Genomic DNA, 72,089 nt, shown 5'->3' with positions numbered 1-72,089 from the left:
CATGTACTATTGTATTCAAAACATTTTTCTTTTCTCATTTATACATTCAAGAATCTATTTATGTAATTACAAATTTTATATTTCAAGTTGAGTTACTAATATTTTATGAATTCCATTTATGATGGGCATATATGCCCTAACTATCTATTCACATCAATTAGGTGACTTATTTTTCATGTTTCAAGTAATCCATGAATATTTCATGGATTTCAAATTTATGGCCTAAATTTCTTTTTAACAATTTTGACTAGGATGCATAGTCCATATTTGTCATACTATTCTAAGCATTTAAGCTTAGAATTGGTTCTAGGTCTTCACCTTAATTCACTAATCATTTTGATTACTATTCACCATACTAGTCAACCAAAATGTTGACCTTTTTATACTTAATGGATATATTAATTCTAATTACACCAAGATCCCACATTTTGAGTTTTACATTTACTAGTATTAATTGCCAATTGCAATTTAAAGTCCCCTAGATGCATTTCTAATTTCAAATTTTGAATTTCAAGTTTTGGTGTCACTATTCACCTCATTGGTCAACAAAAATGTTGACTTTTGCATAGACAATAGGTACATTGGTTTTAACACTCCCGATGTACCACATTTTGCATTTAAAACTTGTTAGAATCAATTACCAAATCCATTTCCAAGCTTATTTTAAGTTTTCATGTCACTATTCACTTCATTAGTCAACTAAAATGTTGACTTTTGCATAGAAAATATGTACATTGACTTTGGCACTTCAAACATACTACATTTTTCATTTAAAACTTGTTGGTTTTGGTCACTTTCTCAAAGCTTAGGTCATTTTGGCAAAATTGCCAATTTTCGATTTTGGTGCTCCGAAGTTGCACTGTTTCATTGGTCGATTTACTGTTGGAATTTGACAAAACTTCCTTCATAGAAAATGTTCCTTATTTTGTCTAGTTGAATTTATTTTTGAATCACTCCATTTGGAGTTTTGTAGCTCAAGTTATGGCCAAAATAAGTTTATCGCTCACTCTGCTGAAATTTTGGGTTTTGGCAGATTTTGGTCCAAATTTGGTCGAATTTGACCAAGTTAAGTTCATAATTTGGTCTAACTTTCTTCATATGAATTGTTCTACCATGCCTTAGGTTTCCATCGGTTCAAGAATCGCCTAAATCCGAGTTTTCTAGAGAGAGTTATAGCCATCCAAAGATTACTGTTCTAATGTAATTCTGCAGAGTTGCAGGTTTGATAACTCAACTTTGTTCAATAATTTGAATGGGTTAATGGCATAATTTGGGGTAGGTTTCTTCATGAAAGTTGTTTGTCTATATCCTATCTTGTGCTGTAAAAATTTCAGGTCAATTTGACCACTCTCTGATGAGTTATGGCCAAATGAACATATTCATTTGGTCATTTCAGGTATCCGGATTGGGGCCAAGTTTTGGTCCTCTTGCTTTGGTCTTTTGGGCATGGTTTCTTCAGCAAAAATGTGTCATTATAAGCCTAGTTTCATGTACAATTGTCCAAACATCAATTGGACCTACACAGCCAAAGTTATGGCAGTGCAAGTGGACTGAATTTTCATCCTCTCGCCCTAGGGCAGCCTACAACTTCACTTTGCAATCCTATTTTTCAGTCCATAATATGGTCAACTTACCTAAAATGGTCACTAATTGACCATTAAAATGTGCTCTAACAATTTCATAAGCCAAATCAATTTTTCACTTCTCAAAACCCTAATGTCCAATTCAATTTGCCCATAAACCTCAATTAGCACACTAGTTCAACATCCATGCATATTCATACCTTAAACATCATTTCTATCCACTCTAAATTCATTAAAACAATCAAACTCATCCTTCCTTAGGGCTGCCAAAAATTCAAGGGATGCATACACTTAACTTTTATTCATTTAATTTACAATTTCTCACTTATTTCAAGCTTCTAACATGGAATCAAAGAAGTATATATATAAGTAGGCACTAACCTCACTTTAACCTCTTGTAGGGCAGATTTCTCCAAGTTAAATCTTCATTTTCTTGTACTCTCTTGGCTGCCAAACACTTCCTCTAGGTCCAAGGATTCATTTTAGTGTTGGGGTCTTGAGGAAATATGGTGAGGAAGTATGAGAAATGAAGCTTTTGTTTGAAAATCAATGGAGGGAGAAGAGGGAGAGATTCACGTTTTGGCTGAAGAAGAAGAAGGAAACAGTAGAATTTTGAGTCCATTTGTCTCTTTTAATTGTTTAAAAAAAGACTTATTGAATGGTGATTGGTGGAGGGTATGTAAATGACATCATGTGATGCCATTATCCCTAATTTCCTTCATTTTTCTTTTCTTTTCTTTTCTACCACATTTCAATTTAATTTTTAGCAATATTTCTTCATATTTTATGTCATATTAATTATTTACTTAACTGGACAAGTCGGCCACAAATCACATCTGAAGGCGAAATGACCAAAATGCCCTCCGTTTGGCTTAACGGGTCAAAAATTGGCTGTACTGATTGAAAAATTTTTCTAAATATTTTCTTGGCATTCTAATGCCATAGGAACCTCAATGACCCTTCTCTGGAGTTCCAAAAATTATTTTATGAATTTTTTTTCTGGTCTAGGGCTCCTCGTTGCGAGAACCGCAACTTCCCTCTGATTACCCATTGCTTGGGCACCGGCTCATTTAACTTGGTTGTATTTTATTTCTAAAATTTTTACTAAATTTTTCTTATTAATATTTGAATTAATTATGGTTCCTGACTTTAGTTTAAATATTTTTCCGACGTCTAGGTCCGATCGACACGATCTGGTCGCGATGAATGTACGGAGTTGCTACCGGGAGGGTGTTACACTAGCACTATGAAATTGAAGAAACTTGGAGTTCGAGTTTATCTATGCCAATTCTGACACTTGAAATGAGTCCAGGGCATTTGCAAATAGTAGGGAGGATCGCAATTCCAATCCGATTCTGAATCGGCTCTGCCAGCCTATCTGTCGGGCCCGTATCTGTAAATCTAGGCGAGGAGGCATGGGGGAGGTGCGTAAATGACTGGGGAAGGGAGGGTGGTGGCTGGCCAGCGAGGGGAGGAGGGAGGAGAGAGAAAATGGAGAGGGAAGGAAGGGTGTCAGGGCGCACAAGGGAGACAGGGGAAAAAGGAAGAAGGCTGGTTTGATTCAATCGATCCGATCTAGTTCGGTCTATTCGGCCGATTCAATTCAAAACACCCAAAATTAAATTTTTACTCTGCCTTAGGACAAAAAACGAGGCCCAAAAATTCTGAAAATTTTCAAAAAACTCAAAAAAATTTGTGGAGTCCAAATATATTTTTAATTTTGCCACGTGGTCTTTAAATTAATTTTTAAAATTAATGAAATTTATTATCTTAAGAAAATCAAACTCGATTTTTAAAATTCAGAAAAATTCCAAATAATTTCGATAATATTTAATATAATAAAATAATAATATTTACATATAAAATAATTATTTAAAAATTAGGGGTGTTACATTAGGTTTGGAACTAGTTTGGATAATTAAAAATAAATTTTAATCGGCTTTAAAATGGATTTAAATTTTAAAAATATTAATCGAATTTGAGTAGATAATTTTTTCAAGTACCCTATGTAACACCCTCATATTAGGTAGTTTCATATATTCTACTGTTTCGGTGACTAATGTCTGTTTGAAAAACTAGAATGCCGAGAACCATAATTAAATTATAGAGAGAAGTTACAAATTAAATTAATAAAGATCAAATGAGGTTGGATGAAAATAAGAAAAATCAAGCACAATCGGTTAAATGAGCCTGAGTTCTGAAGATGGGTGACTTACACAGGAAGTGACTGTAAGATCAGTTGCTATCCTAAATTCGTATGGAACTCTGTAGAGTCCTAAATCAAGGATTAATTTAGACATTATTGGGAATTTGAAAATCAAAGAAATGTGAAGGGAAGAAGTACAATTAAGTGAATCATAACCTAAGGACTCATCGGGTATTATGGAAAAAGATAACTATAACTCGATGAGGGGCATTTTGGTCAATTCACCCTAAGAGTCGACTTTTGACCTAAATGTCCATTAAAATATATGAGATTAAAATATTGAAAAAGAATTAAAAATAATGAGAAGTGTATGAAAATTAGGAGGGACATATATGGAATTTAGTGAATTGTTATTGTAACAACCATTAAAAAAAAAATAAAAGATAGGACTTGGCGTGTGACAGTGGATTTCCACACATCGCGATCTTTATAAAAAAAGGGGTCAAAATCGGAGGAGGACCCCCTCCCCTAATTTCTCTTCTCTCCTCTCCTCCCCTCTCTTCTTCTTTTTTCCTTCTCCGGTGACCGGCCAGCGACCTCCCAAGAGGCTCCCCACCCAGCTGGCGACCCTCTAGCGATGGCCAGACACCAAAAACGGCAGCAAGAGAGGGAGAAGAGAGAGAAAACGCGCGCACAGTGGGCAGCGCTTTCTAGCGCGATTCCGGCTTCATCCGACGTCCGATCGAGGCGATTCAGGTGGCGTTGGAAAGCTTGTTCCAAGAATTTTCTTTTGATACTAATTTTGCAGCAAATGGAGGTCGGATGAGTGAGATATGAAAGAGAGAAGTTTCGGGTTTTTCAAGCTTTTTCGTCAGATCTAGGACGATCCGACCGTTGGATCGACGATCCAAGACCACATATGGACTGAGGAAGAGGGGAGGAACATGATGGTATGATCAGATCCGGCAAATGTCACGGGCGACCGACGACCGGCCACCGTGCGCGGCGATTCCGGTGGTGGCTCCGGTGGGCTTTGGAGATGACTCAACTTCCAGAGGCTTTCTCATAAATTTTTGAAATTTTTGAGACACAGATAACCTTCGGTAAGATTATTTTCATTATTTCTCTGTCTGTGAAACATAAATGCAGTGTTTCTTAAACAGAAAAAATTTGAGAAAAATTCTAAGAAAAATATATGATGAAAGTAAAATTATTTGGAGATATTCTATGGTGTTAGTTGAATTTTTGAGTAATTATAGAATATTTTTGAGAAATATAGATAGATTTTAGTTAGATTTTTAACATATGGGCATATAAGATTATTTGAAATTAAGATATTTAAATTTTATATGAATGGTTGAAGCTTGAGGATGGAGGTTTAAATATGTGAATATTAAATTGGATTACATTAAGAATATGTTAGTTGTTGGAAACTTATGAAATTGAGTAATATTTTTGAGTAAAATATTCATGGGTGATTAGAAAATTACAATTCCTTTTGCAATAGCCTTATAATATTGTTAAGGACCACGGGACAAAATTTTAGAATTTTTAGAGCTTGTTTGAGTGGATTTTTACAAAAGGTCAATTATAGAGACTAAAATGTAATTTTTAAAGTTTTGAGTATTGCTTGGGTTAGAGGGCCCAGGAGGGGCCATATAATGATAATGAGCTATGAGTTGAATTTAGAAGTGTTATTTGAGCCTTTTTGCAGGTTGGGTAGGTCCCAGGTATAGGGAAAACTCTGCCGGATTTTCGGCATGAATTAGGCTGTCTGTTGTTTCTTTAGAGTTTTATTTTGACTTAGTACTAATAAATTTATAATTTAATTATTAGATGATCGAGATCAGCTATTTTTCTGCATCCAGCAGCCACAATAGTCATCGGTGTACTGTAAGTAAAATATTAATTTTAATTGTAATTTCACTATTATTATATGTTCAAGCATGCCCATGCATCACTTATATGTATATATCTATGTAGTTAAACTCTAGGCACGTTTTATGTTGCATTCACAACTATTAAAGTGCCATGTATGTTGTTATAGTAATTTGGAGCAGTGTGCGTGCGTTGGCATTCGTGTGATGTGGTGTTGGCTATGGACAGGACCGGTAGACACGGCTTGAGATCTTCACTAGGACCCGGTCTTTCGGGGGTAGTCACGGCTTGAGTTCTTCGCTGGGACCCCGATTTGGTTTATTAAGCGAAAGTCCGGCTTGAGTTCTTCGCTGGCACAGGTTGGATTTAAGAGAGCTGTATAAGGGATTAGCTCCCATAAATTGTGATTGATATTACTGGGTGTGTGAGTACTCCAAATTACCTTTTTGCTATTATGATGTGAAATTATTGCTGATGTTGCATTTCACTCTACATGGTGCATTAGCTTTAGATAGTTATAGAGATTATGGTTAAAATTGATATTTTACTCTCTGAGTCGAACGCTCACTCCTGTTCACCATATTTTTCCAGGCTACAGGAGGAGACATTTTTCAGAATAACCTGTCCCTTTCCTCGCAGGTTATGAAAAGATTACTTAATTGTATTATTATTATCTAATTTGTAGTTTAGAACTCCGCATGTACTAGTAGTAGCATTAATTCTGTCAGGGACTGCATGAATTTAAGTTTTTGTATTAATAAATGAAAATTTTTATGAGTTTTAAATAATTTGTAAATGATGTAACAGGGTTGAGCTGGGCTCCCCTAATTTTAGTTTCTGATAATTACTGGGCTAAGTTGGCCCGAAATAAAATTATAACAGTTTAATTTAAATTATTTTATATGCATATTGGGCCTAAATTGTGGGCCTAGTCATGGGTTTGAGAACAGTAAGGCTTACTATAGGCCTCGGGGGCTTTATGCTAGCTCAGATCCTAGTGCCGGTCCGGCCCATAGGTTGGGTCGTGATAGTTATAAAAATAATTATTATAATTAAAATTAAAATTAATTATTTTTGGATAATTATCTATTTATAAGAAGACAAAACACAAAAGAAAACAAATAATTCACCTCCTTTTTCCTCCATGGCTGGCTCATCATCTCTTTCACTCTCTCTCTAACCTTTCTCCATTGTTAACCATTTTGAGCTCTTAATCCCTTGAAATTCTTCCATATTTTCTATAGTCACTATAAGAAAACTTGATATTTGATTATGAAAAGAAGATTAGAAGTAAGAGATTGAAGGAAAATTGAAGATTGTGAAGTTGGGAAAATTTTCAAGTGAGGTAAGCCTTTCTTTATGCTTGAACTACTATAGCCCTATTTGGCATTGAGTTTCAGAGTCTGAAACTGCTTTTCTAAATAAAAGCACCATTTTAGATGCTATTGAGAAAAGCAGTTTGAAAAAAGTTATTTATTATTTTAGTGTTCTTATGACTAAAACTAATCAAATTTAATTTTTAATTATTTTTTAATACTCTCTAACTAGTTTATTTAAAAAAGTGATTTTCTCAATAGCAGTTTCAACAGCAATGCCAAATAGGCCCTATGTATTCATTAATTTAAGTTTAAATATGGGGAAATTGCATGAAAAAACATGAAAATCATGCATGAAATGATAGGCTTGAAATTCGGTCAACATTAGAGAAATGGGGTTTTGGTGTGTTTAATGAAATTGAACTTGAATTCAACTTGTGTAGAGGTGTCTACATGATTTAGATGTTGAGGTTACATGAACTTGCATGAATTTGGAAGATGGAAAATTAGGGTTGTGGAGAAATTAGGGTTTTAGTGAAATGAAGTGCAATTAGGGTTTTTGATACCAAATTAAGGTCATTGATGTGCAATTAATGTGATTTGGTGTTGATTTGATGAAAGAAATTAATGGAATGGTAGGGTGCTAATGTGCTGAAATCTGGACAGCTTGTGTCCAGTGCACTTAAATGCTCATAAGTTGAGCTATACAACTACAATTGGTGTGAAACCAATGGAAGATGAAACCTAAGACATAATGCTAAATTTTTCATGAAGAGAATCTGCCCAGAAAATGACCATAGGATACCTCAAATTAGGCTGAAATCTGGGTTACCAATTCTGGACTTAGAGAAAATGACCATATAAATAGTACTTATTCAATTAGGCATAACTCACTCTAGGAAACTCCAAATTAGGTGATTCCTAAACCTATGGAAACCTGAGACATAGGAGAGCAATTATTATGGAGATCATGAAGTCAAATTATGATACTAACCCAATCAAATTATTAGATAAATTTAGTCTAGCAAATTTGCCCTGATTATAGACTGAACCTAGAAATTGTGAAGGATTAGGCATTCGACCAATTTTGGCAAAATGGCCATAACTAGAGCTATATAAATGTAAATTAGGTGATTCCAAAGCCAAAATACTCATAAGACATAGAACTAAAAATGTCATGTTTGGACCTAAATCCAATTCATTGGGAAAAGTAGGGGAAATATTAGGGTAAATCAAGAATGCCAAATCTGGAAATCCTGCACTTCAATAAAATTGCCTTATGACCTCCAAATGGTTATTAGGCTATAACTTCCTCTACATAACTCTAATTGAAGTGATTCAAATTGATTTGGAAACTTAAGACAAAGACCTAAAATATTGTTTGAGGGACTAGGGCAAAATTATGAGCTTAAGATGCCCGGACATAGAATCTAAAATTTCAGGATACAACACTTGGAACAATGTCTAATATTTTCACTATAACTTGGGATCCAAAACTCTAAATTGAGTGATTCAAAAAGAAAAATAAAACTAAGACATGGAGAATTAATTTTCATTAAGAACACCTCATCAAATTATGATTAGAACTAGGTTAAAATTGAGTTCAAAAGTTAGGGTACAAAACTGTCCAGAATCCAAAAGTCATTGAAATTGCAAAGTTAACTTAGGGGTTTAGTAGAAATTTATTTGATTAGTTATTGGCAATAGTTGGGATAAGTATTGAGACATTCGACTTGTGTGTTTTCAGTAGAAAAAGAGGCTTTGAAAGACAAAGAGAAGTAAGTATAGAAAAAGGAGATTCATTAAAGGTTTGTGCACAACTAGCTTTTGCCTTTGTTTTTAAATTTGTAATTGATTTGAATAAGCTTTATATGATGAGTTATGCTTTTTCTTGGTATTTGGGAACTTTAATTTATTGAATTGACTTTGTATGATTTAAATATGACTTCTTTTATGCATTTAAAAATTAATTGCATTATTTTGAAGATTGTGAATTGTGAAATAAATTTATATTATGAAAAGGCGGATGTTGGCCCTTGATTTCAATGTAGCAAAGGGGTGGGTCAGTTTTGAATGTGTTTTGAAGTGCTTTTGAGAACTTGATGTGTTGCCAATCACGTATATGAATTTGTAACAACTAAATGTGTTTATTGATTTATAAATACGTTTTGTTGAATAGAAATTATTTTGAATATATTTTAAAACTACAGTGAACATGACAATTTGATTTGTATTCCTCATTAGTATGCCTAGTAAGACGACTTGGATTTGTTCCTCCCCCATTTGTGGGGTTGAGTTTCCCTCTCTAGCTTGCCAGTTGAGGATGACTTAGATGAGTACTCATATATGCTAGCTAGCCTTTGTATTTCTCTTTAGCCTTTATTTATTGGGACGACTTGGCTTTGTCATGGTGTACAACACAGCATTGATCGGAAATTTTGTGTCATGATCTAACTGTGTGAGATGTTGGCAACACCCTTAAATTGTGATTTCTTGATAAACATGGGATTGAAGAGTAAATGATTTGTCAATGATTCCAAAATGTTATGATGATTTCACGGAAATGTGAACATTGCAAATACACATTTGATTTATAAATGTTTGATAATATGTTATTGAAATAAAGGATTTGTATGATTAAAAAAGTTGACATTGGTTTTATGAATTATGAAAAATTTGAACAATTCAAATTCCTTGTTATGATTTGATAAAGTATATTTTATATTGAGTTTTTAAATTATTAGTTATGCACTACTGAGTTTACCGCTCAGTAATAGCTTTTATATGTTGTAGCAGGCGAAAGAAAAGATAGGACAGTTGAGTGAGTCTACTTGAAGCTGTGACTTGAAGCTGAGTTGGAGTTATCTTCGGGTACATCATAGGTATACCCTGAAGAAACGGAAGCGTGAAAAACACAAGTTTATACCATTGAATTCAAAAATTTTCACCTAGGGTCACATGCATCATGCAAGATTTATTTTTATCTATTTGATTTCAATGATAAACAACATATTAAAACACTTTTAATATGTTTTTGGATCTGTATTTGCCATTTAAGATTTTAAAATTAATCAGATTAATTTTAGAACCCTAGATTAAATCAAGAACGATAACAATAACCTCTTGATGCAACTGCAGCGTCTGCGCGCTTTGAGATTCGTCTTCGTGACACCGATGTTGTCCTCTAGCTTGTCCACACCAAGAACACCTATGGCAGCCCTTGAACAGCTTCTAAAGCCTTTTCTATTAATTAGAAATTCAAGTTCTGCCTTTTAAGAGATTAGAGATAAACAGACACTAGAAACAATTTCTAGTGTTCTTAATTCAAGAGATTGATGGCTAATCTCTTTGAATTGATAAGAGATGAAGAAGAAGAGATAAAAACCCTCAAAGTGGCGTGACAAAGGAGTGTGGCTGCTGGTTGTGTTTTATTTTTCTCATAACAACACTTATATAGCTAGGTTAACACATTAAACCCTTGCCACATGTCACCCTTTGATTAGCTCTAGGTTTAAGTGACCCAATCACATTGTGCAAAGTGTCAAACCTATATTTAATCTTGATTTTAATCATCTTACATGATTAAAAACATTTGGCAAGCCTATGTGTAATTCCATGTGTCACCATCTCATGGTGCCACGTGTCACAATCGTGAAATGACCAAAATGCCTCGTGTCTTAATTTTGAGTTCTTAACCCAAAATAATTATTTTCTTCTTCTAATTAATTTATATCAAATACAAATTAATTAATTAATCTCTATTAATTAATTTCTCATTAATTAAATTCATATTTAAACACTTTAAATATAAATTTAACTTATATTATACATCCAATAATCTAGATTTGGTTTCAAGTCATGCTAGGGACTTTGCAATCTAATTGCAAACCAAACCTATTTAATTAATCAATTTAAACTCTTTAATTAATTAATTAAATCATATTTAATTATGTGATAACTTGTGTATGTGTGTGACTTACTAGGCTCATCACTAATTGGCAATGAGACATGATGTCAACTCTTAATATCATCAGAACTCTTTCTTACCATAAATGATTTCTCTAAATCATTTTATGAACCTCATAGACCATGGTTAACACCTAGCATAGAATGCCATGGCCACCCAATTAGTAATAAGGTTTACCTTAAATGAACCTATAATCATATGTTACCATGCACTAGAATCTCTCTGTTACAAAATCCCAACTCAAGCTGGAGTCATGGTTTATGTCAAACTCCATTTGCTATGAATATTATGTTCTCTTTTAATTCCAGTTCTTGATTAAAAGATTTTCTCATCGTAAACTCTTTTCGAATAAATCTATCTGTCTGGCCAGAACTTGAAACATCAAGAACAATTAAATGAACATAGGATTTTATCTCTATTTACTTAGAGGAACAGATTCCATATTGATCAACACCTACCTCCATATATAACTAGTAGGAGCCAACACATGACCATATACCCATACACAGTACAAGTATGAAAGCGAGATCAAACTCAAACTACCTATATACAAGATAATCATGCTATCTCGTGTCTAAAGATTATATGCGATATGATTTATGACAAAACATTGACAAGAGTAAACTCCATGTGCTTGTCATAAGTGTCACCGGTTCGCCTACTTATCATTTATAAGTGCCTATCATGTTTGTTATATGGCATGAGACTCACCATTCCATCTTATTTATATCTCATATAAATAACTTGGGAACAAACATGAATACAATCTTTCTGGATAAGTCATGTCCTTATTAGGAAGTATCCTCGATTGTGAACCTATTTATGATACTTTGTGCTAGAAATATTGTCACTCATATTCTTAACAACTTAAGAATAATATTTCTAACAAAATATCAATGGACCTTTTCTATTACACATAAATATATTATGTAAACGGAAAAGTGGAAATGCCTTTTATTAATAAAAATATGTGCAAGATACATACTAAATGATATGCTCTAGGGCATACTACTAACAATCTCCCACTAGCACTAGAGCCATTCATTACAATATCTTAGACCTATCTTCTCAAGATGTCTGCCTAATTGAGTCCGTGACATAGGCTTAGTGAATGGATCACCGGATTTTTTCATGATGTTATTTTTTCTGCATGGCTATATCGCCTTGCCCAACTATATCTCTCGATAATGTGGTAGTGCCTTTCTATGTGTTTGGATTTTGGGTGAGACCTTAGTTCCTTAGCTCAGATGATCGCTCCATTGTTGTCACGGTGTAGTGGAACCGCCGACTCAATGGAAGGAACTATCGTAAGTTTTGTCACGAACTTCTTTATCCAAACTTCCTTTGCGCATTTGATGCAACAATATACTCGGCTCAGAGTGGAATCTGCGATCGTGCTCGCTTGGAACTCTTCCAACTTATCGCACCTCCATTACAAATGAACACATATCCGAGGTAGACTTTCTATCATCGATATCCGATTGGAAATCGAATCGATAACCATCTAGTTGCAAGTCTCCACCTCCATAAATCAAGAATAAATCTTTAGTTCTTCTCAAGTACTTAAGGATATTCTCGACTATCCGATGTTCCAAACTTGGATTGGATTGATACCGCTAGTCAAACTAAAGATATGCGATATCCGCCTAGTACACAACATTGCATACATTAAACTTCCAATAGCCAAGCATATGGAATCTGGCCATCTTATCTCTTTCTTCGGTGTCTTTGGAGACATCTCTTTAGAAAGATGGATACCATGTCTCACTGGTAACAATCCTCTCTTGGAATCAAGCATGTTAAACCTCTTTAACACCTTTTCAAAGTATAGACTTTGGGATAAACCAATTATTCTTTTCGCTCTATCTCTATAGATGCGAATCCCAAGAATATAGGTTGCCTCCCCTAAGTCTTTCATGGAGAATGTATTTGACAATCATACCTTTATAGTCACAACATACCGTGTCATTACCCATCAACGATGTCATCCACATATAAGACAAGGAAAGTGATAGCACTGTCACTAACCTTCTTATATACACATGGCTCATCCTCATTTTTGATAAAACCAAAGGATTTAATGGCTTCATCAAAACGGATGTTCCAACTCCTCGAAGCTTGTTTTAACCCATAAATAGATCGCTTTAGCTTGCATACCTTGGAACCATCTTGGGATTCAAAACCCTTAGGTTGTTCCATGAAAATGTTTTCTTCAATGTATCCATTGAGAAAAGTCGCTTTGACATCCATCCGCCAAATCTCATAATCATAGTACGCAGCTATTGCTAATAAAATCCTAATTGATTTAAGCATGGCAACAAAGCAGAAAGTCTCCTCATAGTCGATTCCTTGCCTTTGGCAAAACCCTTTCGCTACTAGCCTTGCCTTATAGGTCTCTACCTTTCCATCAGAACCAATTTTCTTCTTGAAAAACTCATTTGTTCCCTATAGGTATAATACCTTGTGGGTCAACAAGATCCCAAACTTGATTCTTATACATGGAATCAATCTCGGATTTCATAGCATCAATCCATTTTGAAGAGTCTATATCTAATATAGCTTCTTCATAGGTAAGTGGATCATCTCCATGATCTACTTCTTCATGAGTAGACAACTCTTGTTCTTCTTCATGAAGAAAACCATATCTCATTGGTGGGTGAGATACCCTGGTTGTTCTACGAGGAACAGCTGTAGATGTTTCATCAACGGGTATTGGTTGACTAGATGGATCTATATCCATCCGATGCATTGGTTGGTCAGAATTCTCCAATTCTAACTCTATTTGCCTTCCTTTGCCTCCTTCTTGAACAAACCGTTGTTCAAGAAATGTGGCATCTCTACTTATAACAACCTTTTGTGAAGTAGGCAAATAAAATAATATCCAAAACTATCTTTTGGATATCCAACAAATCGACATTTTTCTGATCCGTCTCCAATTTATCGTTGTTGACTTTTGATATAAGCTGGACAACCCCAAATCTTAACATGCTCAAGACTTGGTTTTCTTCCATGCCATATCTCATAAGGTGTGGAAGAAACTGATTTTGATGGAATCCTATTCAGAATATACAAAGCTGATTCTAATGCAAATCCCCAAAAGAAGATTGACATATCAGTATAGCTCATCATACTACGTACCATATCCAATAGGGTACGATTTCTCCTTCAGATACACCATTTAGGTATGGCGTTCTGGAGGAGTCACCGAGAAACAATGCCATGCTCTCTCAAGTATTCATCAAATTCGACTCAAATATTCACCTCCACGATCTGATCGAAGAGTTTTAATATTCTTTCCTGTTTGATTTTCTACTTCAGATTTAAATTCTTTGAACTTTTCAAAAGATTCATGTTTGTATTTCATCAAATACAAATACCCAAACTTTGATTTATCATCAGTAAAGGTAATAAAATAATGAAAGCCCCCTCTAGCCATTTCTTTAAATGGACCACATACATCACTATGTATTAGCTCCAAAATATTTTCAGCTCTTAGCCCTTGTCCAACAAAGGGTGATCTAGTCATTTTTCCCTGAAGGCAAGATTCACAAGTTGGAGTAGGCTCAGAGCCCAATGAGGATAGAATCTCCATTTTCTCCAATTTTGCAATCCTATCTTCTGCAACATGACATAACCTTAAGTGCCAAATATATTTTGAACTTGAGTTGGTTTTCACCATGGCATTGCATTCTTTTAGATTGCTATACTATAGCCAGTGGAAACACTTTCTTACTGGCAATGGAAACACTTTCCTGTTGGCAATGGAAACACTTTCCTATTGGCAGTGGAAACACTTTCCTTTGCCTTTGTCGACTTTGGTCTTCCTTTCTGTTTAGCTATTTTCTTGGAAGGACCAGAATCAAGTTTCTTTTTCTTATTGCCCTTCTTCTTGTTGGACTTTCCAGAGAAGAAGATGCAACCAAAGCTACCTCTTTTCCTTTATTGCGCATATTCTTTTGGGCAATAACCAGCATGTTGAGTAAACCAGCTAAGGTGCATTCTGTTTAGTCATATGGAAATTTGTCACAAAATTCCCAAAAGACTCGGGAAGGATCAAGGATCAAATCCGTCTGTAGTTGGAAATCCATGTTAAAGTCAAGATGTTCCAACTGCTCAATCATCCGAATCATCTTGTGGACATGATCCCCAACATTCTGTCCCTTAGACATCCTCATACGGAATAGCTGTCTAGATATCTCATACCTAGCATTCTCTGTGCTCACCATACAACTCTTGTAGGTGAAGGAGGATCTCACTCGCACTGCATGTTCTCATGTTACTACAGAACTCATTACACATTGAAGAAAGCATGTAACACTTAGCTCTCATATCATGCTCCTTACACTTGTCCAAAGTTTCATGTTACTCTTGTGTGGCCTCTGGAGGTAAGGGACCAAGAACATTGGAATCAATAACATATCCTACATGTTCAAGGTTCAGACAAGTTTCAAATTTCTTAGCCAATCAGCATGATTAGGTCCTGTCAACCTATTGTGATCAAGTATGCTTGCAAGGATATTGGATGGTGGTGGTTGTTTTGTGCTCATTTTTATCAGAAAATTAACTACAGAAAATAACCAGATTAATTAGTAAATGTATCATGTAATTAACCAAAATGATTATGGTCTTTTAATCAAATTGGTCCTCCCACTAACTTAGCGAATCCTACACTTCCAAAGTAGGAAACGGAAATCCTAGTTGGATGGATTTCTAGTGGGTGATTGAATTCTTATAATTCTATTGATCATCCTCAGGTACATCCAATATTGGCCACTAAACCATTTACATATTTACAACATCTCATGCTTAACAATTATTCTTAAGAAAATCTCTTAAATTAATTGCATCTCATGCAACTATTTAAAATTTCTTAAAATAATTGCCCCAATGGAGGGCCTATGTTATAATTACTTTAATTATAGCATTTCCAACTTAATCATTTGTTTGGAAGATTTTATGGTCATTCTTATTACTATTAAGGTCTCACTTTGCACATTATCCATTTAGCATGCATATATCATATAATTGCATACATTCCCATACATCTCATGCATTCATGGATAAGCAGTAAATATGGTATGATCATGGACTTTCTAAGGGATTCAATTCTGAGCCACCAAGAATTGAATCAGGGCATTCCTAGGTGCATTTCATTCATTCATTTTACAAGAGTTGCTGAAGGAGTACATAATCAACACTTGATCTTGAATTCCTCCCACTGGTCCCACCAATGCTCTTGACCTCCTTGAACTTCTTGCAATCCAATATTATATACCAAGGCGAATTTACAAGAACTTAAATAAATGAAATTACAACCCAAAAATTATTACAAACTTAATAATACATGCCCAAAATAAATTAAAATAAATTAATTAATTTACAATCCCAAAGAAACATAAAAGAAATAAATTCAATCACATTGGTCTTTTATAGTCCATGATCATCCATCATGCATATCACTATTTAACAATTAAATAAAACATACATACTTAAATTAAATTGAATATCTCATATTCAACTTAAAAATCCAGATTTGAATATGATTCAAATAAATTTAAAAATTCATATTTGAATCTCATTCAAACAAATTTAAAAATTCAGATTTGAATCACATTCAAACAACTTCAAAAATTCAGATTTGAATCACATTCAAATATTTTTTAAAAAATCAGATTTGAATCACATTCAAACATTTTTTAAAAAATCAGATCTGAATTTTATTCAATCAATTTTAAAAAATCAGATTTAAATATGATTCAAACAACTTTAAAAATTCAGATTTGAATCACATTCAAACAACTTTTAAAATTCAGATTTGAATCACATTCAAACAATTTTTTAAAATTCTAATTTGAATCATAATTTAATTGTGTGATAAAAACTACTAATTAAACACTTTAATTAGTCAAAGAATAGGCCTTAGATCATACAACAATTACAGAATTAAAAGCCAAACCTTAAACCACCCATGGAAGCCAAACCATGCGCACCATTGATGGTGTTTTTTAAAGCATGCCGCCAACTTGCTTTGCAACCAGCAATGAACTTTTGATCTCATGATCAAACACACAATTAAATCATATAATCAACAATCTAAATGGCAAATATAGTGGCTCTGATACCAATTGAAGAAACGGAAGCGTGAAAAACACAAGTTTATACCATTGAATTCAAAAATTTTCACCTAGGGTCACATGCATCATGCAAGATTTATTTTTATCTATTTGATTTCAATGATAAACAACATATTAAAACACTTTTAATATGTTTTTGGATCTGTATTTGCCATTTAAGATTTTAAAATTAATCAGATTAATTTTAGAACCCTAGATTAAATCAAGAACGATTACACTAACCTCTTGATGCACTGCAGCGTGTCTGCGCCTTTGAGATTCGTCTTCAGGACACCAGATGTTGTCCCTCTAGCTTGTCCACACCAAGAACACCTATGGCAGCCCTTGAACAGCTTCTAAAGCCTTTTCTATTAATTAGAAATTCAAGTTCTGCCTTTTAAGAGATTAGAGATGTAAACAGGACACTAGAAACAATTTCTAGTGTTCTTAATTCAAGAGATTGATGGCTAATCTCTTTGAATTGATAAGAGATGAAGAAGAAGAGATAAAAACCCTCAAAGTGGCGTGACAAAGGAGTGTGGCTGCTGGTTGTGTTTTATTTTTCTCATAACAACACTTATATAGCTAGGTTAACACATTAAACCCTTGCCACATGTCACCCTTTGATTAGCTCTAGGTTTAAGTGACCCAATCACATTGTGCCAAGTGTCAAACCTATATTTAATCTTGATTTTAATCATCTTACATGATTAAAAAACATTTGGCAAGCTTATGTGTAATCCCATGTGTCACCATCTCATGGTGCCACGTGTCACAATCGTGAAATGACCAAAATGCCCTCGTGTCTTAATTTTGAGTTCTTAACCCAAAATAATTATTTTCTTCTTCTAATTAATTTATATCAAATACAAATTAATTAATTAATCTCTATTAATTAATTTCTCATTAATTAAATTCATATTTAAACACTTTAAATATAAATTTAACTTATATTATACATCCAATAATCTAGATTTGGTTTCAAGTCATGCTAGGGACTTTGCAATCTAATTGCAAACCAAACCTATTTAATTAATCAATTTAAACTCTTTAATTAATTAATTAAATCATATTTAATTAGGTGATAACTTGTGTATGTGTGTGACTTACTAGGCTCATCACTAATTGGCAATGAGACATGATGTCAACTCTTAATATCATCAGAACTCTTTCTTACCATAAATGATTTCTCTAAATCATTTTATGAACCTCATAGACCATGGTTAACACCTAGCATAGCATGCCATAGCCACCCAATTAGTAATAAGGTTTACCTTAAATGAACCTATAATCATATGTTACCATGCACTAGAATCTCTCTCATAAAAATCTCAACTCAAGCCGAGTCATGGTTTATGTCAAACTCCATTTGCTATGAATATTATATTCTCTTTTAATTCCAGTTCTTGATTAAAAGATTTTCTCATCGAAACTCTTTCTGAATAAATCTATCTGTCTGCCAGAACTTGAAACATCAAGAACAATTAAATGAACATAGGATTTTATCTCTATTTACTTAGAGGAACAGATTCCATCTTGATCAACACCTACCTCCATATATAACTAGGAGCCAACACATGCCCATATACCCATACACGTACAAGTATGAAAGCAGATCAAACTCAAACTACCTATATACAAGATAACTGTGCTATCTCAGGTCTAAAGATTATATGCACTGATATGATTTATGACAAAACATTGACAAGAGTAAACTCCATGTGCTTGTCATAAGTATCACTGGTTCGGCCTACTTATCATTTATAAGTGCCTATCATGTTTGTTATATGGCATGAGACTCACCATTCCATCTTATTTATATCTCATATAAATAACTTGGGAACAAACATGAATACAATCTTTTTGGATAAGTCATGTCCTTATTATGAAGTATCCTCGATTGTGAACCTATTTATGATACTTTGTACTAGAAATATTGTCACTCATATTCTTAACAACTTAAGAATAATATTTCTAACAAAATATCAATGGACCTTTTCTATTACACATAAATATATTATGTAAACGGAAAAGTGGAAATGCCTTTTATTAATAAAAATATGTACAAGATACATACTAAATGATATGCTCTAGGGCATACTACTAACATACTCTTGTACATTAGGTTTTGATGTAATTATGTAGCTATATGGATGTAATTACATTCGAGCAGTTGTACAGAAACTTTGTAATATTATTTTTGAGACTTTAATCAAATGTAAATTATTGTAATATTATTTCTTGTGAGTTTGGATATTTGTAAATTTTGTAATGTCAATTTCCTTAATTTCAATGGAAGTCAATTTGTAATAAAATGTTTCTTGTATTGTAAATGCAAAAGATTCATCCTTTTTGGTTTGTGGATGAAAGAAAGAAAATTTTTTGAATAATGATCTATTTAATTATGTTATATAATTGCCACAGGTGAATTTAACAGGTTTTAAAATTGTGATTTAAAAAAATTACAGCTGTAACCATGCAGATTTTTCACAAAATTTTAAAGATGGCTATTTATTTCTAAATAAGTTTTATGGTACGCACTTAAATTGAAAACACTTAAATAATTATTTTATCACCACGCTAAACTAAAAAATGAATTTGTTTTGTTAAAATCCTTTATAGTATATTTAATAAATTAATAGTAGGTGAAGTTCAGTAATTTATTAGATATACAGGATCATGTCATATCTTACAGAAAAGTAAGGTGTGACACCCTATAAGGATTAAATTATAAACATATATCCATCACATTCAGTAAGATTAATTATAAACATATAAAATTATAAATTATAAACATTATAATTTTTTTTTATCTTCATTAATCAACATTTGATTATACTAGAAGCATTTTTATAACTATTTAAAAAATTATATTAGATTGATTAGAAACCAAATATTACATATTTATAAATATAATAAAAAATAAATTCAATAACATATTCTTCTCATTTATTTTTTTTTTTGTATTTAAATTTTACACAATGTTTAAGTAAATATTTAGATAACCTCATTTTTATAAATTAAATTATTATTTATTTCACTTATAAAATTATATAAATATTTAACATAAATTTAGTAGAGATAAATGTAATAACCTTAATTTTAAAATATAAATTTTATATTTTTATATATAGTATTTTAATATTATTTTTAATATTATCAAACTGATTTATAATAATAATAATAATAATAATAATAATAATAATAATAATAATAATAATAATAATAATTATTATTATTATTATTATTATTATTATTATTATTATTATTATTATTATTATTATTATTATTATTATAAAACTTCCATTTATATGTTTTAATATTACTTGTAAACATATTTAATAAATTATTTAATAGTTGAATTTTTAATTGAAATAGTTGATTTTATAAATTTACGATAAATCAATTATCAAAGCATATTGTTTCATTGTTTTTAATCTTGATCTTTTGGGTTTGATTAAATTGTTACCAACTTGATTATTATTATTATTATTATTATTATTATTATTATTATTATTATTATTATTATTATTTTCTTGTTATTTCATATCAAGACAAAATTTAAAGGCTTTATTTATTATTATATTAAATTAAATTTAGTTTAATTATTTCATTGAGTTAAATATATTAAATGAAAATTTTAATTGTATTTATTATTATTTATTTGAGTTAATTTTATATTATTTTAGTTTAATGTTAAAAAAAAAGGTGAGATATTTTAAGTTTATATTATTATATAATAATAATAAAAAAAACCAGCCCAGAAACCTCCCCCCTCTCTCTCCCCGCGTCACTCTTTCCCCTTGTAACACCCCTCACCAGTCTATAGTATAATCGAGCAAGGTGTGCTACATTCGGTGTCGGGGCACCCTATCTTATCTTGTTGTGTATAATATTAATTTAATGACCATTTAATTATATTATCTCACGTGTAGAAATTTTTTTTTTTATGGAGACCCAGACAGAGTCTCCTCTGTTTTATTAGTGCATGGCGGATTCTACTATTTACTTGTTAAAATAATTTATATCCATTTCATATTTTCATATATCATCTCATTGCTAATGTCAATTTCTCATGCATCATATCATATCATAACTCATAAAATTTTCAAGAAAATAAATTTCATTTCATTCATATAAAATTTACATACAGTAATGTACAAATTACATACAATCCAAAAAATTTAATTACGTGTCTCAAAATAATTTATATCATTTACTTATATACAAGAATCAAAATGCAAAATCTAAATATACATGAGGCCTACCAAAATGGACTGCTGAAGTGACACCGACACTGTAATAGATCTGATCAAAATCCTATCTAGGCTCTACTGCTGCTGCTGCTACTGTTGGTGGTGGTCTCCTGTACATACGCGAGGAAACAATCCATCGTGATAAACATTTCTGCTTAGTGGTGTAATAATTTGAAATAAAAATAACTAAATAATTGAAATAATTATTCCACATATAACCTTATAAAGAAATATAGAAGTTCATGAATTTAAAGTCTTTTACATGTTTATAAAACTTTGAAAGCAACTAAGTTAATCAGGATCTTTTCTGTTCATTTATTCTATATTCAGTCTTATTACTTATACCTATGATCTCTTCGTGTACTTATTTAAATTTAAGGCTTATTACTCTTATCTGTGTCCAAGTAACCTATGACAGACTATATAGACTGGATACACGGGAATATACTAGTTAGACATCCGTATGTCGATCAAGTATACAACGGTCATGTCAGGAGCAAGGCCAGCAGGCAGGCATTAAGCCAGAAATCATAATAGGTATAATGGCCAACGGGCAGGCATGAAGCCTGAAGAACAACCATATCAGACATGTATTGTCTATCAATGATCATTCCTATGGGCAGTACTACAATCTGTAGTCCCTAATTGGTATACCAATCGATCCATGCTATATATATAAGTCTAGGTATACATTGGGCAATTTAGTATTATTAAGCACTTATAGTTTTAATATTTCATGCTATGTACTATTAAGGGTTCATGCCATATTATTATTTCACTTCATGTACTATCTATACTTTATATCATTTTCATGTCATTATAATGGGAACATAGGTCCCAAGTGCATATTTATATAACTTATGTATTTATCACTCTCATTATTTTATGTCATGTACTATACATATTTATAGTATTATTATTTTACGTATGATGAAAATATAGGTTCTAAGTGTGTTTTAATATGACTTATATGTTTAGCAACTCATTTTGATTAACTTCATATCATATAACAAGTCATTTTATGAACCTTTCTCAAAGTCCAGATTTGGTGTCTTAAATTCACCTAATAAATTGGTCAAGATGTGGCCACTGCTTGGCCACACTTGCTTCATGGAAGTTGTTCTTCTGTGTCTTGTCTTTGTGTCTGTTTTGAATCATATCATTTGAAGTTTTAGAACTCAAGTTATGGTCAAATAACCAAAACTAGTTCACTACCTCTTTCTAGTTTCAGAATAAGATAGATTCTAGAGTCCAAATTTATCTAATTATTTGGGTATGTTACAGCCATTTTTAGGCCTAATGTTCTTCATAGGAGTTGTTACTCTATGTTTTAGGATTACTCAGATTTAAGATTTACAATTTTTCAAGTTTTATAGAATTAATTATAACAAATTAACTGGCTTAGACTCAGATACCCTATACCTTCAGGATTCCAGGTTCAGGTTAATAATTTTAACTCCCATTTTAGGGTTCTTACACTCAAAATTTGAGGTAAGAATCTAAATCAAAGTTGGATCCCTGTTTCTCAGGTTTCTAGAACAATTTGGCTCATCCCAATTAGAGTTTTCTAGTGAGAGATATGACTTAAATACTGTTCTAAGGTCAAGTGGTCATTTAGTTAAATTCCAGGATTTGACATACTGACTTGACCTAACAAATTGGCCAAGTTCCATTTGGTTCTGGGTTTTAGTCAAAATACCAAAGTTGTAGATATAGGTCTTATGGAAATTTGGGGTTTGGTTTCACTGAACTTTCAGTTTTGTGGTTCAAGTTATGACTTTTTTACCAAAACTGGTCTGATAGGTTCAAGTCCAGAATTTCATATCAGTTTAGTTCTAGACAGAATTGGTTACCTAAATTTTGCTAGCAATTTGGTTGGGTTAAGGGCAGAATTAGGCTCTGTGTTATCCATGAAAAATATACTCCTATGGCTAAGCTTTCCAATGGTTCAAAAATCAGGTCATTCTGACCTTTCTAGAGTAAGTTATGGCCATTTGAACATTTATTGTTCATTTGGTCATTTTCCTAAGTCCATAATAGAGTTATCCGGATTCAAGCAGTTTGTGGTCAAGATAGGGACAGTTTTTGGGCACAGTTTCTTCATAAAAAATGGAAAATTTGACCCTAGTTTCATCTCCAATTGACCTCATACCAATTGGAGCAACACAACTCTAGTTATGGCTCAATATTCACACTGGACTTATTGGTCCCAAAACCTGCTTAAAAACACACTCCCAAATTTTCAATTCCTCCAATCTCCCAAACTTCAATTTACATTCATAGTACTTCTAATAGGCATCAATTAATTTCAAAAATACCAATTTCAAGTCATATACAAAATTCTCAAAAGTTAGGTCAAAACCCTAACTCAAAATTTCAATCTCAAGCATAACACTTGCAAATCAATATATAACTCATCTCTACTTGTTAATCAACACCACAAACCACAATTATGTTCATAATTTCATCAAATCCTTACATCTCCCAAGGCTGCCAAATTTTAGGGTTTTCACTTGGTAATGGTTTTCTTTTAATTTCATGCAATTTGGATCTAGTTTGGCATGCTTATACTAGTTAAAGGAGAAAAAAAACTTGTTTAGTGCACTAACCTTAATGAACACTTCTTGGACTTGTGAAAACTCCACAAATCTTTAATTTCTTGGCTGCCAATATCTTCCTTATGGTGTGGGATTACTTTTTTGTGAAGATGACTTAGGGTTTTTGGGTGAGAAAAGGGAGGGATTCAAGCTTAAAAGCTTGAAAATGGTGGGAGTTCTCTAAGAAGATGGTTCGGCCATGGAGAGAAATGGGAGGAAGAAGATGATTTTTAATGTTAATTTGTCTCTTATGTCAATATTTATCCTATGGTAAATTAGAATAAATTTTTATAGGGTAATTTTTGCATCATGCTTAAGTTATGCTTAAGTTAGCATTATGTAATGCCTATGTCATAATTTATTTCTTTTCTTTTCTTATTTCCATTGAATTTTTCATAATTTTAATTTATTTTATGTGTTTTAATCTTTCTCATTTTAATTGACATTTAAGTCAAAATTCAACTCTGAGGGTGAAATGACCGAAATGCCCTTTATTGTGCTTATCGAGTTATACTTGTCTATACCGATTGATTTAATTTTCTTGAATTTTTTTTGACATTTTTAAAGTCATTTAAACCTCATAAAACCTTCAATTAATCCAAAATATTTATTCCACAGGGTTTCTCAGGGGTCTGAGGTCGGCAACTGTCTTCACAGTCACTTTCCATTAAGGTCACCCATCACCGTGATCTCTGGCTCGTTTAACTCATTTGCAATTCATTTCTTTTATTTTTTCTTGGTCTTTATTCAATCAATTTATGTTTTGTCACCCTAGTTTAAATGTAGTTCTAGACATCCTAGCTGTCCGAACAGACGTTAATCATCGGAACAGGAGAATGTACAGACTACCTAAAGTGAGGGCATTACAATTCTCTCTCTCTAAATAAAAATTTTGTCCTCGAAATTTACCCGGTGTAAATAGGTGAGGAACTATTATCTCCTTGTCTCTCTACTTTTTCGTGTTATAATTCTTCACTTTCTCCTTAATCTATTTTACTAGATCTAGCTCTACATGCTTATCTTTAACCAATTCAGTACCCATCCTCTTTCACTATCATACTATAGCCTAGAGGGTTAGTGGCAAGTATGTCACCTTCTAACCCATCTATCAGTATCCTCTATCAATAAGGGGTTCAATGCATATATATAGGGATAAGTATAATTAGGGTCTATCAATACATATATAAAGGTATTATAAAGAGAAAATATACCTCTGACAACATCTACCAAATCTGGCTCCTCCTGAGCCATAGCGTGCACACGAGGCATTACTCTGGCCTCTGGCCTCCCAACAGTCTTTGTGACGTACCAACTGTATCGGGCCTGGCAGGTCTCTACCCCTCTATGCTGCAGGGGCAATCTTTCTGTCTGTGGTGGGGCAGTGGGGGCACTCCTCTGTGGACAATCTCTCAAAAAGTGATCCATAGATCCACATTTAAAGTATCCCCTAATCAATAGTCGGCACTTTCCTTGGTGCCTCCTCCCATAACGTATACACTCTGGCATGGGGACCGATCCCCTTGTCGCAATGCCAGGAGAACTAACTATAGATACTCTAGGCTGGCCCTTCTGGCCTTGTGTCTGGCCCTTGGACTTCTTACTACCAGTAGCTGGTACACTAGACTGGCCCTATCTAGGACCCCCAGGACCCCTCTTACACTATCAGTCTCTCCTGGACTGCTCCTCATCTCTAACTCTCTCCACATCAAGAGCTGATGATACTAGCAAAGAGAAGTCTGTGAAGTAGTGAGATGTAACTATCAGTCGGATGTTGTCATTTAGTCCGTCCTTAAACCTCCTACATTTATTAGCCTCTGTGGGCATGATCTCCCATGCATATCTGCTAAGTCTCACGAATTCTCGCTCATATTCGGAGACTGTAAGCTGCCTCTGTCTCAATGCCAGGAATTCTCTCCTTCTGGCCTCTAAGTACACATGGCTGATATATTTCTTTCTGAACTCAGCCAGAAAGAAATCCCAGGTGATCTGTGCAGGCTGTACTACTCTTAACACTGTCACCCACCACTGATACGCATCCTCCTGAAGTAGTGACAGGGTACACTCCAATTGCTACCCTGGGGTGCAGTGTAGTTGCTGCAACACCCTCTCAGTCCGCTCTAGCCAATGCTCAGCAGTCGATGGATCATCCTCCTTTTTACCCATAAAGTCGACGGTCCCATACTTCCTAAGTTTTTATAGTGGGGACCTCTGCACTAGTTGTGGCTGTAGAGGTGGTGGTGGTGCCTGTGGCTGAGGTATGGCACTGGCAACTTGGCGGAGCATTTGAGTCATCTGCTCCAAGAATGCTTGTTGTGCCCTACCCACAGCACCATGTGATGACTCCTCTCTCCTGTCCCGCCCTTAACTGCGGACAGGGACATGACTACCAATCTTCTCCTCCTCAGGTCTGTAAGACCCTTCCTCTGAAGGATCAGACTCCATCGATTCTATAAAACAGACAAAGAACATATCTGCGTTAGTGTTACCTCGACTCCTAAATAAAGGCTTATGCATGTTATGCACACTACATCTTTCTATTTATCTAGGTCTAAGACCGCCTAAACCTTTGATCTGATATCACTAAATGTAACACCCCTCATCCGTTTACAGTGTAGTCGAGCAAGGTGTGCTACATTCGGTGCCGGAGCACCCTATCCTGTCTTGTCATGTACAATATTAATTTAATGACCATTTAATTATATTATCTTACGTGTAGAATTTTTTTTTTATGGAGACCTAGACAGAGTCTCCTCTGTTTTATTAGTGCATGGCGGATTCCACTATTTACCTGTTAAAATAATTTATATCCATTTCATATTTTCATATATCATCTCATTGCTTATATCAATTTCCCATGCATCATATCATATCATAACTCATAAAATTTTCAAGAAAATAAATTTCATTTGATTCATATAAAATTTACATACAGTAATATACAAATTATATACAATCCCAAAAATTTAATTATGTGTCTCAAAATAATTTATATCATTTACTTATATACAAGAATCAAAATGCAAAATCTAAATATACATGAGCCCTACCAAAATGGACTGCTGAGGTGACACCGACACTATAGTAGATCTGATCAAAATCCTATCTAGGCTCTACTGCTGCTGCTGCTACTGCTACTGGTGGTGGTGGTCTCCTGTACCTACGCGAGAAAACAATCCATCGTGCTAAGCATTTCTGGTTAGTGGTGCAATAATTTGAAATAAAAATAATTAAATAATTAAAATAATTATTCCACATATAACCTTATAAAGAAATATAGAATTTCATGAATTTAAAGTCTTTTACATGTTTATAGAACTTTTGAAGCAATTAAGTTAATCAGGATCTTTTCTGTTCATTTATTCTATGTTCAGTCTTATTACTCATGCCCATGATCTCTTCATGTACTTATTTAAATTTAAGGCTTATTACTCTTATCTGTGCCCAAGTAACCTATGACAGAATATATAGACTGGATACACGAGAGTATGCTAGTTAGACATCCATATGTCTATCAAGTATACAACAGTCATGTCAGGAGCAAGGCCAGCAGGTAGACATAAAGCCTGAAGAACAACCATATTAGACATATTTTATATATCAATGATCATTCCTGTGGGCAGTACTGCAATCTGTAGTCCCTAATTAGTATGCTAATCGATCCATGCAATATATATAAGTCTAGGTATATATCAGGCAATTTAGTATTATTAAACACTTATAGTTTTAATATTTCATGCTATGTACAATTAAGGATTCATAACATGTTATTATTTCACTTCATGTACTATCTATACTTTATATCATTTTCATGTCATTATAATAGGAACATAGGTTCCAAGTACATATTTATATAACTTATGTATTTATTGCTCTCATTATTTTATGTCATGTACTATACATATTTATAGTATTGTTATTTTATGTATGATGGAAACATAGGTTCCAAGTGTATTTTCATATGACTTATATGTTTAGCAACTCATTTTGATTAACTTCATATCATACAACAAAACCTTTCTCAAGGTCCAGATTTGGTGCCGTAAATTCACCTAATAAATTGGTCAAGATGTGGCCACTGTTTAGCCACACTTGCTTCATGGAAGTTGTTCCTCTATATCTTGTCTTTGTTTTTCTTTTTGAATCATGTCATTTGGAGTTTTAGAACTCAAGTTATGGTCAAATAACCAAAACTGGTTCACTGCCTCTTTCTAGTTCCAAAAGGAGTCCAAATTTGTATAATTATTTGGGCATGTTACAACCATTTTTAGGCCTAATGTTCTTCATAGGAGTTGTTACTCTATGTCTTAGGATTACTTAGATTTAATATTTGTAAATTTTCAAGTTTTATAGAATTAATTATAACAAATTAACTGGCCTAGACTCAGGTACCCTGTACCTTCAGGATTCCAGGTTTAGGTCAGTGATTTTGACTCCCATTTTAGGGTTCTTACACTCAAATTTAAGGCAAGTCTCTAAATCAAAGTTGGATCCTTGTTTCTCAGGTTTCTAGAACAATTTGGCTCATCCCAATTGGAGTTTCCTAGTGGGAGATATGACTTAAATACTGTTCTGAGGTCAAGTGGTCATTTAGTTAAATTCTAGGATTTGACATACTGACTTGACCTAACCAATTGGCCAAGTTCCATTTGGTTCTGGGTTTTGGTCAAAATACCAAAGTTGTAGATCTAGGTCTTATGGAAATTTGGGCTTTGGTTTCACTGCACTTTTAGTTTTGTAGACCAAGTTATGGCATTTTTGCCAAAACTGGTCGGATAGGTTCAAGTCCAGAATTTCATATCAGTTTGGTTCTGGACAGAATTGGTGACCTAATTTGTGCTAGCAATTTGGTTGGGTTAGGGGCAGAATTAGGCTCTGTGTTCTTCATGAAAAATGTACTCTTATTTCTAACCTTTCCAATGGTTTAAAATGCAGGTCATTCTGACCTTTCTAGAGTAAGTTATGGCCATTTGAACATTTACTGTTCATTTGGTCATTTTCCTAAGTCCATAATAGAGTTATCCGGATTCAAGCAGTTTTTAGGTCAAGATAGGGACAATTTTTGGGCATGATTTCTTCATAAAAAATGGGAAATTTTGATCCTAGTTTCATCTCCAATTGACCTCATACCAATTGGAGCAACACTACTCTAGTTATGGCTCAATATTCACACTGGACTCATTAGTCCCAAAACCTGCTTGAAAACACACTCCCAAATTTTCAATTCTTCTAATCTCCCAAACTTCAATTTACATTCATAGTGCTTCTAATAGGCAACAATTAATCTCAACAATACCAATTTCAAGTTATATACAAAATTCCCAAAAGTTAGGTCAAAACCTTAATTCAAAATTTTAATCTCAAGCATAACACTTTCAAATCAATATATAACTCATCTCTACTTGTTAATCAACACCACAAACCACAATTATGTTCATAATTTCATCAAATCCTTACATCTCCCAAGGCTACCAAATTTTAGGGTTTTCACTTGGTAATGGTTTTATTTTAATTTCATGCAATTTGGATCTAGTTTGGCATGCTTATACTACTTAAAGGAGAAAGAAAACTTGTTTAGTGCACTAACCTTAATGAACACTTCTTGGACTTGTGAAAACTCCACAAATCTTTAATTTCTTGGCTGCCAATATCTTTCTTATGGTGTGGGATTAATTTTTTGTGAAGATGACTTAGGGTTTTTAGGTGAGAAAAGGGAAGGATTCAAGCTTAAAAGCTTGAAAATGGTGGGAGTTCTCTAAGAAGGTGGTTCGGCCATGGAGAGAAATGGGAGGAAGAAGATGACTTTTAATGTTAATTTGTCTCTTATGTCAATATTTATCCTATGGTAAATTAGAATAAATTTTTATAGGGTAATTTTTGCATCAGGCTTAGGTTATGCTTAAGTTAGCGTGATCTAATGCATACGTCATAATTTTTTTCTTTTCTTTTCCTATTTCCATTGCATTTTTCATAATTTTAATTTATTTTATGCGTTTTAATCTTTCTCATTTTAATTAACATTTAGGTCAATATTCAACTCTGAGGGTGAAATGACCGAAATGCCCTTTATTGTGCTTATCGAGTTATACTTGTCTATACCGATTGATTTAATTCTCTTGAATTTTCTTTAACATTTTTAATGTAATTTAAACCTCATAAAACCTTCAATTAATCCAAAATATTTATTCCACAAGGTTTCTTGCAGGTCTGGGGTCGACAACTATCTTCACAGTCGCTTCCCATCAAGGTCACCTATCGCTGTGATCTCCGGCTCGTTTAACTCATTTGCAATTCATTTCTTTTATTTTTTTTAATTTTTCTTGGTCTTTATTCAATCAATTTATATCTCCTCACCCTAGTTTAAATGTAGTTCCAGACATCCTAACTGTTCAAACAGACATTAATCATCGGAACAGTAGAATGTACGGACTACCTAAAGTGAAGGCGTTACACCCCCTCACTTTCTCCCCCTCGTCCCTCCTGTGACCAACCAACACTAGCGTCAATGAGAACTCGGCGAGCCTCCCCCACCTGCAGACAACCTCCAAGCACCGGCCAGCAGTAGCAACGGGCGGCGAGAGAGAGAGAGAGAGAGAGAGAAAGGGTCACACAACGTGCCCACTTTGGTGGCTGTTTCCGTCAACCATACTGCTAGCCATGGGTGGCTATGGCTTCCTCACATGGCCAGCTTTCATCTTCGACCAGCCTTGCCTCCAATGGTGGCTGGAGAGAGAAAATCCGGCGAGGGAAAGTTGGGAAAAAATCAAACGTTTATCACTTTTCGGCCACTTTTCCAGCGATCCGACAGTTGGATCGGAAATCCAAGACCACCGATGAACTCAGGGTGACGAAATCTTTGAGATGGGATTGGCCCCGCTTCGATCAGACATCATTTGAATAAGGCGATCATCAGACGGTCTAGATCCCTTGGCGAGAATTTTGAGCTTTTTCAACTTTCAAAAATTAAAAATAATTTTTATGATAATTATTAACAATATTTGAGCATAATTTAGGTGCGATTGGATCGATGATAGTTTATTGACGCTGGGACCGCAAATTCGATCAGATTCGACTGCCCAGTGGCCCGTCTCAGAACGTGGTTGATATTGTAGTAAATCCTAGCATTTTCAGATGTGCAGGAAGCATTTCAGATGTCAGATTTGGCATAGGTAAACTCGAACTCCAAATTGCTCATTTTTGCCTAACACCGGTTTAGAATAAAAAAATTCATAAAATATTTGTGGGTGATTAAAAAATTATAAATCTTTTTGCAATAGACTTATAACCTTATTAAGGGCTGTGAGGAAAAATTTTAGAATTTTTAGAGCTCGTTTGAGTAATTTTTACATAATATCAGTTTTAGGGGCAAAAACGTAATTTTTGGTTTTATGAGATTTGCTTAGATTGGAGGGCCCAGGAGGGGCCATGTAATATTGATGGGATGTGAATGTGAGATTTGTGATTTTAGAAGTGTTATTTGAACTACCTTGCAGATTGGGTAGGTTCTAGGTACAGGAGATACTCTGCAGGATTTCCGGCATAAATTACGGTGTCCTTATTTCTTTAAAATTCTTGATTTGGGTTAGTACTAATAAATTTATAACATAATTATCTAGATGATCAGGGTTATCCATCCTTCTTCTCTCAGCCACCACAGCAGTTTATGGTCAATCTGTGAGTAGATATTGATTTTATTTATAATTTCAATATTATTATATATGTCAGGCATGCTCATGCATCACTCATATATATATATATATATATATATATATATATATATATATATATATATATATATATATATATATATATGTAGTTAAATATTAAACACATCTTATATTGCATTTGTACTTGATAATCTTGTTGTGATTATTGTAGTATGGCAATTTGGAACTTGTGTGTGAGTTGGTGTGTATGTATGGATATGGGTGGGACGAGTAGATGCGGCTAGAGCTTAGCTCGTTGGGACCTGATCCTTATTACGAATAAGTAGGGGTAGGCATGGCTTGAGTTGATCTCGCTGGCCCCCGCATTTGGATATTAAGAGAAAGTCCAGCTTTGAGTTGATCTCGCTGGTAGAGGGTGGAACTAAGAGAGCTGGGTAGGGGGATCAGCTCCCTATATATGTATGTGTGAGTGCTCTAGATTGCTTTTGGTGTGATTTGACTTGATTTGCTTGGTTTGTATTAAGATGATGCATTTCATTTCTAAGGATGCATTAGAATTAGATAGTTATAAAAATTGTATGTAAAATCAATATCTTACTCTATGAGTCGAACGCTCACTCTTGTTCACCATATTTTTTCAGGATATATGAGAAGCTTTTTTTTTCCAGAGTAACCTGCTCTCTTCCTCATAGATTTATTAACAGTTATTTATTTGTAATATTATTTTCTAAATTTGTAATCTAGAACTTCGCATGTGTTAGCAGTATTATGGATCTTATTAGAGACAGTGTTAAATTGAGTTATTGGTTTTTACTGAACAAAAATTTTTATGATGTATAAATAACTTGTAAATTGTAGTAATAGGGTTGAGCGGGGCTCCACTCGCTTTAGTAGCTGATAATAATTGGGTTAGATTGATCTGAAATAAAATAAAATATTTTATTTTTATTTTATTTACATGTTGGGTCTTGGTTATGGATTTGAGAACAATAAGGCTTACTACGAGTCTCGGGGCTTTATACCAGTCCAAATTCTAGTGCCAGTCTGGCCCATGGGTTCGAATCGTGAGAATAAAAGATAAAATTGAAAAATAATTAATATTTTTTTATTTTTTTAAATGTGATAAATAATTTTAAAAAATAAAATATAATTAATAAAAATAGATAAATATGGAATTTAAATTTAAAGTGAAGTTTGAATTTCTAGACATTAGAGGTAATTCTACACTCTTTATTATTATTATTATTATTATTATTATTATTATTATTATTATTATTATTATTGCGGTTTTCTCTTCTATGTGTTTGCCCATTGTTTTGTGTCAAATTTCGATTTCGTTTTATTATATGTTTTTGAAAATGCCTTTAATTTTTATATTTTATAACTTAAATAATTCAGTTTTTTTTATTTTATATTGTAAATTTTGTTAAATTTTAATAATTAAATTACTTAATTTTAAAAATACAAAGATTATTTTGTTTAATAATATAAAAAATATAAAGACTAAAATATTTAAGTTAAAAAATTTATAAAATTAAGGTTATTTTAATAATTTTTATTATAATTACTGATAAATTAAGTGAGAGAACTAAGCCAAATTTTAGACATTAAATTATTTAATTTTAAAAAAATAAAAACTAAATTATAAATTTTTGTTAAACATCAAAAATTAAATCATAATTTATGAATTTAAAAAAAATTGAAAACAAATTGTACTTATTGTTTAAAAAAATTATACTTTATTAATCGTTTCTTATAAGACAAAAGCCCAATTGGGACATATGTCAGCATATGACTTGGACAGGTGTTTTGTCTCATAAGTTGTTCGCCTCTCTTTGATTTTTTTTTTCTTGTCCTTATGTACCCGCAACAATTATCTATCAATGTCTCATAATATATTTTAATTTTTATAAAAATAAAATTAAATATTTTATAAATTTTAATAATAAATTATTATATTAATATGATTATAATTTATATTTTTTTATTTAAAATTTTAAAAATGTTTTAATTTTATTTTATAAAAATTAAATATATTATTAAATATTTTTATTTAAAATTTTAAAAATATTTTAATTTTATTTTATAAAAATTAAATATATTATTAAATATTTTTTTAATATAATTTAAATGTAAAATAGAAAATCTAACCTCGTAATTACTAAAGTTTATTAAATATTTTTATTTATTATTAATATTATATTAATAATATAAAAATTTAATTTTTATGTGATATTACATATTTTTAATATAATATTATATATTTTGATTTTTTTAATAAATGCAGCATTATATTTATTAAGCTTTATTAAATATGTTTATATATTAACATAAAAAATTATATTTTTATATAATATTAATAATTTTTTAGGCAAAATTAATTAATATATTTAACGAAACTCAACAATATAATTTTTAACAGTTTTATTAAATAACATTCAATTTCCTTCTCCTTTTAATTCTTGTTTTATTTAGGAACAATAATTGCATGCGTTTCATCGTCGTCGTCATCATCATCATCTTGGGAGAGAGTGAGAGAGAAGAGAGATGCTATAGGAGCAGAGGATGTAGCATTTGTGAGATTTTCTCATTTCAATTTTCAAAGACAAGACAGAGCTTTTCTTTTATTTCTTTTTCTTTTTCTTTTTATTTTTTATAGGAATTTCTTTCTCTATCCAACTTATCTGTTGACCCAGAGAGAGAGAGATTGTATGTGTGTTTTGTCACGATCATTGGATGCACGTGGAAGCCCAGAAAGGTAAAATTCTTCTCAACTTCTTGTGTAGAGTTTCTGTTATAATCAGTAAATGGATTAAGCTGAAGTATAAAATGTTAATAATTCATGTATGCCTATGCATATTGTATATATATAATAATTTCGTGTTTGTGTTGATACCCACCTCCCATTTTCGTCAATTTTTTCTGCTTCTCTCTGCCAAACCGTCTTTCTTTTTCTTCTTCTCCTTCTTTGTAAGCATTTCGTCTTTTCTCTTCTTGTATTTATACTGCTATTCGCTGCACATAGAAATACCTTAGATTGCATGACCACTTTATTCTTTGCCTCCTCTGGGTGGATTAATCTTTAAACGTTTTTGTGTTTCTTTAGTTGTTGTTGTGATGGGCATGGATTTTTAGTCGGTTTTCTGATCTGGGTATGTTAATTTTGCTGTGAAATCCATTTCTTTAATGTATATCTGGTGGATTGAGTTTTTATTTATTTTTTTAGAATGATATAGATCTTTTTTTATTGCAATGATCATTACCAATTATTCGAATTGCTATTATATTGTCAGTTTGGATTCATGTATACAGTGATTTGTTTTCTGTTTATACCTGGAAGAGAAATTTTTATTTAAACTTCATGAATCCTATGTGGGAGAATTGAATTTTTCTACTTTTGAGTCATGGACTTTGTAAGGGGGAAGATGATCTCAATTTTTAATGTCCTTTTGCTTTCAACGCCCTTGAACTTGATGCTGGCTATTTGTTTTTCTCTTCCTCTTTCTTTTAGCCTCCAACGTGGCCTCCTGTTGTTGATTCTTTGAGTATTGATGTTAAACTGTATGTGATATATTTCCTCTTTTGACCGTAAAATCAGTGTGTGGTGTTGTATTTGTTTCACTTCTTAATGATGGAGCTGCTTAACTTCTTGAAAGGATGGCTCTTTCTGGGGTTCATAAAGATAGAGGAGAGTTGAGGATTCATGAAAATTTGGATGAGCTTGGCACTGATTTGGCAGACTATATTGCGGAACTCTCTGAGGCTTCTGTGAAGGAGAGAGGTGTCTTTGCCATTGCCTTATCTGGTGGTTCTCTCATTGGCTTAATGGGGTATCAATTGCTTCCTTTTTCATTGTTTTTTTTTTCCAAAATTTATGCGATGCTGGTGTTTTTGTTTAAAATTCTGGTGGCCAACAGGAAACTTTGTGAAGCTCCTTATAACAAGACTGTAGACTGGGCTAAATGGTACATATTTTGGGCGGATGAACGTGGGGTGGCAAAAACCCATGCTGATAGCAACTATAAGCTGGCAAAGGATGGCCTTTTGTCCAAGGTTTGTGTTTTTTTTGCCCCTTTAATGGATTACTGTTTTCTTGAACTGCATAGGCTGTGATCAGTATCCAAAATAGTTTGAAGGCTAGGGAATTAAGCATTTCAAGCAGCAACCTTGTAAACATTTAGAGCACTTTGTTTTCGTTCTTTCATTCTCCTAAGAAACTATGGGTTCTTCCTCTCTTTTCCTTTTAAATGAAGTGAGCCACTGATGTGAGTGTCAGGTCATAGACAATACAAGTTTATCTTTAAAAACTGGTCTTGATTGCATTGACGTATATCTTTCCTCTTTTAAGTGGCTGTTTTTTTTGTTTTTAATCCGTCCCCAGCCTCCCAAAACCACCTTGCAATGCTCGTTTCTTCAATTTTTCTGATTAGCCAAACATGCAATCTCACCTTGTGAAATTGCATATGATAGAGCTGATTCTGAAGTTCAAGTTTTTAAAATGTAAAGTTGCAGGCATGGTTTGGAAATTAGCATTTGTTAGTGAGAAGTGATAATTGGACATTTCATTTTGTTTATATTTTCAATGCTGAATTTCTTAATTCAATTGAAAAATCTGTTTTCTCGTTCAACCCATTTATCATCAATTCTTAAGTTACAATGAATTTTACAGCTGAAAAAGTGTATAAAATACTTTAGCATCTATGTAGTGTAGGTTATTGATTAACATATTTCTGGTTGTTTCTGTTGGCCATTTAATGCAGTGGCTATTTTTAATATAAATGCATTGAAGTAACTATAGATGCATGAAATAGTCCTTCCCCCTAACAAGAGTTCTTTTTCTGGATGTATTTTTTGTCTGCCTTTGCATTTATGATCTGGCTTTCATTATTGCTTGCCTATTTTTAAATACTTCTGCTCTACTACTCTCAATTCCAAACAGCTTTACATGCTAAACAAAATCTTGAACCGTTTTTTTGCCTTTTCCACCTTGTGGACATATAATTATCATTAGATTCTTACAATCATTATTCATCATCAACTTGCATGTCTTTCAACTCAGTCTTTTTTATGTATGTTCATGCTTCTTGAATACCATTGGTGCACTGGTATTCTGACATAAGATCTAGTCTCTTAAGCAGATTTTTTTCATCTTGTCTTCAGTAGATGTTGCTCTTTATCCAGTGGGTTAGATATAGAAGAAACAGAGTTTAGAAGAAATGTGTTAATTTAAGGAAGAAATCTGATTGTGAGTTCCTTGTTGAGAATGTGTTCATAATGTCTCACAGTTGAATTCCAGTCTATCCATAAGAAGACCATTTATTCTGCAAACCCTTATGCAAACTGTTTCAAGCGCCTTTGATAACAACATCCCACTTTACCACTTTTATCACTTGAAATTTGCTATTTCAATTCCAATTATATCCTTTAACTTGATTGGGTTGGATTCATTGATTTTCTGTATTCATATTTGATAATTCCTTTACTGAACTATCTAGTAGACATAGAAATTCCACTGTAAAAGTGTGAATAGAGATGGTTTATTGAATTTCCTTAGAATTATCCACTAAATTGATGTATTTTCCATGAAAATTTGTTTTTGGCTTCACAAAATTACAGCTTTTATATGGTTCAGAATCTTGGCTGTTGAATTTGGAGTTTATGTGACTATTCTATGTTGCTTTTAGAAGGTATCTGGGAAGGATTTGTTTTTTTTTTTCCCCTTCTTCTTTTGTCACATAAGTCGCATGCAAAAGTGAATCAGTAGGCATTTTCTAGTTTGAGAATGCACTGCCTGGCAGTGATCTATAATAACATTTTTATAATTGAGTAAAGTATGTTTTCAAGCTTAAGTCAATGTGCCCAAACTGCCTTGAATGCTGATTTCAATCTAACTGTTGACTTTTTCAATTTGTGAGCTTTTGAATATATTCAGTTAAGGTTTCATAATGCCAGTTAAGGTATGCAATGACTCCTGACTTCAGATGGTTCTAATCAGAAGAAATGAGTTACCATGGGTACAATAATTGAAAATACGTGTTTATAAGATTTAACCAACCTGCTTAACATGGCAGAATATGTGTTTCATATTGTGCATTAACATGATCACTTCATTGCTGTATCTTTCCCATATTCAGTAGACGTTATATGCCTCTTACAAAAGTAATACATGGAGTTCTATCTTTGGATTGCAAACATGTCTCCTTTTTGGAAATAGGGCAATACTCTAACCAAGGAGGAAACAGGAAAAAGTTATGAAAATTTGTGTGCGTCGCATAAAACAATCGCCTTTTTTAGCCGTTATCTGGTCATCCATAAGATTGTGCAAGCCATTATTTGATCTCTAATTTTCCATGGGATGCATGTTCTATGGTCAATTGTGTGTTAAAAGGAAATAAATTGACATATATGCGTGCTATGTTAGCAGGTGCCAATTGTACCCAGTCATGTGCATTCTATCAATGATTCACTATCAGCAGAGGAGGCTGCGAACGACTATGAGTTTGTCATTCGACAATTAGTGAGAACACGGACAATCAGTGTGTCTGATATCAGTGACAGTCCCAAGTTTGACCTCATCCTCCTTGGAATGGGAGCTGATGGTCATGTTGCCTCACTGTTTCCAAACCACCCTGTGCTTGATGCAAACAATGAATGGGTAACTTTTATTACTAATTCCCCCAAGCCCCCACCTGAGAGGATCACTTTCACTCTGCCTGTAATAAACTCAGCGTCAAACGTGGCAGTGGTTGTAGCAGGTGAGGACAAAGCAGAGGCAGTCCACTTGGCAATCGATGATGTGGGACCTGACCACCCACCTCTGCCTGCTCGGATGGTTCAGCCAACGAAAGGGAAGTTGGTCTGGTTTTTGGACAAGCTAGCTGCTTCAAAACTGGATAGTTCTCAATTTTCTGAGTAGGGTCAAGTTTTCATTGCCAAGTATGTATATTTGTATGTAGCAGAGGGATTCAACACCTGTGGATCCTTTTCTTCCATCAATTCCCAACTTTTCCTTTCCTTTCTCTCCCTTTGGCTTTTGAGTTAAATTCTCCAATTTGGCTTTTTATCCTCTCTTCTCCAGATGAGTTGGGGGAAGTTTGATTATCCTTTTTGTACGATGAATAAAGTTGGGGCCTCAGTGCATAAGTTTTTTCTGGTTTTGGTTTCTTTGTAGGATTGTTTTTGAAGCTTGGATAGTACTCTTATGGGAAGCCAGCCCATCGGAATATGGAAACAGGGCACAGCCCCCTCTTCTTTTGGGTTTATAGTCAGGTGAAAATGTTTGATGGAATTCTGTAGGACCTCTCTGCAAACAACTTCATACAATTCCTCTATCAGAATATACATCTTTACACACAGTTTCATCCAATACCTTTATCAGAATGTAACATCCGAACAATATTTTTACTTGGCAATTGGCATGAATATTGTCAATGCATCATTGCAAAATCAGCTTCTGAGATTGATGCCCTCATCTCTGTTCTCCAAGTGCTCACTGCTCAGTTATGCACACCCTTTCTATTACTTGTGTTGTTCCATCCAAGAACTATTCAATTATTAAAATTATATTTCCACATTATATTTTATATCATTTAATATTAATATGGTTAAGTCTGGTTAAGTAATTATATGGTTGTCTTGATATTCTCTGATAATTGTGCGTCAGTCAGCCTGTAATAATATAGCTAGAAGCATACAATGGCACTAATCATTCAAAGTTCTCAGAAAGGAAACCTGAAAACTTGACATCACTATCCATTGAAATTAAGATTAGCTGCTTTACCTACTCTCAATTATCAACAACTAATAAAATACTTTTCTTTTTTATTATTTTTTATTTTTAATGAAAATGACTTCACTTGAGTGTGTGGGGTTGCATTTTTTTTCCACAGTTCAATACTAGTTATCAGAATTCATTCCTAAACATATTTCTTTCTAACTGGACCACACACAATTACTCTAAAATAGATGCCCTGCACCATGTTAATATGCAAAACTAATAATTTCATGGCAAACGATACCAGCTCACTTCATCATGTGGTGAACAGTAAACCATCACACCCCCTTAGTGAAGTAACTGAGTCATCATATAATATTTTTAGGTGCATTAATCAGGGTATCTCTCACCTCCGTTTTATGATTGACGGAAGACTAATTACCACTAATTCCCCTTGAGTGCTGAAACGTGCAAAGTGAGGTTCTCCCAGATTGTCCACTCATATATTAGTCATTAAGAAATTATGCGTTTGAATCCTTCAATTAAAAGCCTAATAAAAAAGAAATACCTACTAACCCCACAACTCCTATAGAAAATGGACTAAATATCCAGTTACCAATTCAGTGAGAATGTAAAAAAAAAAAAAAAAAAACCCTACTAACCCCACAACTCCAATAGAAAATGGACTAAATATCCAGTTACCAATTCAGTGAGAATGTAACAAAAAAAAAAAAAAAAAAAAAAGGAACCTTGGCAAAGGAATCCATGAATTTGTTATATAAATCAGTACAGTACAAAATTGTTGTTGCCTAATTGGCTTACATCTGATACGTCTCAAAAAATAATCAATTTTACTTTACAGGACAATGAAAAATACACAGCCTTTCAGATGCATACAACATACAAAGCAATGAAAATCAGCCTTAATCATCAAGTTTTCAAATCAACTTACAGGCTCCAAAGTACGGTATTCCTTTTCTGTTATTGACATGATGCCATTTGGATCAGGTTCCACCTCTTCCATATATTCCTTGGGAGGAAAGTCGCGCATCCGTCCAAGCAGCCATTGATCAATGACTCCACAGTTAATTGCATACTTGACTGTTTGCTCCAAATATCCTTTATCAGTAATGAGGTGTGGCTGAACAGATAACATTCTCAACATTGCTGAAAGCATAACATGAAGCAGAACTTAGCAAAAATGAGATTCTCGGCAAGAGAATGAGTCAATCTACCTAGATACGAACACTTTCAAGTTTAATAATGCCTAAGATTGAAGTGGAAGCTGTGATAGTACCACAGCTTGTCTCTAGAGCTAATGTGATTTCTTGTGAAGCACAGAATAGGCACTCTACTCTATAGGTGAAGAGTGAGGTGCAAAAAGGCAGACCTTAAAGGTCCTGACCCATTACTTCTATGAGCTTGACAAGTGCTACTCTTGGAAATTTGATTTTGGGGGGTGGGGAGGGAAATAGTCTACCACTATATATGCACATGCAAGATATTGTACCTGCAACAATGCCATCTCCAGATGCTGACATATCACATGTGAAAGGAGTAATAGGGGCATCCTCCATGCCATGCACTGCACCATTGTGCTCCTCGGTGTAGTAGTGTATCTTGGAAGTCCCATTTGTAACAAACAAAACCTTAAGATTTTCATGCCAAAGTGGTGCAACCACTTCGGGTCCATAATGGACAAACTTGGATCTGGCATTATTTTTGGTGTCAAATTCCTCAGTGGGCTCTATTCCACAAAGAAACTCAAGCTCTTGCTTGGTTAACTCTATAACATTTGCATGATTCCACACTTCTTGTATGAATAACTTGGTTTCTTCACTGGACTGCCACAGGGGTAATGGCAAGTTTACATCATAGAAAACAACCCCTCCCAACTTCTTTGACATCTTGATTGCCCGTAATGTAGCTGATTGCATGCTTCGATCAAGGAGGGAGTGTGTGTTGAAGTACAACACTTTTGCCTGCATAGAAGGAAATGAACATGTAGACTGAACTGAGAAAGTAATATAACCTGCCAAGCAGCTTAATTATCAAGCAATTTTAGCAAAAACATAGACATGGACAAATTGAACTGGGAAAACATGGTTTAAACATTTTAATAATTCCACAGAACAAGATAGTTTAGAAGTCAAGGATGTAAAAGAATAAATGATTACAGATGTGTATTTTTAAGCAATACTCAAAATACAAACACCATGTTATTGAATGACCACACCTAGACATTTCATAAGATAGATAACTCCGCCTAAGTAGTTTGCGCTTAGCCGGTCCCAAGCCCGGATAAAGGAGGAGAGTTGCGGTAGGTGACAACCAGCGTAAAAATTCACACCTTATGATATGGATTCAAATGATATAAATGTTAGGGCGTCCTCTACTTACGACGCGCTACATCGAAGCCCGGGTGTAATGAAAAATATGCAAGAATGTAGGGCATTCACCGAATGCGACGCGCCATGCCGGCGCCCGGGTGTGGTATTAAATGAGCAAGGATTCCCACATCATGGACGGGTGTGGGTAAAGAAGTTAGTCCATATGACAGATAGTAGAATAGATAGTGGAATAGAACACAAGATAGACATAGAGAACAATAGAAGATATCATAGAAGGAGATCAATTAGGAAGGAACAGGATAGGAGGAGAATCAAGGTTCGTACTTGAAATGTTGGATTACTTACAGGAAAATTAATGGAGCTTGTGGATAACTTGGAAAGGAGAAGGGTGAATATTGCTTGTATTCAGGAGACTAAATGGATAGGGGAGAAAAGCAAGGAAGTGGGTGATTCAGGGTACAAACTGTGATTTACCGAAAAGGAGAAAACCAAGAACGGAGTAGGCATAATCATAGACAGGACATTGAAAGATGTTGTAATAGCTGTGAAAAGAGTAGGAGATAGAATTATGCTAGTAAAGCTAGTACTAGAAGGAAAAACAATAAATGCAGTTAGTGCTTATGCCCCACAAATAAGACTATATAGTGAGAGTAAACAAAAGTTTTGGGAAGATATGGATGATCTAATGCAATACATACTGGATAAAGAGAATGTTTTCATCGATGGAGATTTGAATGGACATGTAGGAATTAATAGGCAAGGTTATGAGAATGTTCATGGAGGTTTTGGTTTTGGCAGCCGAAATGAGGAGAGAAAAAGTATCCTGGATTTTGCTATGGCATACGACCTAATATTAGTAAGACTTACTTTATAAAAAGAGAGTCACATTTAGTGACTTTCAAAAGTGGGCAACATAGAAGTCAAATTGACTTCCTCTTAACCAGAAAGACAAATAGAGCTCTATGCAAGGATTGCAAGATCATTTCGGGAGAGGCTTTAACAAGGCAACAACGGTTAGTGGTCTTGGATGTTAAGTTTAGGAACAATTCAAGTAAGGTTAGAAGAAATAGTATAGCTCGAACAAAGTGGTGGGAGTTCAAAGGAGTAAAGCAAGTGAAATTCAAAAATGAGCTTCTCGAGTCCGAAGAATGAAAGTGAGATATGGAGGCCAATGGTACGTGGATACAGATGGCATCAAAGATTAGAGAAGTAGCTAAAAAAGTACTTGGAGAATCTAGAGGATATGGATCACCCTCAAAAGTGAGATGGTGGTGAAATGAGGAAGTACAAAAGGCAGTAGAAAAAGAGGGAATGGTATAAGAAATTACCTAAGTGTGATAATAATGAGGCATAAGAACAGTACAAGATAGCAAAGAAAGAGGCAAAAAAGGCAGTTAGTCAAGCAAGAGCGCAGGCCTTTGAAAAGTTATATGAGAAACTTGGAACTAAAGAAGGGGAGAAAGATATTTACAGATTAGCAAGGATGAGAGAAAAGAAATGTCAAGATCTCAATCAAGTTAGGTGCATTAAGCATAAAGAAAGAAAAGTGTTAGTGAAAGATGAGGACATTAAAAAAAGATGGAGAAATTATTTTGATGATCTCTTTAATGATAGTCAAAATAGTAATAGCATAAATATAAACTACAGAGCAATAGAAAAAAATGTGAATTATACTAGAAGAATTAGATCTTTAGAAATAAAGTAAGCACTTAAGAGAATAAAAGTGGGTAAAGCCTGTAGACCCGATGGAATACCAATTGAAGTGTGGAAGTATTTGGGAGATATGGGAGTAGCATGATTAACTAAATTGTTTAATAAGATTTTAAACTCAAATAAAATGCCTAATGAATGGAGGAGAAATATTTTAATACCTATTTTTAAAAATAAGAGAGACATACAGAGTTGCTCAAACTCAACTCAACTCAACTAAGCCTTTATCTCAAAAATTTGAGGAGAGTTGCTCAAACTATAGGGAAATTAAACTCATGAGCCATACTATGAAGTTATGAGAGAGAGTTGTAGAATATCGAATACGTCTCCCAATCAATTTGGCTTCATGCCTGGTCGTTCAACTATAAAAGCGATCTTTCTTATTAGAAGCTTGATGGAGAAATATAGAGATGTGAAGAAAGATCTACACGTGGTTTTTATCGATTTGGAGAAAGCTTATGATAGTGCTCCAAGAGATGTCTTATGGAGAGTGTTAGAACAAAAAAGGGTATCTATTAGGTACATAGAAATGTTGAAAGATATGTATGAAGGAGCAACTACTATTGTGCGCACAGTGGGAGGAGACACAAGAGATTTTCCTATCTCAGTTGGATTACACCAAGGTTCAGCTGTAAGCCCTTACCTTTTTACATTAGTTTTAGATGAATTGACGAAACATATACAAAAGAGTATCCCTTGGTGCCACAGTTATCAAAGGCTCAAGGCGCGCAAAGGCGCCAAGGAGTCCTGGAGCCTAGGCGCAAGGTGCAAGGCTCAAGCGCGCGCCTGAGCGAGGTGAGGCGCAAAAGTAAAAAATTTAAAAAGTTCATAAAAATCAAATAAATGTGATGCTTTTCTTTTTTTTTCCTTTGGCATATATCTTGAATTGGGTTTGCTGGTTTGAGTTTAAGTGATTGTCCTTTTTGCTAATGAAAGTGCTTGCTAAAGATAGAAATAAAGAAAGCATGTCTTTCTAGAACCTTGTGCCTGGAACAAGGTGCACACCTAGGCGCATAAGGTGCTAGGGTTCGAGCCTGGTGAGCCTTGAGCCTGAGGCGCGCCTTTAATAACTATGCTTGGTGCATGATGTTTGCAGGTAATATAGTTCTGATAGATGAGACGCGAAAATGAATCAATAGAAAGCTAGAGCTTTAGAGAAGTACTCTAGAGTCAAAGGGCTTTAAGTTAAATAGAACGAAGACAGAATATATGCATTACAAATTCAGTGAAGGCCGAACTGGTGATAGGGAAGGAGTTAGTTTGGATGAAGTGGTACTGTCTCAAAGTAATCACTTTAAATATCTCGGCTCAGTCCTTTAAGTAGATGGGGATGAGAGGAGGATGTTAATCATAAGATTAAAGCCGGATGGTTGAAGTAGAGACGTGCTACAAGTGTTTTATGTGATCCTAAAATTCCCAATAAGTTGAAAGGAAAATTTTACCGTACAGCCATACGACCGGCCATGTTATATAGTAATGAGTGTTGGGCATTAAAGGAGTAGTATGTGTCTAAAATAAGAGTTGCGGAGATGAGAATGTTAAGATGGATGAGTGGCCATATTAGACTAGATAAAGTCCATAATGAGAGTATTAGAAAAAATGTAGGAGTGGTGCCAATTGAGGATAAGTTGAGAGAAGTGAGATTGAGGTGGTTTGATCATGTGAAGCGTAGACATACGGAGACTCCAATTAGGCAAGTAGAGCAGGTTAGAGGATAGAAAGAAAAAAAGGGGTAGACCTAAACTGACTTGGATAAGAATAGTACAACATGACCTAGAAGCATTACACATTTCCGAGAATTTAACCCAAAATCGTTTAGAGTGGAGAAAGAGAATCCATATAGCCGACCCCAAATTTTTGGGATAAAGACTTAGTTGAGTTGAGTTGAGTAGAGTAGAGTAGAGTAGAATAGAATCAGAAAAGAAAACAGAACATCATCCAATAATCCCTTATTGAAAAGACACGTTGGAGATTTAAGGAAAAGAGAGTGGTATAATATCCACAGCAAAACTTATTTCTTCATTTGTCCATAATAAAACATGCACCTATTCACACAAAATCAATCTATTCACGTATTTATTTTGTTTGTGGATTACTTCAAGATCAACTGTTAAATGTTTCATATCCCTTATCTAGGTAACCATGCATTAATATCATTTTTAACAAAATAATGTGCAATTTGCTCCCAATATTTAACCACACAAAAATAAAAGAGGAAAAAATAAATGAAATGAACCAAATCATAAGAACTGCAGACATTATCTTTCCCCAAGAGTAAAATTGGTTACCTCCTTAAGCACATCAATGTTTATTTCAGATTTAGATAGAGAATCTTCAGCACAGGGTTTGACACAAGTCATTCTCAAGTGACCTCTCTTAGCAATCTTCATCTGTGAGAGTGCTGTTGCCCTTTTACTATCAATGCGAACTGATCGTGTTTGTACATTGTTCACATTCAAATAGTATAGCATGGCCTGACCAAATTCATCATCCCCGAGTTTTCCCATTAAAGCAACCTTACCACCCAAGCTTGCAAGAGCAATTGCAACACTCCCTGCAGATCCTCCCGGTGCCCTTACAAATTTTTCTGGAGCCCATAATGCATCCTTCATTCTTTCATGGATTTCATAATCTATAAGTCTGTTAGCTGGCCTTCCGGATGGCACAAAAGCATGCTGTGCAGCTCCAAAGCAGCAAACTAGAGGAGGCCAACCATACGTGTAGCTAATATCATCTCCACCATCTTTGTCCAGTTCCAGGTCCCCATCACTCTCATCCTCAACATTTGGAACAAATGCAGACTCCTCCATATCACTAATTTCAGATTCAGTACCTTGACCCTTCATATTCTCATCCATCTTCTCAGTCCTCCTCCTCCTAATTTTCTTCTCAGTTTTCTCTTCCTCCACAGTAGTGGCAGGTGAAGTAGCTATGAATGATAAAATCATGAAATTAATACGTACTAGCAACATCCAAGTCTAGAATACATAGACATGAAATGATAAGAAGTGTACCTTTTCGTCGAGTCCTCCTTGGAGTTTTCTTGACAACTTCTTCATTTGTAGCATCAGTAGTTATCCCCAATTCAGAATTCTCATCTGGTACATCCGATATTTTCTTCCTAGTTCGAGTAGTAGCTCGTTTAGAATTCCTGGTTGTCCTCTTTTTTAAAATTACACCATTTTCACTAGGTTCCTCTTCAGATAAAGTATCAGAAATTTTCTTCCTAGAGATAGCCGCAAGACCCCATTTATTTTGCAATCTAAAATCTTGAAGTTGAGCCAAGTTCAGGGAGTGGTCATTTAGGCAAGTTGAACGCCACCTGTTCATATGAAGAATCAAACTCAGTAATCTACACGGCACAAGATTTTAGTTTCCCACATATACCAAAATAACAACCATCCAAAGAAACATATAATAATAATAATAATAATAATAATAATAATAATAATAATAATAATAATAATAATAATAATAATAATTCCCATTCTTTGAAGATGAAACATACATTCAAGAAGATATGTAACCCTCTGGCATTTGCAAAGAGAAAATAAAAACCCCACTAATCAGTAGCTGGTAAGCAGTGAATCAAAGTGAAGTATAAAGGCAAAATTATACGATTGAGAGAGCAATTCCAGCAGAAAAAACAGAAAATTTTACTTAAAGAAGAAAAAGTTGAGAGATAAGACACAGAGAGAGAGAGAGAGAGAGAAGAGAGAGAGAACCTGGGCAATGAAAAGAAATGGGTGAAAGAGAGAAACGCCATTAACAGAGCCTAGTAAGAGCTCTCCTCTTGTTTTTGCCCTTTTGGGGTTTTGGCAAGAACTTCAGTCGACCCTCAGGGTTTACGGTTTGACAACAGAAATAAACTATATCACTGTTGCTAGCGGGAGAGGATATTATACATAATTACATATTATTATTTATTTTATTAGCGGGAGAGAAATATAAATATATTTTACTGTAATATACTTATTTAAATAATAAATTATTGTAAAAAATATATAATTTTATAAAAATTAATATATCTATCAAACTTTTAATTTTTAAACTGAGTGCCTAAATATGACTAAAAAATCATATAATTTATATAAAATGTATTTTTATTAATAATTTAAATTTAAAATTTTAAAAATTCTTATAAATAATAATTTATATAACAAATCTAATTAATAAATATTCAATATATAATATTTAAAATAAAATTCGATCAAATCAAATATTTAAAAGATTTTTCATTTCTGATACTCTTAGGCTCATTTAAAATCAAGTTTAAGAAAATATTATTTTAAATATTAAAAAAAATTACAAATAATAATCATACTAACAAATTTAGAATTTTTTTTACTAAAATATGTCAAATTTAATTTTAAATTAATTTTTAATACTCCTCACTAATATATTTAAGAATGTAATTTTTTTTTTTCAACCACCACTCCAACAGAAATTCCAATGGGCAACACTTGTGAAATTGATCCACCGGATAGCACAGGGAATCTATGTAGGAAACATATATCAACAAAAATGACAGACTACCAAACCAGTTGCATTAGTGTTACAGACAATTAACCAAAACAATTTTGCATCTGCCAAGAACGTAAACATTTCTTTCATCATATGCTTTCTGCAGTAGCTAAGAGCTGTTCTGTTTCAAAACTTCTGCTTCAGCCCTTTCCATTGGGTCATCCTTGATTTCCATTTCATCTTCCTTTTCTCCTTCTCGCTCCTGTGCCATTTTCTTTCTATGCAACTCATCGGCAGCTTGCATTGCAGCTCTGTTCTCCGCCTGAATTCGATCCATTTCCTCTTGTTGTCGTTGCCGTTCAAACCATGTGTCAGCATCCGCCCAAACTGAAGCATTGAAGAGTAGTGTCAATCATGCAATCACAATATTCATCTTTAGACTTGCAGACCCCCCAAGAAAATATTTAAGATCACAAAATTTCACTAAGGGTGTGATTATAAAAAAACTCGAACTTATATGAGAATGAGCTTAATGATTATTAGATTAAATATTTACATCTAAAATCGTGCATTCATTATATACACTTTAATCAATTTTACACAAATCTAGATACAAATATTTGATCTAACGGTTATTAAACCTATTCTCACACGAGGTCAAACTTATATTAGATGCATCCTTTCATTAATTTCAATTAATTTGACAGGTTTACATTAGACATATGTTTTATAACACAAAAACAAAGATTTGGCATCAACTGAAGCAAAGCAATATTAATCATTCCCTCACCCTCTATGCCTTCCCTCTTTCCAACTTGAACAACTTCACTGCTTTGAACAGAAGTTCATGAACATCAACCATTACCAATAAAGGCAACATGTTTGAATATGTAATGCATGAAATTAAGATCCACAGACCATTAACAGTTAAATAAACAAAATAAGAATTACTAAAACCCACAAAGAAGTCCTCTGCATCAAAACCTTGACTGGTTTATTCCATGTTGAGATATAATTGAACATAAGTAGCATTTGATACTAGAGTAGACACACAAGAAACCAATGATCCAATGATCTAAATTCAAGCCAACTAAAGGAAACCACTCACCATCTCTAGAAGCAACATCTATTGCATATCTATTACGCATAGAGAGCAAGGTATAGTTGATTACACTAATTTATGTGATACAAAGCCAGAATTGAGAACAAGTCCAGCAAAGGCAACATGACATATACAAAGAATTATAGAAAGACATGTCTATCACTTCATGTAATTATGGTATTAGAACAATTTCATTCTCACCAAGTCACAACAGCTAATGCAGATTAAGGCTTTACATTCAACAATATAAACCTTGAGAAACAAAACCCAAGTTCTCCTTCAGATTAATGATTGAAATTTCCTCCATTCACATTAGCTCAGTATCAAAATTATCCATGCATCCCGACAAATATTTCACCAATTTGTACATTGCAATGATTCTTCAGCTCTAAATAAGTAAAACCTAATATAATCAATCCAAAACCATAAACCCCAAATTACCCTAAAAATCCCCTCAGGTAAACTAAAATTGAGAACCAAAAACATAAAAACGTAAACTTTCCAAGTCCACCAATTCAAAACTATGAAACCCAATTCAAAGGCGAGAGAGAGAGAGGAGGACGTACTAGGCTGGGCGGCCCAACCCTGTTCACCACCCTTAATGCGTTCGGGAAGGGCATAATTAACGGTGAGGACTTTACCATAGAGCTCAGCACCGTCCATATTATCCATGGCGGCGGAGGCGTCTTCTTTCTCGAGGAAAGTAACGAAGCCGAAGGAGCGGTGCTTCTGGGTGGCTTGATCTAGAGGAGTTTTGACGTCCTTAATGTCACCGAAGGGGATAAAAGCGGCATGGAGAATGGATTCGTTCACTTCCTCTGCCAATCCTCCTACGTACAGTGTGTTCTTCTGCACTGGCTGTTGTTGCTGCTGCTGCGCCATTCTCCTCCGTTTAGCTTTCCTTTGTGCTTTTTGGGCTGCAGAGGCTTGGTTTCAACTTTTAAATATTGTATTTATTAGGGTCGGGTGGACTAAAAATAATTTTAAAAATTACTTTATTATTTTAATATTTTATAATTAAAATTTATTAAATATAATTTTAAATTATTTTTTAACTTTCTCTAATTAATATATTTAAAAAAATAATTTCTACAATAACACCAAACAAGCTTTAAATATTTATCTAAAATTTATAATGTTGTCCTTATAAATTTATCATGTAAAATTATAGTATAATGCTTGAAATTTTATTTGATTAATAAAATAATTTATTAATTAAACTTAATATTTTATTTATTACTAATTATTATCAATAATTATATTAAAATATCATTATAGTTTTTATATTATCATTTAAATGGATCAATATACATATTAAGTATATTGAAGTAAATAAAACTATCGAATTTTAAATTATTCAATATACATATATATATATATATATATATATATATATAGAAATTTTGGAATCACTTCACATAAAAATTTGATATTTTTAATTTAAGGAGCCATTTATTAGTTATAGATAATTATTTTTTAAAAAAATTATTATTTAATATTTCTATTTTGATTAAACTAACTGCTTAATTCTCGATTTTGAATAATATTCTAATTAGTCCCTTTATTTTTATTATATTTACTATTTTAGTCTTTCCGATCATTTTATGCGTTATGCTTGAATTTCAATCAATTCTTATAATTTGAAAACTCTATGTTTTAGACCTTGACTATTTAGTTTTCATAACTAATAATACTTTGTAAAATAGAATATAATTTTATAAAATAAAATTAAATAGGTTTATTAAATACCCTATAATTTGTTTGATAACAAATAATTCAAATCAAATATTAAGTTAAATAAAATTTAATTAGTTTTTAAATAAATAAAATTTATATAAATTTGAAAATAATTGAAAAAAATATAGCATGTGAATATTTAAAAATTATTCTAATTGCAATTTATTTATTCAAAACTTATATTATTTTTATTTTACTTTGCTTGGCTTAGACTCCTTTTGTTTCACAAAAAATATTTTCTTATTTTTTGCATTGCCTAACGTTTGGGGTACTCAAAAAAATTGTTAAATGAAAAATATTTTTCTGATCAAAATGAAAACTAAGTCATTTTAAAAAACAATGATTTTCATATTTTAAAAGATGAAGTTTTTTATTTTTTAAATTTTAATAGCTTTATTAAAATATGAAAACACTTATATATATATATATATGAAATAAACACATCATTAATTTAATATTATAATCAAACAATAAAAATATTTTCATTAAAAATAATTTTTTACATAAAAAATATTCCATATACAAGTTATTTTCCATAAAACAAATAAAATCTTATATTCAAAATATTCTAATTTACATTTTTATAAAAATTTTCTATTAATTTCGATTTCAATATTCACAGCCTCTAAGAAATTTTTTTTAAGAAATGGAATTCCTATTCCTTATTGAACTAAAAACTTGAGGAAAAGAAGAAAGGCGAGAAAGACAAAAATGAAGCTGCTATGATGTAAATAGGCCTGCAAAATTACTGTCTAACAAAGTTAAATGGAAAAAAAAAAATGACACAGCCAACCCCCTACTAGTTTGGGATTAAGATTTAGTTATTGTTGTATGATGTAAATAAACTAGCAAATGAACATCAAATATCCATTCATTTAGATAGGCCTTCCAAACTTCTGATATGAAAATTAGAGTGTATTTCCCAATCCATTTATCTTCCAATTCTTATAAATGAGATGCAGGCATTCTGCAAGAACCATAAAGAAGAAAAGAAAAATTACAAATAATGATAGAACATTCACCTTAATCATTGTCCTAGTTGTTCAAAATTGTAACAATAATTTCTTCTCAGCAACGGAGACGGAAACTTTGGATTTGCTCTACTTCTTACGCAAGTACAAGAAGCCAACTACCACAGAGATACCAGCAATGGCTACAGGAACTGCCCAATATTGCTTTGTCAAGTCCTGGAGCTTCTGGGAGTTAACTGCTGGCTGTTTCTTGGAGGAAATTTCAAGTTCTGGGATAACTGGGGCAGACGGGTCAAGCTCACCAATGCAGAAGCTTTGTAATAGCTCCCTTGCTTCTTGGCTGTGGCCAGCGTCTTCAAAATCATCTGTTGCATCTTTCCCTTCAATTGAAAGTACAAATTAGATTAGCAATTGACATTGTTAATATTGACAGTTGACTTATTTTCAGAAAGAATTTTTGTTGACACGGTTTTATTTTCACGAGATTGAAAATTATAACATACCAGTTGTAGCAAGGACAACATCATCTCCACCTGGGTGCTCATCCAAATATGAACTCACATCATACACCTGGTATTGACACACAAAAAAGAAAAAAAGAAAATGGCAAATATTAGGGATAATAAGGGAGGAAGTTTGTGTTCTCTTCATGAGTAAAGAGATGTTTGATTAGCATTTCCAGATTAGGTAAAGTAAAGCACAAGTAAGATAGACTTCGATCAACAACAAAATAGTTGAATTCCTTACCAATGCAAAGCATTCAAAAGTAATTAATATAGAGATTCAGAATATAGAAGATAAAACCATAATGCTTAGAAACATCCATTATAACTTTCAAAAACATGCAAGTTGAACAAAAAATATATGCAAGTTATTAGCACTCAAGTCATCAAACATGAAGCTGAGCACATTTTAGAAGGTCCCTAATTTAGTCAGGTAACAAAGGTTGAACAATCATGATATACCCCAGTTGCCAGATTCTTTCTTGTCAGAACTAGAGGTTCAGCACTGAAAGTGGAAAAATAATTTATAATGAACCTAAAGCATATACTAGTAGCAAGGCCAGGGAGTAAATGGTGGTACCATTTAACCAAGTGCACTTCAGCAGCCATTAGCCGTTGCTAGTCCTATATCACTTTTTTAACAATTTGTTGTTGCAAGGGTATTTTAGAAGAGCCCCTGTTGCAAGTGTTCTTTAGATCAGTGAAATATTTCGGCAACACTAACAAAAAGGTATTTAGTCATATCTTAACTACTTATGCTAAATCTATAAAGTACAAACAAACTATGTTACTGATTAGACACCCATTTCTCTTTATGGACCAGATGACTCCATCAACTTTTTGTAGAACAATGTGATGACATTTAAGTTTCAGTTCCTGAATAATAGATTAATAGTCACTCAAACCCAAAATCAACAGCAATCCAGCCTGATAACAAACAACAAAACAACAAAAATGAGTAGCCACTAGGTATGCAAGCACAATAATTTGCATAATCAGAAAAACGCTTTCGTTATATGGATAGATGGAATTCCTATTATGTGCTTACCGCTACAGCAATTACAGATAGAATTATGCAAGTGTGGCATATGGGGCAGGCAACAACACACTTCTTTTGGCAAAGCCTTGATAGTTAGCTTTTAACAGGGTCCATATAGAAAACACGATAAAGGCACTTGAATTATGAGATAGTTTAGGGAGGCCACACACAGGAGATTGATTCAAAAGAGAATCTAATTGTCTAGAGTCATATTTGAGTGAAAAAGCCAACCATTATAGGCAAGATAAAAAGCGTTGATCAGCACAAACAAGAGCATAGCATTATCTCATTATATATCAGAGTGCATAACATGTTAATTGTTGCCAAGCAAAGGTAATTGATCCAAAAGGGAATCTTATTGTCTAGATCCTATTTGCGTGACAGAGCCGACCATAATAAGTAATCTAAAAAGCCTTGATCAGCACAAACAAAAGCATAGCATTATCTCATTATATATCAGTGGATAACATGTTAATTGTGGCTAACTATCACACAGGTGATGAACGGGACACTGTTTCAATTGAGCGTGCTATTTGTTGAAGAAACAGGAGAATCTTAGACAGTGGCCTCATATATAAGCAAGCAAGCTCTCGCAGAGTTTTAATAAATGAATGCTGATTATAGTTTTCTTAGTGGTGAATGTGCATTTAGGGAACTGTTACTTATACCATGAGAAAGTGGGCTTGTCTTACACTCTTATTTTATTCAAAAGCATGTTGCAACTAAACTTTTCTACTCATAATTATAATCCAACGATTGACTTAACAACCCATCCGTACTAATGTACTACAAGGGAAACTAATTTAAGTCACAAACCTAAACTTCAATTGTCTTAGTTTGGATTACAAGCAAACATATCTAAACTAAAGCCAACCCAACCTGAGCCCTGCCATTTGCAGTCTGTTCAGATACAAGAACTATTTAGAATTATGTACACATTTAGAAAGCTTGTCTTGTTTTCTGATTAACTGATTTATGACATTTTCAAAAGGGAAAGATTTGAGAGGCATTCAAGTAAAACATAAGCAGAAAAACACATGGAATTTAGACTTTCACTCCTTTCAAAAATAATATGTTGAGTGTTAGCACAACATAGTGTTTACTTTATAAAGTAAAAGGCAAGAAGGCTGCAACTCAATTCTCACAATCAAAAGATATAAGCATTTGGAATCGAAAATGATGGACCTTATTGTGAAACATTTCAAACTCTATAATAGGTCATTAATCCATAATAATCATCTGCTTACACAAACATTTTGCAAGTTCCACTTATTCGTGTTTAAATTAAAATTATTATGTTAAAAGAAATCAAGAAAGTAACAACACATCAACACGAGTTGAAAAGCAAATTGAACAAACAACTTTATCACTTGTATACTTCTACAGGCGACTGTTCTATTAGAAATTCCAACTATAAGCTTCAACGACATGGCAGCAGAGCTATAAAAAAAAGTTCAAACACAGCAAGATTATCAGGATATCGAGAGCAACTCCTAATCATAAGCAACAACAAGAGAATTTAGCAGCAACCCAGATCTAAAGTAAGAATAATACGCAAAACCCACATAGGCGCAAGTTCAAAACAAACACAAATCACATAAAGATATGACCCATATAGATCATAATAGAGAAAAACCAGAAAGTGATGCATAAAGAAAACGAGCATAGAAGAAAAGAAATAGGGGGTGGGAAAGGGGTACCTTGCCATCAATAACGATCCAGCAATCATCCTTCGTGTTGTGTTGGGAAGCTTCGTCCATTGTGTAGAGCTTCGTGAGAGTAGGCATACTGTTTAATGGCGGATTATCTCTCCCTTCTGTGTCTCAAAACGCACAAACTTTGGTCTCTCAAATAGTTTCCTGTTGAATCTTTGTTGAGTTTTAAAACCCTCTGTTTTTTATAGAAGCATGAAGGAAATGTCACTTCCGCTGCTCTGCTCTAACCTGCCGCTCTGTAATGGGCCGAGAGCCAAGCTGTGTCTTGATCCAATGGGATCCAACAAGGTAAATCATTGAAAAGTACCATTTTAGCTTTTTCACGATTTTCAGAGTTTTATCATTCATATTTTTAAAGAAAAAAAAAACATTTTTTACCCCCTTAATAACAATAATCTCTTATTAATTTGGTTAATCTATTTAAATATCTGATAGTTAATTTTAGAGTCAGATAAATTTTTATCAACTTAATTGATTTATTTAAGACAATTATTTTTAGAGTACAAATGTTAAAAATTTATATTAAAAAGGTCTAATGTCTATTATATGACTTACATATAATAGACAGACGTTTAATTGATATTTATTTTTGTTACATAATCTAAAAGTTAAAACTTTTTACTATTCCCTCACTTTCTTTCTTTGTGACTTAATTTCATTAATAGAAAATAAATAATTAAAAATATGGGTGTTATGCATTATTATTGTCATTTAGCATGTCCAGTGTTAAATTCAGTACTTTTCGACAATGCTCGTACTAGATGCATAAGAGGAGCTTGCACTGCATGACCTAGTAGCATTAAGCATGCTAAACTCACATTTAATGAAGCATACACAATGTTAAGGTGGGGCTTGTAAAAGTAAATTTGGGTAAAAGAGGCATAATCTATATCACTATGACTTATACGTGATGGATGGACATTTAGTTGACATTCATTTTTGTTATATAATATAAGGGCTAAACTCTCTCTCTCTCTCTCTCTCTCTCTCTCTCTCTCTCTCTCTCTCTCTCTCTCTCTCTCTCTCAGTGTGACTTATTTTTATTAATAGAAGACAAATGATTGAAATATGAGTATTGTGCACTGTTATTGCCATTTAGCACTACCAATGCTGAATTCAATACTTTTTGTCATGCCTCATGCTAGATACAAAAGAGGAGTTTCAGGCGTTGCATGACCTAGTGGCACTAGACATGTTGAATTCATGTTTAATGGAGCACACATAGCATAAAGTGAGGGCTTGTAAAAAGTAAATTTTTTTATTCATATAGGCTTAAATGGATCAAATTAAATTGATAAAGGCTTATTCGACTCTAAAAGTAATTGTCATGGGGTTTAAATGGATTAACTAAATTGACAATAGCTTGTTTTACACTAATAATAATTATTAAAGATTTAAAAGAATTAACTAAATTGACAAGAACTTATTTGACTGTAATAATAATTGTCATGGGCTTAAAAAATCTTTTTGTCTTTTTTTTTAAATGGGAAAATTACTATTTAGCTCTATATTTTAATAAAACTAACTATTTAATCCATAAATTTTAAAAAATACACTATTTAGTTTACATATTTTATTTTTATAAACTATTTAATCCCTCTGTCAATTTTTCTGTTAGTTAAAAGTTTTAATTCTAGTTAAACTATTATTTAGTCCTACCTCGACCTGACCGAACCCTAATAAAATGGGTTTGGATAGTATATAATCAAGTTCGGGTTTTAAAAATAGTACCCATGACAGGTTTTAATTTTACATATTGGATATTCATTATCCGAACTCATTTATATAAACACTTAATTAAATATAAAATATATTTTTTTATAATTATATTTATAAATTTTAAATTTTATTTTAAATAAAATAGAATTTAAATATTTTATGAAATTATTAAAATTTTAAAATATAAATTATTTATGAAAAAATAAAATTTTACATATATTATTAATTAAAATATATAAAATTAAACAGATTCAAGAATTTTTCCGATTATAATAATTAGATTTGGTACAGGTTCAAGTTTTGAAAATATTAATTGGATTCGAGTTTGGGTAGGGTGATTTTCGCAGGTACCTTAACTATTGTTATCCTTAGGTAATGCTGTTTGTTCCGCCATTGACGTTTGGTGATTTAATCTTTTATGTGGACTTGAAAGGACATTATTGCATAAAGTTTTTTTGTCGTTCAAATTGAGAAAAGGCCAGCTACTACTCGGAAGATTATTTTGCTCTACCAAAACACTTTTGAATAAAAAATTTTAATTACCTATGCTTGTATTTTTTTTTCTTTTATGAGAATATTATAATTAATGTATTAATCTTATGATTTTTATTAATGAATTGTTAAATTTTATAAAAAAAAAATCCTTAAATTTTCCTATAATTTATAAATATATGTAATTTTTCCATATTAATAAAAAATACACGGTAAATTTATTTAAAAAATAATATATTTTAAGCAATAAAAATGTCATAAAATTTAAAAAAATTAAAAAATAATATATTTTAAGCAATAAAAATGTCATAAAATTAAAAAAAAAATTAAAAAAAATTATAGTATTAAGAAATTAATAGAATTTTTATATATTATATCTATATAAAAGATTATATATTAAAAATTTAAATTATGAATTTATACAGAGTGTAAAAAAGAAAACTAATGTTTATTAAATATGTGATATTATAAACAAGATAATTATTTAATAAATGATTAAATGTGCACCTAGCTCGATGCACATAGTGCATATCGAATAGTTTATCATGCAAATTAAATCCACATCTCTCTTACTAGTCATCATATGCTTAAACATACATATATTTTTTTTTAATTGAGATAAGGGATTTGAATATGACACCTGTTAAGGGACTTGATTTCTTTTGGTTGGAGATTCAGGCATAGATAATGATCTTTTATCAATAGAGCTTGATAGTACAACCTGTTCCTCTATTGACGTTTGGTGGTTTAATATCTTCTGCGAGCCACTAAAATAATAAGTTTATGAAAGAACAATATTGCAAAATATTTCTTTAATCATTCAAAATAAAAAAGAACCAATTACTATCGAAAGATTATTCTACTCTATTTAGATTATCTCTTAATAGAATATTTTAATTATTTATATTTATTTTTTCTCTTATGAAAATATTATGTCATACTCATCTTATTATTTTTATCAATGAATTACTAAATTTTATTTAAAAATAAAATAAAATAAATTAGGCTTCAACATGCATACACTCGTAATAAATAATCACATACATAAACACAATATAACAAGCCTCACAAAAATAATAATATATATGGAGGGAAATTCAATTCAACCCACATCACACATCATTTGTATTTATTATTTATGTCACAACCCAACCTATGGGCCGAACTGACATTAGGACCCGAGCCAGCATAAAGGCCCTAAAGCTCGTAGTAAGCCTTACTGTTCTCAAACCCATGACCAGGCCCATAATTTAGGCCCAACATGCATATAAAAATAATTTAAATTAAAATATTATAATTTATTTTGGACCAACTTAACCCAATAATTATCAGAAACTCAAATTAGGGGAGCCCAGCTCAACCCGGTTACATCATTTATAAATTATTTAAGTATCATACAAATCTTTATTTATTAACCTCAAGAATTTAAATTAATACAATTCCTAATAGGGTCTATACTACTGCTAATACATGTGAAGTTCTAAATTACAAATTTAGAGAATAATAATAAAATTAAGTAATTATTGATAATCTGCGAGAAAAGAAGCAGATTATTCTGAAAAAGGTCTCATCCTGTAGCCTGGAAAAATAAGGTGAACAGGAGTGAGCGTTCGACTCAGAGATTAAAATATCAATTTTAACTAAAATTTCTATAGCTATCTAAAGCTAATGCATCATAAGGAGTGGAATACAACATCATCAAAATTTTTATACAAATCACATCATAACAGTAAAAAGGTAATTTGGAGCACACACACACCCAATAATATTCAAACTGTACATATACGGGAGCTGATCCCCTATACAGCTCTCTCAATCCAACCTCTGCCAGCGAGTGTCTCTTAAGCTGGACTTTCGCTTAATAAACCAAATGCGAGGGCCAGCGAGTGTCTCTTGAGTCGTGCCTAACCCGATTTATCTATAAGAAGACCGGGTCCCAGCGAGTGTCTCTCAAGCCGTCTACCGTCCTATCCATATCCAATACTACACACCACACGCACGTCAATGCACGCACACTGCTCCAAATTATCATAAACAACATCCATGACCCTTCATCAATTAAGAATACTATATAAAATGTGCCTAAGGTATAACTACATAGATACATATTTATAAGTGATGCATGGACATACTTGAACATATAATAATATCGCATGGTATTTTGCGGTCACCTGGACGAACACTCACCGAAGTGGGAAAGAGTGAGGAGTCGCCACTTTAATTTTGAGGGGAATTAAAGAAAACCATTTGTGAAAATAAATTAAAAGAAACTACTTCGAAAACAGAGATTCCAGGTTCGGGGTCCATATACGGGCGGGGAAGGTGTTAGGCACCCCGCCTCATCCCTCAATGAAGGTAAACAGATTTAATGTTATGATCTTTTATAAATCAAAAGGGTAATTAGGGGATTGGGATAGTGATAATGTTAATTCTTTGTGCAAAATAAAGGTATATTTGATATTTCACCTATCTTGGGTTGCCCAGGAACACAAGTTCGTGAGATGGCCCTTTAGTGAATAAGTGTTTGAGTGAATTTTTCTTGTGTATTGGGGTCATGTCATTTAGTTTGAATTTTGTTAAGAGAGCTCAGACGTGGAACTTCTCCCAATCTCTAGATATATTTATTAAGAGTTGGGAGATTTCGGATAAGAACTCTCCTCTGATCTCCCTGTTTTAATTTAAGCGAGAATCAGGTAAGAACTCTCCCCCGATCTCTTTTGGTTTAAAATTTGATCAAGGATCTTGAATAAGAACTCTCCTCCGATCTCCGCGTTTTTATTTGAATGAGGATCGGGTAAGAACTCTCCCTCGACCTCTTAAAATATTTGGTTTAAGGTTTTTAATGAAGGATCCCGGATAAGAACTCTCCTCCGATCTCTATGTTTTGTTTGAATGAGGATTGGGTAAGAACTCTCCCCCGACCTCTTAAAGTGTTCGGTTTAAAAATTTAAATGAAGGATCTCGGATAAGAACTCTCCTCCGATCTCCATGTTTTATTTGAATGAGAATCGAGTAAGAACTCTCCCCCGATCTCTTAGAGTGTTTGGTTTAAAAATTTAAATGATCTCAGATAAGAACTCTCCTCCGATCTCCGTGTTTTATTTGAATGAGAATTGGGTAAGAACTCTCCCCTGATCTCTTAGTGTGTTCGATTTAAAATTTTAAATGAAGGATCTCGGATAAGAACTCTCCTCCGATCTCCGTGTTTTATTTGAATGAGAATCTAGTAAGAACTCTCCCCTGATCTCTTAGAGTGTTCGGTTTAAAAATTTAAATGAAGGATCTCGGATAAGAACTCTCCTCTGATCTCCGTGTTTTATTTGAATGAGAATCGGGTAAAAACTCTCCCCCGATCTCTTAGAGTGTTCGATTTAAAATTTTAAATGAATGATCTCGGATAAGAACTCTCCTCCGATCTCCGTATTTTAATTAAATGAGGGTTAGGTAAGAACTCTCCCCCGATCTCTTAAAACGTTTGTGATATAAGATCGAACTTTTCACCGATCTCCTAGGTGATTACCTTGTCCGAACTCTTTGGCCAGCTATATCTGATCTCTTTCAGTTACTAGTCTGGGCTCCGATCTTATCTCGATTCCCACTCTGTTATGCTATCTCCTGGACTCATTTAGTAGCCCGACCTCATAACTTTTTCCTCTAAGCTACTATTCAACCTTTGGTTATTTTTATTTGTTCAAAAACTTTCACGTTAAGATACTTCTACCAATATTATATTAAGTTACCTACAAGTTGCTCACGACCAAAACACCTATTTTCGAAGGAAATAAAAACTAAGGAGAAATAAATAGAGTTTACAGACGAATATAAGAAGTAAACATTGGGAAATAACTATCGGTCTGAATAATCTACATTCGGATTTTAGTGCAACTGAACTTGATGGAAATTTGAAAAATAAAAACAGATAAATTGAAACACGAGCATCCAGCGAAATAATAGTCTAGACACTTACCTGTGGGAGATTGAGGATCTTGAGCTAACTCTAGTGTCCACAAATCTTGTAGAGGTGGAATCTAATGGTCCAGGGACTAATGCTTACTTCGAAATAACGAGAACCAGGTCAGAATGCAGTTGAGCCGAAGCGACGGTAACTAGGTTGGAATGAGATCAAGCTTGGAGATTAATATCCTGGTATTGGAGTAATAAACACGAAACTGAACAAAAAAATGGTATCGCAGAGTAATGAACAGACTGAAAATGAAGAATTTCAGGGTCCAAAACTCCTTCAATGGACATACTTACGAAAACTAGTTTCTGAAGTTTCTCGAAAGCTCAGAATGGCAAAGTAGCAAGACTGAATTATATTTCAGAGCCTTTCCACTATAATCACCACCACCTTTTTTTTGCCCCTCCCTTCTACAGTATTGCATGCAGGTATTTATAGGGAACGGGTGCTGCTAATGAAGGGTCAGGATCTCTCTTGTGGAGATGGAAGGTCTGGATTTCAAAGGACATGATCTGATGTCTGAGAATTAAAGAGAATCAAAACGGACGGCTGGGATCCTATTCAGAATATCTGTCCTTTCTCTTCTTAATCCAACGGCTTAGGATCTTGCCTGTCAGGACTGATCCAAAGGCTAGGAATAAAAGGCGCCGGACCTATCGTCTGCCTTTTGATTGAAGGGCTCCTGGTTCGTCCTTATAAGTATGATCAACGGTAGAGATTGAGATGTACAGGACTGCCATAACTGTCTTGGCGTCTGTCAGCAATGTGGGCGATTTTGCAAATGAGGCGTGCGGTGAAGATTTGATCACGCCTGCAATGCTTTAACTACCTCGGCCCTGATTATAAAGAAAGCTATTGGAAGTCTTTTTATCCTCTTGTTGCTTTCCGATCTCTATTCCTTCTGATCTCTCTGTTATGACTCTTTTCCGACCTCTCTCACATCAGGTCCCTCATCGCTTCCCGATTTGAGATCGCCCAAATGATGAAATTTGATATTTGAAGGTTCTCTCAATGGTGTAATCCGATCTCTTGGGATCCCCCAAATGATGTAATCTGACCTTTTGGAAATGAAATGAAATTTTATATGAAGGTCATTATTTAATTATAGCATTGGTTAATTTTCGATCTCTGATGTGCATATCCGATCTGATCTTTAACTAAATCGTCATTAGTCGATCTGCGGCTCTGAAAATTCGCACAACCTGATAACCCCAGCTAGCCGAGACCAAACACCAGATAGAACTTTAGATCATTAAAATTGGGAACTTGATTTGAATACTTAAGATCAGAAACACCATTACGTCGGACTAAAACCTTAACTTTATCAAACGATTTTCCACAATATTTATAAAGGAGAGATCAGAAATAAGACTGGATGGCACGGAGACCTGATATTGGTTTGATTTCCTTTGATGAGAGATCGGAAATGAGATTAAATGGCATGGGGACCTGATATTGGCGTGATCTCCTTTGTTGAGAGATTGGAAAGCATTCGATTAGATGCGGGATCTGTTTATTTCCTAATCAAATTACTTGTAACCGAAGAATGTCAGTTGGGGGTCGATTTTCAAAGTTCATTGACTTCAGTGATCGGCCAAAATATGGTATCGATCGCTGCCCCTCTTTACATAATTTCTTTTGAAGGGAATAAAATTTTCCCGTATAGGAATTATGTAAAGATTCAGACCCATATTTTGGGCGATTTGGTAAAAGATTAAAACGTCGAAACTCAAAATCTGACTGGGAAGTTAAAGTTGGAGACTAAAATTAACTTGGATAAAGGAACCAGAGGTTGATGACAGGAATTTAAATTAAAAATCAACTCGGAAAATTAAAATCAACTTGGAGATTTAAATGCACGAAATTAAAATCAACTTGGATCAAGGAACCAGAGGTTGATGACAGGAGTTTAAAATGCTAAAAATTAAAATCAACTTGGATTAAGGAACCAGAGGTTGATGAAAAGAAATTTAAAATGCGAAAATTAAAATCAACTTGGATCAAGGAACCAGAGGTTAATGACAAGAAATTTAAAATGCAAAAATTAAAATCAACTTGGATCAAGGAACCAGAGGTTGATGACAGGAATTTAAAATGCGAAAATTAAAATCAACTTGGATCAAGAAACCAGAGGTTGATGACAAGAAATTTAAAATGCGAAAATTAAAATCAACTTGGATCAAGGAACCAGAGGTTGATGACAAGAAATTTAAAATGCGAAAATTAAAATCAACTTGGATCAAGGAACCAGAGGTTGATGTCAAGAAATTAAAAATGCTGAAAATCAAAATCAACTTGGATCAAGGAACTAGAGGTTGATAGCAAGAATTTTAAATGCTGGAAATTAAAATCAACTTGGATCAAGGAACCATAGGTTGATGGCAGGAAATTAAAAATGTTAGAAATTAAAATCAACTCGGACCAAGGAACCAGAGGTTGATAGCAAGAAATTTAAATGCTGGAAATTAAAATACTTACAAAGCAAGCCTAACCTGACACAAGAAGTTCTTCCGCGACGAAGTGTACTTAACAGGATCCCAAAGATAAACGATTAATGGAGGACGAGTCTCAAGATTTAAACCCATAACCTTCCCTTTCTTACGCACTTCTCAGGAAGCCTTTTTCTGTTCTCGACTTGCTTATTTTGCGAAAAGCGCCCTTGCGGGTTTTCACTTTCCACTCTGCCCATCTGACTAGAAGCGCCCTTCCAGGTTTTCACCCCTTTTTTTTTTTAGGCGTTTTCTCCAAATCTCTTAGTAAAGTGCATGAGGTTATCAATATCCAAATCCCAATCTTATGACAAAATTTTAACAGATTAATAGCGCACAAAATAAAGAGGTAGAAAAAGAAAACATTAGAGTGTGAGTATACGAGAAAGATATACCTGAGTTTAAGCAAAAGATAAATTAAAATGTAAATGTGTGAAGAAGATAGATTAAAGTGAGAGGATGACTTATTATGGCTTGAGAGAAAAAGATACAGTTTCAAAGAAAAAGGGGTACAAGAATGGATCTCACAGATTCCTTTTAGTTGACTTTGAAGTCCCTTAACTGCCATTATTTCAAGTACTCTATTGATGAACATTCATACCGTGGTGGTTTATTTCCTTTCCTGGTCCAGTATCCCCTTCCTTATTCTCCATTTTCTGGTTCAAAGGGCGCCCTTTGGGGTTTTCGCCCCCCGATTTTGTTTTCTTTTTTTCTTTTTCTTTCTTTTCTTTTTCAGGGTGCCTTTTTGGGTTTTCACCCTTCACTTATTTTACAGAAAGCGCCCTTCCGGGTTTTCGTCCTCTTTCGCACATTTTGTTAGGAGCGCCCTTTCGGGTTTTCACCCCTACTTTTTTTTTTTCAGGCATAATACTTTTTGACAGTGTCGGCATTCACGGGTCTTGAAAATTCTTCGCCATCCATATGGGTCAAGATCAGGACCCCACCAGAAAATGCATTTTTAACCACGTAGGGGTCCCTCATAGGTTGGCAACCATTTGCCCCAGGAGTCGTTTTGATTCGGAAGCACCTTTTTTAGGACCAGGTCTCCTGGTTGGAATTCGCGCGGGCGAACGCCTTTGTTAAATGCCCTAACCATTCTTCTCTGATATAATTGCCCATGACACGCTGCCGCTAGCCTTTTCTCATCCAGCAAATTCAATTGGTCTAACCTTGACTGGATCCATTCCGACTCATTGATTCCTGATTCTTTGAGAATTCTCAGGAAAGGAATTTCTACTTCAATAGGCAAAACAGCTTCCATTCCATAAACCAGTGAGTATGGAGTTGCCCCAGTTGATGTCCTTAAGGAGGTCTGATATGCATATAGGGTGTAGGGAAGCATATCATGCCAATCTCTATAGGTGACTGTCATTTTCCGAATGATTCTCTTGAGATTTTTGTTAGCGGCTTCTACCTCTCCATTCATTTGGGGATGGTATGGTGAGGAATTGAGATTTCGGATCCTGTATTGGTCACATAAACTTTGGACCTTGGGACCATTCAAATTCTTGGCGTTGTCAGTGACGATTTCGCTGGGGAGACCGTGTCGGCAGATGATATTATTTCGGAGGAATTTGAGGAATGTGTTCTGCGTGATGTGGGCATATGACGTCGCTTTGACCCATTTAGAAAATAGTCAATAGCTACCAGGATAAACCTATGCCCATTGGATGCCTTGGGGTTAATGGGACCAATCACGTCGATTCCCCACATTGCAAAAGGCCATGGCGAGACGAGGTTGAACAATTGGTGAGGCGGAATATTTATTGGACCCACATAGATTTGACATTTATGATATTTTCGAAAGTACTCGATGCAATCTTTCTCCATAGTAGTCCAGAAGTATCCTCGTCTCATGATTTGCTTAGCCATCATGTGCCCATTAGCATGGGTCGCACAATTCCCCTCATGAGTCTCAAAAAGGATCCTCTTTGCTTCTTTTGCATCCACGCATCTCAACAGTTCGCCATTAGAGCTCCTTTTGTACAGAATTTCACCACTGGGGAAGTATCCCAAAGCTAATCTCCTGATCAATCTCTTTTCGTTTCTGCTTGCCCCTGGAGGGTATTCCCTGGTTTTGACGTAGACCTGGATATCATGGTAGCAGGGTTTACCATCAATTTCTTCCTCGGTCATGAAATAGTAAGCTGGCTCACCCCTTGCTTTGATCCGCAATACTTGAGTCGTTTGCCCTTCTTCCATTTGAGCCATGACAGCCAGGGTGGCTAAAGCATCCGCGAATTGATTCTTGTCCGATTGAGGTGAGTGAAAGAAATTTCTTCAAATTTCTTGATTAATTCCAGTAGGTACTTCTGATATGGGATTAACTTCGGATCCTTGGTTTGCCGTTCTCCCTTGACTTGATAAATGATCAAGGCTGAATCTCCATATACCTCTAACTTCCTGACTTTCATTTCGATGGCAACCTGTAAACCCATCACACAGGCTTCATATTCTGCGATGTTGTTGGTGCAGTCAAACCTTAACTTGATAGCTATCGAAAAGTGTTTTCCGTCAGGGGATACCAACACAGCTTCGATTCCATTACCAGACAAATTGACAGCTCCGTCAAAATACATTTCCCATATATTAGCTGGTTCTTTTTCCTCGCCGTCGACCTCGTTAACATGCTCATCAGGGAATTCAAAATCCAAGGCTTCATAATCTTGGATAGGGTTTTCTACTAGGAGATCAGCGATTACGCTACCTTTTACTACTTTCCAGGTCATATGGACAATGTCATATTGAGAGAGTATGACCTGCCATTTGGCTGTCCTCCCTGGCACAAATGGGCTTTCGAATACATACTTGATAGGATCCATCCTGGAGATGAGCCATGTCTTATGATTCAACATGTAGTGTTTAAGCCGATTCGCCGTCCAGGCCAATGTGCAACTAGTTTTCTCTAGGAAAGAGTACCTTGACTCGCAATCATTGAATTTCTTGCTCGGGTAATAAATGGCCCTCTCCTTTTTCCCTGTATCGTCATGTTGCCCCAAAACACATCCCATTGAATTCTGTTGGACTGCCATGTATAGAATCAATGGTCTTTCCACTACCGGAGGGAACAATATTGGCGGGTTTGATAGGTACTGCTTAATTTTCTCGAAAACCTCTTGACAAACTGAATCCCATTGAGAGGTGTTATTCTTTTTGAGTGGTCTAAAGATGGGTTCAGCTTTAGCAGTGAGGTTGGAAATAAATCTTGAAATGTAGTTCAGCTTCCCCAGGAAACTGCGCACCTCCCTTTCTATTTTTGGGGATGGCATTTCTTGAATGGCTCGAACCTTGTCTGGATCCACTTCAATTCCCTTCTCACTCACTATGAATCCCAACAGCTTTCCAGATCTAGCTCCAAACACACATTTGGTTGGGTTCAACTTCAGTTGATACTTTCTGTGTCTCTTGAATACTTTCCTCAGCACCTGTACATGGCTTTGTCCCTCCCTGGATTTGATGATCATGTCATCCACGTACCCCTCCACTTCTTTGTGTATCATATCATGGAATGACGTGACCATAGCGCGTTGGTAGGTAGCCCCAGCATTCTTTAACCCAAATGGCATGACCCAATAACAGAATACCCCCCACTGAGTGATGAAAGTGGTTTTCTCCTTGTCTTCTTCATCCATGGGGATTTGGTTGTAACCCGATGCCCCATCAATACATGAACATCTACCCAATCCTGCAGCATTGTCCACTAGCACGTCTATGTGTGGGAGAGGGAAATCATCCTTCAAACTTGCCTTATTGAGATCCCTATAATCAACACACACCCTGACTCTCCCATCCTTCCTCATTACCAGGACAACATTGGCTATCCACTAAGGGTACTTGACCACTTCCAAAAATCCGGCATCATACTGCTTTTTGACTTCATCCCTAACCTTGAGCAGGTGTCGGGATTCATTCTTCTTAACTTCTATTTTATCAGAATTGTCACGGGAACTAGGGGAATTTTGTGTGTCACTATGTGAGGGTCTAAGCCGGTCATATCGTCATAGCTCCATGAAAATACATCTAAGAATTCTTTAAGCAAACTGACCATATCTTCTAATTCTCTACTCCCCACAACCTTAAGTTCCCTCTTTATTTCTTCTGTGCCTAGATTTATGGTGTGCGTTTCGTCCCCACAAGGCACTAGGGAAGGTTCATCTCTTTCACCCCTTTTTTCTGCAAGTTCTTCTTCAGAATCACTTGAAGTAATGGCAGTTATGGGAATTTCAAAATTAACAAGAGGAATTTCTGAGTCTATTGAATTATTAGGCATTAATTGATGAATGGTCCTGAAGAAATGAAAGTGGAATATATTATAAGAATAGATTTCAAAAGAAAAAGGAAAAGAGAATAGGATGCAAAATGCGCTATTAATTCATTAATATTTGAATCATAAGAAAAGGGTCCATTTACAGCATTGCACTTATCACCATGGATGAAATGATCAAGTGTGGATAATAAAATGTACTTTACTTGAGATTAAGCACAGGAAGGTCCTCTGCTTCCCAGTTGTCCAGTTCTTGCCCCTCAGCGATCGGCGAGATTAGGGCTTCATATAGGCATTCAAGTTGTATGACATCGACAGATGGTCCTTCGGGTGATTCTTCACCCTTCTCAGGGTTCTTAAGGATCGGTTTGGTGAAGATATCTGTGATTTTCGGGACAACCTTCATTTTCCCGACTCTCTAGTCAAATCTATGATCCCGAAGGAGGTTCCTCTTCCAAAATCACCCATCCATAAAGGGCATCTTCCTCAAATCCCAGGCCGAAACGGCCAATCTTTTGGATAGCCGGTATGGGTTTAACAATCCCCTGTAATGTGGCGCCTAGCCCCTTGCCTATCTCATATCCGCTCTTAAGCATCACCTTTGCAACCATAATTGTAGCCCCTTCATCCCTCATGATAGTTTCTTGTAATTCTAGAGCCTGGAAAGAACTTTCCAAGGACTTTTTGGCTGCTTTCACATAAGGAAGTAATTGCGGCTTAGTGACCAGCATGGCTTCTTCCCCCTTTACAGTGATAATTCTGCCGTCCATGATGTATTTAATTTTCTGATGCAAGGTCAAAGGTACGGCATTTGCTGAATGGATCCAAGGCCTCCCTAGCAGCATGGTGTATGCAGGTTCAATGTCCATCACTTGGAATGTGACGTTGAAAGTGCATGCCCCGATTTGAAGTGGCAAGTCAATGTCTCCCAGTACTTCCCTATTTGTGCCTTCAAAGGCTCTTATTATCATGGCACTTTGACGTATGTTTGATCGGTCGACAGGTAGCCTTGCCAAGGTGGCATTGGGCAAGACGTTAAGCGCAGATCCGTTGTCAATGAGGACCTTAGCAACTATGCAGCCTTTGCATTTTACTGTCACATGTAAAGCCTTAGTGTGCTTTAAGCCAGCCGAGTCTATCTCATCTTCTGAGAAAGTGACAAAACTGGATGCCTGAATTTGTCCCACTATCTTCTTGAATTACCCCGGTGTGATATCGGGGTTTGCAAAGGCCTGATCCAGAATCTTCCATAGGGCTTGGCGATGGACTTCTGAGCTTAAGATTAATGACAACAACGAAATCCGGGCAGGCGTCTTCCTCAGTTGCTCAACAACGTCATATTCACTCTGCTTCATTATTTGAAGCAACAATTCCTCTTCCCCACTTGATCTAGCAGGTTCTCCTCTTTTAACTTTCTCAACCTCCTCTTTCATGTTCTCTTGTAGCTCTCCCATTTTTACTTTCCCTCTTTTCTTTTCCTTCTCGTCATTTTCGTAACATCTCCCACTTCGGGTTATAAATTCTATCTCTTGCTTAGGTGGGGAGGAGTTACTGGTTTTGGGGTTTGGTTGGGGAGTAGCATTGCCGGAGGGTCCGGTGTAAGTCATTCTGAAGTACTCGTGGGGTGCGAAGCATAGTTTAGGGGGTGTCGAGGGTGGAGTATAGGCAAGGTTAGGAGTTGATGTACTGTTGGATGCTTCTTGAGTGAAGACTTGGAAATTATAGTTTCAAGAAACAGCATGAGTGTTTGTGACTGGGAGCTGAGGCGGGGTTCGGATGACTGTTACTGGTGGTGGTGGTGTTGGTGCAATGGGGGCAGAGAAGGTTAGTCTAATATTGGAGGTGGAGGCATTCTGGCTGAATCTGGCTACATTTATTTCGCCTTCCACTTTCGGCCTCGTTTGGCATCTCAAAATTTTAAGGGATAGCAAGTTCTGGACCTCTTGCCGGAATCCCTCACAGCCGCGCAGCTCATGATCAGCTGCTTCTCCATGGTAAGGACATCCTGAACCCCTTTCTGATCCTGATACCTGAGGGAAAAAGGTAGCCTTCCCTCACTGCCATAACAAAAATTTTGTCAAAGTGAGGAACTAGTCGATCCATCTCTGCGGTTGACTTTTCATCCCCGGACTCTATCATGTTCACACCACTGCTTGTACCATGATTGGGTAGAGGGTTTGAAGTGACGTTGGGGAGAGAGCCATTCCCTTCAATCTTCAACCACCCATTTCTAATCAGGGCCTGTACCCTTCCCCTAAGGGCCCCACAGTTGTTAGTTGAGTGTCCGAATGCCCCTCCATTATACTCACATCGGGCACTGGCATCATACCACCTGGGGTATGGTGGCTGAATTGGATCAAGGGGAATTGGCACTATTTGATTTATACTGACGAGGTATCGGTATATTTCACTGAGTGGGAGGGGAAGAGGTGGATCAGGGTTTCTCTGTGGTCTAGGATTATTTTGGGGTGGTCTTGATTGAATAGGTTGAGGAGGTGGTCGGGGTTAGTAAGCTATTTGTGGTGGATACTGTGGGCGTGAATGAGGATAATTTGGAAAAGGAGGTGGAATGTTTGTTATTGTCGGGCCATGAACAGGAGGATATAGTCGAAAATTATTCTAAGGGAATGGAGATTGGTTTTGTCGGGTGATGGAGTGAATATTACCTTCTTTCTTTTTGCCAAAACTGGCAGTTTTCTTTGCAGGATTCTCAGTCAAATCCTGCAATCGTCCTAACCTGAGGTTAGCTTCAATCCTTTCGCCAGCTTTAATGATGTCCGAGAAGCTGTTGGAGGTGTTTCCAATCATCAGGTTAAAATACGGAGCCTTTAATGTCTCAATGAATAAAGAGCAGAGTTCATTGTCAGTAATCGGAGGATAGACCTCCGCTACTTTCTCTCTCCACCTCTGTGCATACTCCTTAAAGCTTTCCCTTTCTCTCTGCACCAGATTTTGGAGGTGTCTCCTCGTGGGGGCGATGTCACAGTTAAATTTGTACTATTTCTGAAAGGCGTCGGCCAAATCTTTCCAGGAGCGCAGTTTGCTCCTGTCTAACTAAATGCACCATCTCAGGGCTACCCTGGAGAGACTCTCGTGGAAGAAGTGGACCAGGAGTCTATCATCTTCTGTCAGGGCAGACATCTTGGCAATTTAAGTAGCTAAGTGAATGCGAGGGTCTGAGTTTCTGGTGTATTTGTTGAAGTCCGAAACCTTGAACTTGGGTGGTACTACCACATCTGGTACCAGTCTCAGCGACGATACATCTACTAAACTGTACATATTCAGTCCCTCTATTGCTCTTAATCTCTCTTCTAGAGCAAATAACTTCTCATTCTCTCTTATTTTACTTTCTCCTCCTACTGCATGAGCTATTCCCCCAGTTGGGAAATAAGGGGCAGGGTGAACCGAAGGGATCAGGATTGAAGGGTGTGGCTCAGTATTTGAGACAGCTGGGTAGTAGGGGAAGGGTAGGCCGTTATTCAGGGGAGTCGGATTGACAGTGATTGTCGGATCCAGAATAGGTGGTTGAAAAGTAAAAGAGGTTGAAGCTTAGAGAGAATCAATCATTGTAGGAGGTGGGGGATGTAGTGGCAAGTTTGGCTCTGATGCAGGCTTATTTTGGGATATTTCCCTCATCAGTTTCATGAGCTCTGAGACTTGGTCTCTTAATTCAGAAACTTGTCCCTGTAGGTTCTGGACTTATTGATGGTCTTCCATTAGCTTCTTCGTTCGTGATCTTGTTAAGTACACTCGTCTTGGTTGAACTGCTTGTTTGATCAGGCTTGTTTTGCTTGAAGCAATGTTTGTTTCCTGAATCTATGATGCCTGTGTGGAAAACTTATTAGCAGGATAAATTCAGGCAATTTTAAATTATACTGTTGGCGGGGTGATACCTACATATTTATCAAAGTAGAAAAATGTGCAGATCCTCCTAACGGTATGATTCAAAATTGCCCTTAAAAATAGAACATGAGAAAACACAAAAAAAGTAGGGTGAGAGCAAGTATGTCCCTTTTGTCCTAAAATAGGGAAAATTCTAGTACCGGGTAAGTGCTATCTAATTAAATAGTTCTATCTTATGAGGTAGTTTGCTATGGCTTCTAGCTACTATAATAATTTAACTCAAGGTCTAATTTTTTAAAAGTCATAGGTTCCCAAATTGCCCCTACTGTAAACAGTAGAGCCCCATTCCATCACCATGATACTAACGGGAGAGTTCCACGGGTATCACAGTAAATAGAATGAGTTTCAATCTGAGCAGAAGCCTTCACGGATACTAACGAGGTAAAACCCACGGGTACCGCTACATGACTCCCTCCTACTTTCCTAAAGGGTCAG

The 72,089-nt window shown here is 34.5% G+C and overlaps 4 protein-coding genes across 8 annotated transcripts; 1 reads left to right on the top strand and 3 right to left on the bottom strand.

The window, feature by feature from the left end:
• The first annotated feature begins 34,053 nt into the window (after positions 1-34,053).
• LOC110632924 (probable 6-phosphogluconolactonase 1) lies at positions 34,054-38,991 on the top strand. Of its 4 annotated transcripts, XM_021781297.2 has the most exons (5): positions 34,054-34,278; positions 35,177-35,350; positions 35,438-35,573; positions 37,945-38,456; positions 38,692-38,991. In XM_021781297.2, the coding sequence occupies exons 1-4, from the start codon at positions 34,232-34,234 to the stop codon at positions 38,434-38,436; spliced, it is 849 nt and encodes a 282-aa protein (XP_021636989.2). In that variant the 5' UTR covers positions 34,054-34,231; the 3' UTR covers positions 38,437-38,456; positions 38,692-38,991. The 4 variants fall into 4 exon arrangements, with proteins under 4 accessions (XP_021636989.2, XP_058009953.1, XP_021636990.2 ...); XM_058153970.1 differs by having other exon boundaries at positions 34,056-34,278; positions 37,945-38,991; XM_021781298.2 differs by lacking the exon at positions 34,054-34,278 and adding an exon at positions 34,333-34,490 and having other exon boundaries at positions 37,945-38,991.
• Positions 38,992-39,984: 993 nt separating this feature from the next.
• LOC110632933 (fructokinase-like 2, chloroplastic) lies at positions 39,985-47,188 on the bottom strand. Its single transcript, XM_021781310.2, has 5 exons — positions 47,021-47,188; positions 46,310-46,617; positions 45,584-46,224; positions 40,745-41,216; positions 39,985-40,401 (listed from the first exon to the last, which is right to left on the bottom strand). Exons 1-5 carry the CDS (start codon positions 47,059-47,061, stop codon positions 40,178-40,180), a joined length of 1,686 nt encoding a protein of 561 aa, XP_021637002.2. The 5' UTR covers positions 47,062-47,188; the 3' UTR covers positions 39,985-40,177.
• Positions 47,189-47,738: 550 nt separating this feature from the next.
• Positions 47,739-49,806, bottom strand: LOC110632935 (uncharacterized). 2 transcript variants are annotated; one of them, XM_021781312.2, is made up of 2 exons: positions 49,503-49,806; positions 47,739-48,146 (listed from the first exon to the last, which is right to left on the bottom strand). In XM_021781312.2, exons 1-2 carry the CDS (start codon positions 49,741-49,743, stop codon positions 47,929-47,931), a joined length of 459 nt encoding a protein of 152 aa, XP_021637004.2. In that variant the 5' UTR covers positions 49,744-49,806; the 3' UTR covers positions 47,739-47,928. The 2 variants fall into 2 exon arrangements, with proteins under 2 accessions (XP_021637004.2, XP_021637003.2); XM_021781311.2 differs by having other exon boundaries at positions 49,428-49,803.
• Positions 49,807-51,451: 1,645 nt separating this feature from the next.
• On the bottom strand, positions 51,452-55,066 carry LOC110632936 (cytochrome b5). The gene is made up of 3 exons (XM_021781313.2): positions 54,812-55,066; positions 52,073-52,139; positions 51,452-51,949 (listed from the first exon to the last, which is right to left on the bottom strand). Exons 1-3 carry the CDS (start codon positions 54,896-54,898, stop codon positions 51,699-51,701), a joined length of 405 nt encoding a protein of 134 aa, XP_021637005.1. The 5' UTR covers positions 54,899-55,066; the 3' UTR covers positions 51,452-51,698.
• Between the last annotated feature and the right edge of the window lie 17,023 nt (positions 55,067-72,089).

This window comes from Hevea brasiliensis, chromosome 9 (genome assembly GCF_030052815.1).
Source record: "Hevea brasiliensis isolate MT/VB/25A 57/8 chromosome 9, ASM3005281v1, whole genome shotgun sequence".
NCBI classification, from domain to species: Eukaryota; Viridiplantae; Streptophyta; class Magnoliopsida; order Malpighiales; family Euphorbiaceae; genus Hevea; species Hevea brasiliensis.
This window is presented reverse-complemented; position numbering and strand designations above follow the sequence as displayed.

Excerpts from the sequence above, each read along its gene's own strand:
- LOC110632924 (XM_021781297.2), top strand. The coding sequence starts at position 34,232 with ATGTGTGTTTTGTCACGATCATTGGATGCACGTGGAAGCCCAGAAAG. Across the intron at positions 35,351-35,437 it reads TCTCTCATTGGCTTAATGGG|GAAACTTTGTGAAGCTCCTT; the intron begins GTATCAATTGCT and ends GGTGGCCAACAG. Across the intron at positions 35,574-37,944 it reads AGGATGGCCTTTTGTCCAAG|GTGCCAATTGTACCCAGTCA; the intron begins GTTTGTGTTTTT and ends CTATGTTAGCAG.
- LOC110632933 (XM_021781310.2), bottom strand. The coding sequence starts at position 47,061 with ATGGCGTTTCTCTCTTTCACCCATTTCTTTTCATTGCCCAG. Across the intron at positions 46,618-47,020 it reads CATTTCTTTTCATTGCCCAG|GTGGCGTTCAACTTGCCTAA; the intron begins GTTCTCTCTCTC and ends TCATATGAACAG. Across the intron at positions 46,225-46,309 it reads AAGGAGGACTCGACGAAAAG|CTACTTCACCTGCCACTACT; the intron begins GTACACTTCTTA and ends TATCATTCATAG.
- LOC110632935 (XM_021781311.2), bottom strand. The coding sequence starts at position 49,743 with ATGGCGCAGCAGCAGCAACAACAGCCAGTGCAGAAGAACACACTGTAC. Across the intron at positions 48,147-49,427 it reads GGGTTGGGCCGCCCAGCCTA|TTTGGGCGGATGCTGACACA; the intron begins GTACGTCCTCCT and ends TCAATGCTTCAG.
- LOC110632936 (XM_021781313.2), bottom strand. The coding sequence starts at position 54,898 with ATGCCTACTCTCACGAAGCTCTACACAATGGACGAAGCTTCCCAACAC. Across the intron at positions 52,140-54,811 it reads GGATCGTTATTGATGGCAAG|GTGTATGATGTGAGTTCATA; the intron begins GTACCCCTTTCC and ends TGTCAATACCAG. Across the intron at positions 51,950-52,072 it reads TGTTGTCCTTGCTACAACTG|GGAAAGATGCAACAGATGAT; the intron begins GTATGTTATAAT and ends TTTCAATTGAAG.